General features: G+C 44.0%; 2 protein-coding genes across 6 annotated transcripts in view; both read left to right on the forward strand.

Moving 5' to 3' along the window:
• The first annotated feature begins 2,491 nt into the window (after positions 1–2,491).
• On the forward strand, positions 2,492–42,460 carry wrn (WRN RecQ like helicase). The gene is made up of 36 exons (XM_031578135.2): positions 2,492–3,667; positions 4,130–4,207; positions 4,779–4,894; positions 5,077–5,222; positions 5,722–5,870; positions 6,194–6,343; positions 7,366–7,408; positions 7,490–7,595; positions 7,988–8,369; positions 8,660–8,737; positions 9,147–9,279; positions 10,117–10,192; positions 10,442–10,509; positions 11,368–11,476; positions 11,947–12,015; positions 12,105–12,187; positions 12,357–12,463; positions 12,640–12,827; positions 13,091–13,265; positions 14,678–14,859; positions 15,205–15,306; positions 15,598–15,690; positions 16,527–16,677; positions 17,011–17,181; positions 18,333–18,427; positions 19,117–19,177; positions 19,312–19,376; positions 19,847–19,919; positions 21,929–22,041; positions 28,071–28,185; positions 28,880–29,014; positions 29,863–30,025; positions 30,908–31,068; positions 33,809–33,997; positions 36,544–36,732; positions 41,434–42,460. Exons 2-36 carry the CDS (start codon positions 4,139–4,141, stop codon positions 41,548–41,550), a joined length of 4,422 nt encoding a protein of 1,473 aa, XP_031433995.1. The 5' UTR covers positions 2,492–3,667; positions 4,130–4,138; the 3' UTR covers positions 41,551–42,460.
• A 5,776-nt stretch (positions 42,461–48,236) lies between these two features.
• Positions 48,237–52,500, forward strand: part of nrg1 (neuregulin 1) — a 105,250-nt gene continuing 100,986 nt past the window's right edge. For 4 of the 5 annotated variants that reach the window (XM_031578153.2, XM_031578152.2, XM_031578154.2 and 1 more), the window contains exon 1: positions 48,237–49,022. In XM_031578153.2, the coding sequence (XP_031434013.1) occupies positions 48,452–49,022 (571 nt within the window). In that variant the 5' untranslated portion in view covers positions 48,237–48,451. The remainder of the gene's footprint in view (positions 49,023–52,500) is intronic. The other variant, XM_031578145.2, reaches the window with a different exon arrangement.

Here is a 52,500-nt window from a genome sequence, read left to right on the forward strand (position 1 = left end):
CAAAAACCCAGCACTTCACTCGCTAATATCTTGTGATGTAAAGGTTCAAACTTCATGAAACTAAATAACACCCCGCATCAGCTGACACATTTCTAAACGTGTCAAGAACTGCTTAAGCTAACATTTGGAAATTGTGAAAACTGTGATGTACAGGTTCGAACTTATTGAAAATCTGCTTGGAGCCTGGTGATCGATGACCTTTGAACCCTGATGATTATGAGAGTGTATACCCCCGTCCTGTTATAAATGTTGATACTTTACATTGTATTGTTTTCAAAACTATATTATTCAACTAATAATCCTACATTTTATACATACATGCATATTTCTCAAAATTGTAAAGAAAATGGCAAGTACATTTATACAAAGCTCATATTGTTCCTTCAGAAAATGCTCAGATTTAACACAAGAATATATCAGTTATACAGTCACACTCATGTCTCATGTTCAGTAGTCACTCAGAAAAAGACAAACGACAAACTTTTTTTTGCCAGAAATGGACCGGACTTTTCTTGGACCGGAAAATATCTTTTCATTTCACTTAGTTCTTAAAGCCCCGCTGCTCCTGGGTGGACCCTTGAGACCCTTAAAGGCCCCGAGCCAGACGAAAGGGACACGTGGGTCCCCAGACAAAAGGGACACATGGGTCCCCAGACGAAAGGGACACATGGGTCCCCAGCCTAAATACAGTCTGATCCAGAGGCATTGTTAGGTCCAAACACTCTGGGCTACAGAATATTTACCCAGAACTGACATGTTTATAGCCAAAACAACAGACAGACAGTGTAACAGAGTGGAACTTGACTTGCGGTGTCCAAAGGAAGGGGAAGTAATTAAGCGCTGCACACAGCACACAAAGTTGGAAGCAGCGTGCACCCCAGATGAAAAGAGCATGCATATGCATATGTACATTGCAACTGAACTAAAAACAAAGTCATATTTTTTGGACACAGGCATATTTATTTCCATTTTGTAAATAGTAAATCAAATTAATGTGATTTAAATGACACTATGCTACGTTAAGCAAACCTGCCTTGTTTGATTGGTTGTGAAAAGTGAACAGACCCTGCTACTGCCTGTGATATTAGTCTCATAAATACTGTATGATGGGCTATGCAGGTGCTTTCTTATTTGGTCCATGAATGTGCTATTTGTTGGCAATTCACATACATGCATAGAGCTTATTGCATTATGTGTTGATATGGTGTGACTCCTGTAGGTATTAAATATGTTACATAAGCTCAGGGTGGCTGGACTGTGAGTTGCTTTGTTGAGTTAGTTGTGTTAATTTCATAATCTGTGGTGTGGTGGTCATATTATGCACCGCTGTGCTGTACATCTAGTTCATAGCCTAGTTTGTGTTGCGGAGTTGACATGGAATAGTTTAGGCAACCTCACCAAAATGCGTGTGTCACATCCGCCAAGAAGAATGTTATGTTTTCACATCTGTTTGTTTGTTTGTTTGTCGATTGATTGGTTTGTTTGTTTGCAAAAACTACTGGCCTGATTTCCATGAAACGTGGTGAATATGTGTAGCATGAGCCAAGGAGGAACCCATTACATCCTGGAGTGGACCCCACTCACGGGGCGCCTGCACACGTTTAGTTTCACCTTCACTAACGTTGCAACATTCTGCATTGAAGGGGACTGCTGGGTCTTGGCGGAGGTATCCACTCCAATGAGGTGTAGTCATACTGCCTCAGCTATGGAGGCATAGATGCTCTGTAGTTTTTTTGTGTATTCAGCCTGGATTTGATCCTTCTCAGGCTGGAAATAATTTTTCTGACTAAATAAATCGTTTACTAGTTTATCATACATACACACCTTTTTTTAATATCGTAGTGTACTCAGATGTATAGGATTATTGGTGTTAAGTTTTTGACATTCTAATTAGTATTACCGCATTTAGTTTTGCCATTGATGAATATGCTGCTATTCTTCATGCTGAGATGGGGGTGGGGGGGGGGGGGGGGGGGGGGGGGCTTTATTAGAGGTAGTCCTAGGGTCCTTGGTGTTCTTGATATGGCCCTGGGCATATCCTATAAATGCAAAGGGCTGAAAAGTGAGTTTTAGCTGCTTTTCACATTTCACTGTGACGTATTTTAATGCTACGCATTCAGAAGCCACACCAACCATCAAAGCTAGAGAAACCTTTGATTTAGGGTTGCACTGAGATGATCGTCTTTTGGACTGATCTGATCCTGGATGCTGCTCTCTTGAGGTACAGCCCAGTACTCTGAACTGATTACATGGGGTATTGTTGTAAAGCAAGAACAAACATGTAATTAACAATATTGCTTTTGACCTGTTTTGAACAACCTACGCTACACACAATCTGCTATCCGAAAATGCACAGATTTATTTTTGTAATAGGATTAAAAAATGGGACTCCATGCTGAGACATAATTCTTGTACCAGGTCTCCTATTTATTTTGTCATCTTGTTACATATTAGGGTACCATAACAGTATGCGTTGGTAGAAGGATTGGCCTTATGTTTGGTTAATGAATAATGTTCTGGATTTGAATAAACTTTTGATAAACATCTGTGTGTTCTCCTGTGCTAGTTTTAGCATCCTACCACCTGCCTCACTTACTGTGCTTGAAAAGTCACTGCATACGCTATACTGCATAGGTTATACAACCTATACTGCATAGACTACTATACGACGTATAGCCTAATATAAATCCACTGCACACAGGGTATATGCATGTGGCTCATCTGTGGCTGAGGTGCTTGCTGATAACATCCCTGAGACAGACCGGCACAAAATGACAGCCTACTAGTGGTGCAGTGATGTCAGGATGCACTCAATGAACTGGATACACGTGGCCAGCTCTAGCAGCGAGGGGATTGATTTTAAATGGGGGTCACCCGTTTCTCTGTGTCATGTCACCTTGCGGGCGTGCGTTTGTCAGTGATGTCCTTTTAATCCTGGAAAGCTTTTGGAACAACTGCTTGACAACATCTACTCCTAATAAAAAACGAGACTGATACACACATAGACTGCCTTGTCAAGCAAGGACTATCAAGAGGAAAAAATCGAAGGTGGTCTGAAAGAAATGCATCATTGTGCGTTGAATATGAACCAAAATCGTTAAATAGCACGATTAAATAGAACACAGGAAGTTCCGTCTCTATATTGTTCATTTACGTGATGGCGCAGTGTTACAGCTCTGCTTCAGCAGTACATTTAGTCTCCAAGTCAGAGCACAGTCCATTCAACCCAAAGGTGTTTGGGGCTATCTCGCTGCTATGTTGGCTACTCACCCGTGCGTTATACTGACTCCATGCACATAATCGAGAAATTGTTACTAATGAGACTTTTCGACATTTAAACGCACATAAAATGAGCCCGAACAATTAATGTAACCTAGAATATAGACACGAGCACACATAAACGTCAACTCATTGTATGATTCTTATTCCAATCCAGAAGATGGCGATATTGCGCCATTCCGTAGAGTAACAACCAACAGTGGAGAAAGCGAACACAAAGTTTACACATTGAAGATGGCGGGAGTGTCACTGTAAACATATCTAACTTCAACGTATGCATTTGACTGTTCAACTCAATACAGCGATGTTTCGATAGTTTGCATAATTCAGCAGTAACGTTTGTCAAATGCATTAAGCATTGACGGTGGCAACTAGAAATGCCATTCAGGTAAGTCGTAGCAGTCGAACGTATGGGACTGATTCTCATTGATTTTCAGAACTGGCTAACTATCGTTACCTTGACATTGAATTATCCGCTGTCGATAGCTGGCAACAATAAAACGACTTGCAGGCTGTTTGTTTTACTTTTGAAACTCGGGTCATGAGATACAACAAGCTGTTTGCTTAGACTGTTGACACGTGATATGTTGGTTGGCTTCGATAAGGAATGGGAATCAAGCCATTAGTGTTATTTACCAGAACACTAAAATGTAGTAGTTATTTATACAGGGGTAAGTTATACGCCTAATAATAATTTAGGGAAATATAGTATCGTCAAATGTGTCGCCTGGCGTAATAATCACTGACACTGTATCCCTTGCGCATTAAGTTAGGACGTTGTTTGGTTATTCCAGAACAAAACATTCCCTGAGCTTCAACTAGGAATTCATGCTTTTACTTTTGTGCACAGAATCTGACAATGACTGACAGAACATTACCAGAATGGATGTCAAACGTGCAAAACCCGGGAAAAAAGACAACAGAACAGGTAACGTTAGGCTCTGGCGAAGGTAAACTTACATGTGTCGTCATGTATTCACAGCAGATTCCTCTTTTTTTCGTCGTGTTTAGTGTGTCCTTTTTGTCGAATTTAGTATGCTTCTCTCGTCCATTCCAAAATGTGTCTTTTCTTCAATTATATCCTTTTTCTTAAGTCACACTTTGTCTTGAACCGGACAGGTGAGATGTGTCCATGGAGTAGGTTGAAACGTCATTTGCATGATTACGTACGTGTGCTGCACACAAGTCACATTCAAATGAAGCCATAACAGAGTTGTTAGGCCACCAACTGTCGAGGTGGTTGTTGACAGTGACCTATAGAAATAAGGCACGTCCAATTTTCTGCCGTTTTGCCACAAGCTCGACATTCTCCACAATTATGTGTTAAGTGTACTTTTTCAGGTACCCAAGACTCATTTTGCCATTTTGCCGTTTGAACTCTGTGTGTTTGCATAGCTATTACACCCAATAACTAATATGTCATGTGTCTATAAGATAGTCAATTAAAAAGAGGACATTTAGGTGAACATGACTGGGGTTTTTGTTTTTTATTTCACCAGACTGGTCCCTTCAAGAAAAATGTCCTTGAACCTGATTTACCTTTCCTGGAGTTTACAGGAACCGTCATATACAGTCAGGAGAAAAATGACTGTTCATTTCTGTCAGAGGATTTAAGGTATGTCGACAAATGTTATGTTGATTACTGTCATCAGATTAATTTTGTTCTGAGCTATTCTGACATTTCATTTTTGAATATGACGAGTCACGGGTTGTGAATGAAGACTAACAGTGTACACCTCATATTTTACATTTACGTTTTATGTTACGTTTATTTTATTTTACGTCATATTTATTCAGGTCAGGCCTTCCTCCTGGCTCTGCTATAGGCTTCGATCTGGAATGGCCCCCGTCCTTCTCCAAGGGGAAGACCAAGAAGGTGGCCATGGTCCAGATGTGTGCCTCGGAGCAGAAGTGTTATTTGTTTCACTTGTCTTCCATGACAGGTTCGAGCAGAAGTGTTATTTGTGTTTACTTGTCTTCCATGACCGGTTACAAGTGCCCACTATGTCTATAGCCACTGTGTATTATATATCACGAGTCTGTGATTGGCTTTGAATATTGTGGTAGTTTCAAAATGCTTGCCTCTTCTCATTTGAAAAAGCTTATAGTGAACTAAAGATACCTGCTATGTATATACACACCTGCTATGTATATATACAACTGCTATGTGTATATACACACCTGCTATGTATATACACATCTGCTATGTATACATATACCTGCTATGTATATACACACCTGCTATTCAGACATAAACATGATAATACCTGTTCTTTCTGGATATCGTCAAATCTCTGGATGTATGAATTTACCTGTATCAGATGTGGGAAATAAATTTCCATTGTAATATTTGTGCTATTTAGATTATTATGTTGACACTGACTTGTCTTTGCATAGTTAAAACAGAGTGTTTTTTTTTTAATCCAATATGTTTGCTCCTAGGATTTCCCCCTGGCTTGAAAATGCTTTTGGAGGATGAGACGATCAAAAAGGTCGGTGTGGGAATAGAAGGAGACATGTGGAAGTTGCTGTCTGATTTTGATGTCAAACTGCGCAACTTTGTGGAGCTCTCTGATCTGGCTAATGAGAAGGTTAGATCTTACAGATACTTTGCCTCATCTACATGTATCTGCATAGTCAATCCTCTGATCTCTACTGTGGGTTTAGTTTGACCTGATTTTTTATACAAGGTGTTATACACGTACACACACACACACACACACACACACTGGCAAGCATGTGAAAATCTGTAAAGACAGTGATAGCCAAGTGTAGCTGTCCTGATTTGTGTGGCAGCATGGCTCACACTCCCAAGAAGTAAGATGCGTCAAAATAAGTTATGAGTTCAGTTCAATCAGTTAAAAAAAATCCTTAGGTTTGCTTTCTGATTTATGAAGTGTTTTGGTCTTTACAGCTGAGGTGTATGGAGAGGTGGAGTCTGGATGGACTGGTCAAGCACCTTTTCAGGAAGCAGCTGTTGAAAGACAAGGATGTCCGCTGTAGCCAGTGGGACGACTTTGAGCTGACGGAGGACCAGAGGAGATACGCTGCCACAGATGCTTATGTGAGATTGATCTACTATGGAAGTACCCTCTGACCGTGATTGCTAGAGGTCCAAACCCTGTTGTCTCATGTACAGTCCTATCCAAGGAAAAACCTTAGGTGGAGAGTATGACATGAACGGGTATTGATTTGATGGTATGATGCAATAGTAACTGTCAATATTTACATTTACGTTTAGCAGACGCTTTTATCCAAAGCGACGTACAAGGGAGAGAACAATCGAGCTACGAGCAATAGAGACCTAGTGTAACAATAAATACTATTTTACATAAGAAATAGAAAAAAAGGAATGTAACTGCTGTAAGTGCAAGTTAAGTACTAGTAGAAGTGCAAGTTAGGAAGGGAGGTGCTCTCTGAAGAGTTGGGTCTTCAAGAGCTTCTTAAAGGTAGAGAGGGACATCCCCTGTTTAGAAACGAATGCATGTAAAACTAGTTAAATGTTGACCCAGTATATTCCTTTTACATGGAGACATTACAATCATGTAATATTTCATCCGGTAGAAATAGAATAGAAAAGCCTTTACTGTCATTGTATTTGCATACAACGGAATTTTGCAGCTCAGCTAAGGTTTTAACTATGTTGGGACTTCTGAAGAGCCATATAATACAGGCTCATAGATAGAACAGCATATTGTATTGAAAGATCAAGTCCTCATTATACCCTGTTATGGATGTCTTGTACATTTTCTTGCAGTTGCCTAGCATATATTTTTTTGACATTCAAACTCTTTGTAAATCTGAGCCTGTGACTGTGATACACGTGTCGGTCAGCGTGGTGACCTTTGAACTCGTGTGGCCTACCATTTGAGTAATAAATGGTTACAGCGTTTCAGTATTCAGTATAAGGCTTTCCTGGTGGCATAGTCATTGCAAAATAGTTTGTCATCGTTGACAGGCTAGCTGTTGCTTCAGTGTGGTGGGATTGGCCGAGCTATGCATAGTCACTCTTTCATTATTATGTCCTCCTATGCTCTGTGTTGTGATGAATTACACAGATCAACTCATGAAAGTATTTCTTTTTAGGCCGGTCTGATCATTCATCAAAAGCTCGAGAGCATTGTTCACGGTAAGCTCTTCTCTCATGTTCTCCTTCGTTCTTGTTTAATACCTGCAAATACCAACATGTTCATGTTTGCTGTCTTTTAAGGTGGGTGGAAGGTTCACAGGGATCTTAAAAACAAGCTCTCTCAGCTGGCCAAGAATATCAGTGATCTCACTGATTGCATTCCTGAAGAAGTGCCTTGCACAAGCAGGTTTGTACCACATGATGCCCCAGAGCAACTGTGTTTTGGAGAGAACAGTATCGACGTCAGGGAAACTGAGAGTGCAGTAGGGCAGGCGATGTGGACCAAAAATCATATCTCAATATTTTTAGTTTGAAAGGCGATACACAATTTATTTTCAACGGTATTTTCTACAAAGTGGGCTAAATGTTCAGTTGTGAGTCGAAGCCATATGTGAGATGACACAAGCACTTTTACTCAAACACACTGTGGTAGATTGGTAGACAAACAAAGGGGCTGTGAGGAAGTAGAGATGATGAGATTTAAAACAAATTCATTTTGTTTGTGCATTGATCAAAAATCCATTAAAACACACATATATAATTCAAACTTGGTTGTAATAAATGATTCAATTGCTTCAGGACTGACGAACTGATAGATGAAATGTCCCAGAGACTTGAGTCCTTAAAAGAGGAGATACTGGTGAACAACACATCAGCTGAAGATGTCCAGGCCAAGCCTGAGCCAAATCCCACCGCAATCCTGCCTCCTGATTCCCCCAACACGCACAGAACCACTTCCCCCACCTTGGGACGGTCCCCACCTGAAGAACGTCACGGTGGGACTGACAGAGTCAGTATGAGAGACCCAATACATATTGGGGACCATAGCAAGGCGAACGACTCAAAAAGTGCCTCTAAAGATGACATCATGTCCTTGGATATCTCAGAGTATGAACTGCAGATGATGGAGATGCAGGCCAGACGAGAGGAGTTGGAAGAGCAGTCTACTCTGGATTTCAAGGTGGTTTGTTTGTTTTACCCAATGTAAATATGTACAGCTGTAACATCTCGGATGCAATGTTGACGCTCACCAGTAGCATCCCTGCTGAGATAGATTAACTGTGGTTAGCTTAACTTTGAGGTTTAGCATTTCTTCTTTGACATGGATATATTTTTGTAGTATATAATATAATTAGAACAGATCAGTCAAAGGCACACATAAAATTATGATTTAATTTGAACCTTGGATGTATTGCCATTGCCAGTTGTAAAAAATAAAGTTTTTTTTTCTTTCATTATGCTACTTTGAAGAGAACAGCACTGAACAGGTCCTCTGACTTGTCCTGCGAGGTCGAGAGTGATGAAGAGTTTGAAAATGAAATGCTTCAGGTAAATATTCGGTGTTGTTGTCATGTTTTAGAGGTACTTTGAAAGCAGCATGACATTACCTCAGGAGCACTCCCTTTGTTTTGCTCTGAATTTCTGAGAGGAAGTTCATTTAAATAATGTTTTGTGATCCACAGTTCAGCATACACTAAGAGGCTATGGTGTTGGGAAATGGCAGAAAGAGTACATGACACTTGAAAAAGAGTCTAACTTCTAGAGTCAAAAGTCACCATTATGAGCTTTTTGGTGTGGATTATTATAGCTAATTATATATATATATATATATATATATATATAAAAAATACATGAAAGGGAAAAAAGTGTGTTGCTCATGGTTTTTGTGTTCTTTTCCACCTCTCTCATGTTACGTCTCTTTTTGATTTGGATGCCTTTTCTACTTCTTGTTTCACAGTGTGTGGAGGAAGTAGAGAAGCTAGATAATGGAAGCACTGTGGTTTGCCATGGTCAGAAACAATCACAGGCAGACTCCGTAACCATAGAGGAAGAGGAAGATATTGAAGAGGAAGAAGAGGAGGAGGGATTTGGTGATTAGAGTGCTTTCACTTCTCTCAGTCGGGACGCGTGCACAGCATTACACACAAGTCCACATGGGTTTAGTGTGTGCACAGCATTGCACACAAGTTCACATGGGTTTAGTGTGTGCACAGCATTACAAACACGTTCAGCACCTTGAAGCATCCACATGTGTTTAGTGTGTGCACAGCATTACAAACAAAGTTCAGCGCCATGTTAAAGCAACAGTGTGCAGGTTTGAACCATTTCGAGGTTTGGTGTTGGTGTGGCGGGTGGCTTGTGTCATCCTTCAATTCATTGGTGTATGTGTGTATGTATGTGACGGACAGATAAAACAACTAGCTGCCCAGGCTAGTCACAGTCAGAGAGGCCCAGTGGAGATGTAAGAACTGCTTTTACAACATCAACAAATGTATGCTTAAAATACATCAGTTAGCATTGGAGAATTGTACACAATGCACAAAGTACTGAACTGCTGTTTGACTAACATAATGACAGACTATGTAAATATTGTAATGCTAATCCTTGGGATGACCTTTGACCTTTGTGATGAGATATTGTCTTGCACCACTTGCTGACTCATGCGCCTCATAAAGCACCCAAATGACTGAAGCGCTGTTGTTTTAGCTGCCGTAATGACCTCAGCCATGCAAAACTGAGGCCATAGCAAAGGGATGAAAAATGATCTTCTCTCAAAGACAAACATAGAATTGTTATTACAGATCTGGATCTCCGACTCTGTAGTTTCAGGGACTTCCGTGAGATGAGCACATAACTCAAATCAGATATTTGATCACGCAACTAATGGTGCGGTTTGTCATTTTGTGTTTTGTCTTTCCACATATAAGATCCAGAGTTTCCACAGCCCACCCCTGAGCAAATTAAATGTCTGAAGATGTATTTTGGACATCACAGTTTCAAACCGTAAGAGCAGAATTTAATATAATGGTCTTCAGATGAGAACATTTTTTCAAATTGTATGTATTTGATGCTGAATTAAATGAATAATTGGCAAGGTGGTACTGACGAGAAAAAACTTTTCCTATATAATGTACAATATATTCCCATATGGGTAAACAATATAATGTAACTACACATTTAATTGTAGCTGATGACCTGAAAACATTCTTTCTGAAGTTGAATGTGGCCTCATTTTTTTTCTTTTCTTCCTAGGGTTCAATGGAAAGTGATCCATTCTGTTCTCAGCGAGAGAAGAGATAATCTCGTTGTCATGGCAACTGGTAAGAGGTTTTATTTATGATTTATGTCCCAATGGTTTGCGGGTGCACATGAAGATGTTCACTGGACACCGGACAGAATCACACTATTTCTCTGCGTGTCTGTGTGACATGAGACTATGACTGTTCATAGCTATAGTCATACATATGACACTATGACTGTTCATAGCTATAGTCATACATATGACACTATGACTGTTCATAGCTATAGTCACACATATGAGACTATGACTGTTCATAGCTATAGTCACACATATGAGACTATGACTGTTCATAGCTATAGTCACACATATGAGACTATGACTGTTCATAGCTATAGTCACACATATGACAAAGGAGCAGTTTTACTGCTCTTGCATTATATAAATACATTTTCAAATTCCTGATTAATACATAGCTAGTACACATTTATTTGCATGGCAAGTAAGACGAAGGCATCAATAAATAATATGCTTTTGAAAGGTTAAGTGAATGTGACTGACATAATATAATCTTGAAGTGGTCTGCACAGACTTGTGCTGTATTGTGTAGTCTTCTTGTAAGTTTGCTTTGCTTTGCTTATTAGCATACAAACTGATCATGCTCTTCTGTGAAGGTTGTTAGCATAAAAACTGATCATGCTCTTCTGTGAAGGTTATTAGCATACAAACTGATCATGCTGTTCTGTGAAGGTTGTTAGCATACAAACTGATCATGCTCTTCTGTGAAGGTTATTAGCATACAAACTGATCATGTTGTTTTGTGAAGGTTGTTAGCATAGAAACTGATCATGCTCTTCTGTGAAGGTTATTAGCATACAAACTGATCATGTTGTTTTGTGAAGGTTGTTAGCATAGAAACTGATCATGCTCTTCTGTGAAGGTTATGGGAAGAGTCTGTGCTTCCAGTTCCCCCCGGTGCTGTGTGGGAACATCAGTGTGGTCATCTCCCCCCTCATCTCTCTCATGGAGGACCAGGTGCTACAGCTCGAGTGGGTGCCCCTCTCACGGTCTCGCTCTCTCTCTGACAGGAAATGTGTGCTACGGTGGCCTCAAAGAGCCAAACAGATCGGAAAGTCCATGAGAAGCAACACCTGTTTTCTCAATTGGCCCCTTGATTGTTTTATTTGCTGTTTTGTTTGCTTTCTGAGGCCACCGTGTGTCTTCTAACAATGTTTTGCAACACATGAACTTTATTACTTAATTATAAGCAGAGATGATGAATGGAGGATGGCAAAGTTGCTGCAAATCATTCTTAGAAATTTGAATTGAAAGTACTAGTCCATTCATGTACTCTTTGTCCAGCATTTGTTTGGGTAGAGTTTCAGGTGAATTCCATTGAAAAGGAATGATTTGAATCCTGCTGCCGCATAAACATGTAAAGCCAAGAGCCAGTACACAAGAAACACAGTGTTCACGGTGATTGAATCAAGCCGACGAAAAACGAATGTCTTTCTTCTAGAATGTCCAACATTCCAGCTTGTTTTCTTGGATCAGCCCAGACCAAAAACGTTACTGCTGACTTGAAAAAGTGAGGAAACATGCATCATTTTATTTCAAATGAATATTTAATAAATGATCACATTCCATGCTCACCAGTGCTCTGAACACATTCCGCAGGGGCCTCTTCCGAGTGGTGTACATGACTCCGGAGTTCTGTTCAGTCAACATTCCACTCCTAGAACACCTCAACAACACAGTTGGCAAGTGCTCAATCCTGCATGCATTTGGGTCCCTTACCTTTGGCAGGAATCTGACTTGACTATGTACTCTGGATGGGCAGTGTATCAATGAGAAATGAGAAACAAAAGAGATGGATGGGATTCATTTCACCAGTATTTCAAGGATGGCTGTTCATTTCTTAATTTTTAGGCCTTTCGCTGATAGCCATCGATGAAGCCCATTGCATTTCTCAGTGGGGACATGACTTCAGAAATGCTTACAGGGACCTGGGGAAGCTCAAGAACACTCTGCACCATGTATGTCTGTTTTCTCACATCATCTGTTGTGCTGTTTGAGCTCAATAAAGAATGGCTGTGATTTTGAAGTGTGCTACACACACACACACACACACACACACACACACAGTCAGTCAGTCAGTCAGTTTGGGAAAATTAGTTGTGGGTTAATCAAAGAAGTTCCCTTTTCCGTTCAGGTTCCCATAGTGGCTCTCACTGCCACAGCCAGCCCTTCTATACGTGAGGACATCGTCAAGAGTCTCCACCTGAAGGACCCCTTGATCACCTGTACCTCTTTCGACCGGCCCAACCTTTACCTGGACGTGAACCGCAAGTCCAGCAACATCTACCAGGACTTCAAGCACTTACTCAATAAGAAGAAAAGGTTGGTAGATAATAGCAGCACTCTTATAACCATGCATTTACTAGTTATCATTGCCCTGGATCTCCAGATTGTTTGACAAGAGTGTGTGTCTGTGTGTGTGTGTGTGTGTGTGTGTGTGTGTGTGTGTGTGTCTGTGTGTGTCTGTGTGTGTGTGTGTGTGTGTGTGTGTGTCTGTGTGTGTCTGTGTGTGTCTGTGTGTGTCTGTGTGTGTGTGTGTGTGTGTGTGTGTGTGTGTGTGTGTGTGTGTGTGTGTGTGTGTTAAGTGGTGGCTATGAGTTTGAAGGCCCTGTCATCGTGTACTGCCCCGCCAAGAAGGAGACCGAGCGGGTGGCGGAAGCCCTCTCGAAGCTGGAGATCCGCTGTGGCGTCTACCACGCCGGGCTCCAGATCAAACAGAGGAGGGAAACGCATCACCGCTTCGTGAGGGATGAGATCCAGGTGGGACTCTCAGGTGTACCCACAGGATGCATTAACGTTAAAACAGGATACGTTGGAACAAAGAAAATACCGTTCACCGGCGAATTTCATTTTGTTTTACTGCTGTCCCCTCCCTTGTGATTTATGTAGCTTTATTGATAGATTATTGATCAGTTAAGCTTGATGATATTATTATAACCTTTAAAGGTGCAAGTATGTAGGATTTCGTGGCATCTTGCGTTGAGATTGCAACCAACTGAATAACCCTCCCTTTACGAGTAGGAGAATGTACAGTGTCCTTCAGGTGCCAGAAGCTACCTCCAAAATGATGTCATTGTCTATGACCGCATCAAGTAGCCGTAATATATCAAGCGATGAGGTGATTTATGATAGATATTTAGGATTATTTATTGATTTAGTCTGTAAAACTATAGAGCATAGTGAAGAGGTTACTTTAGATAGATATTTAGGATTATTTATTTATTTAGCATGTAAAACTAGAGCATAGTGAAGAGGTTACTTTAGATAGATATTTCGAAATTGTATTTAGTCATTTAGTGCGTGAAACTATTGGTCTTTGGTGATGTTGATGATGAAATTGAATTTGTTTAAAGTTACACTTTTATTGGCAATAATGTTCAGCAGCTGAGGGCTGATCTTTTTCTCATCACTGGGTCTTTTGGGTACAAATAACAAAGATAGATTCTAGTTTTTGCGAGAAATGTAAAAATTACAATTCTGGTAGCAATTAGATATTTTTCAACTTTGGCATGGGGGAAAAAGGTTTCTCGTGTTGGTAACTATGCCCATGGCCTTGTTCTGGCTAAAGCTATTAAACAACAAAAGACATTTAGATTGGTAGGCTAAATTACATGTCCAGCAAATAACGGGCAACTTCGACGTCACTCTGAAAACACTTGTCCCTCATCTGTGTTTTCCATCTGCGGGAGGCCACAGCTTATTTGACAACAAGGATTCACGCTTGCTTGTTTTTTCTTGTGCTAAATAATAAGTATCATCCTCCATTTGTCAAAACTTGGGTTCTTAAACGTCTCACAACACAAAATGGTCAGCCAGTGCCGGCAACCACTGACTCCTCTGCTTTCTTCTTCTTCCTCTTCCTCGTCCTCTTCCAATGGGCAACCCCAAATTCAAGATGCCACTCCATGTAAAAAACGCAAAAATCTAGAGAACACGTTTTCAGCGTTAACACATATGTTACATTAATATTACAGCGTTACATTAATGTTACAGATCCCTTTAGCCTTGTATGATGTCAGCATTGTTAATGGATTGGGATCCATGATCTCTTTTGCATCGTGATTTGCATCTCGCATCATCGGTTTGCATGTTTTCCACCACAGGCTAGGCATGAAGACTATACCGTTGCACGTAATACTCACCTGCTTCACGTGTTTTTGTTTTTCCTCCAGTGTGTTGTCGCCACCGTGGCTTTTGGCATGGGCATTAACAAGCCCGACATCCGCAAAGTCATCCACTACGGGGCGCCTAAAGAGATGGAGTCCTACTACCAAGAGATCGGGAGGGCAGGAAGGGACGGCCTGCCGGCCGCTTGTCACGTGCTGTGGGCGCCTCAGGACATGGCCTTGAACAGGTGATTTCACGCTCAAGGTCAAAGGTTACTGATTCATTCATTAAATTAAAAATGTTTTTCTTCCTGTCAAACATTATAAGGTTTAATTTGTATTATATAGTAATAAGCTGCTGTGCAGTTGTGCGGACTCAGAATGCGGGTCCATATTGCTGGGTAAAGCTGATTTGCGTGCTGGCAAAGGGGATCCATTGCAGTGTAGATTGAATGAAAAATGTCCTCTGTCCTCGTATGCAAATCCAATCCTGAAAATGGATGTGTTTTGAATACCTATCAGAGGTCAACAAAAGGCAACCCACATAGGACTGTATGATGTTATCAAGATATGTTTTCTTGTCCCTCCAACAGATTTCTGCTAAACCAGACCAACAGTGATAAAATGAGGACTTATAAAATGCAGATGATGGGCAAGATGGAGAAGTATCTGAACTCTACCAGATGTAGAAGAAAGTAGGTTAATTGCCTAGTAAATTATCTTACTTTTTCTTTAAAATCTTAATTGCTTTGAATAGAGCTTTTTAGCAGTTTTTTTTCCAGAGGCCTCTATATATACAAAGCCTTTCACTTTTCTTGTAAACCAGTAACCGGCATGTTCTGCACCAATTGTACCTTGGCCTCTCTCTTTCCATAATCTCATACATCTAAATTGTCTGATGATGTAAATCAATGGATTCCTTTCGTTTCAAAAAAAAAAAATCCACTCAATGGTGTTGACTCCTGATGCCGTTTCTCTCCTTGAAGGCTGATTCTGTCCCACTTTGAGGACAAGCAGCTGCGGAAGGTTACCTCAGGGATCTTGGGGACCAGCAAGTGCTGTGACAACTGCAAGTTTGGGTGCGTAAATGAGTGTAACATCTGTGAATGATTAAATACAGGGTGAAGTGTCAGACGGACTGCAGGTATGGCCGTGGGCAGGTATGACGGAATGCAGGTATGGCCGTGGGCAGGTATGACAGACAGCAGGTATGGCCGTGGGCAGGTATGACGGACAGCAGGTATGGCCGTGGGCAGGTATGACGGACAGCAGGTATGGCCGTGGGCAGGTATGACAGACAGCAGGTATGACCTTGGGCAGGTATGACGTACAGCAGGTATGGCCGTGGACAGGTATGACGGACTGCAGGTATGGCCGTGGGCAGGTATGACAGACAGCAGGTATGGCCGTGGGCAGGTATGACAGACAGCAGGTATGGCCGTGGACAGGTATGACGGACTGCAGGTATGGCCGTGGACAGGTATGACGGACTGCAGGTATGGCCGTGGGCAGTAGAAGAAGTAACCTGTCTGCTTGTGAGTGAGCAGTGGGAAGGACAAAGAAGGGATTGTTGTCCTGAAGATCCATTGCAAATGTACTGAGCGAAATACACTCTCCAGCTACATACGTGTTGAGGTCTTTGTTTCACTGTTGGGTTCAGTTGATTCTGTCTCGAATATAGCCTTTTTATACTACTTACTTCAAAAGAAAGACAAATACCTTTCTGTTGGGAGAATAGAATACCGTTAGAATTCCCGACCAACATTGACCCATAGTCACCGTCATGCATGATATACGTATGTAGCCCAGAGCCTTTTTGCTGGTATTTTAAATGGTCCCAAAACGTGTCTTGTGTGGGATTTATATCCCTTGCTGTGGCTGTTGTGTTAAATTGCTCCTCTGGTTGTTTCTGTAGCTCTACCAGGTCCCTTCTCAGCCCCAGCAAAGCCCACTCAGACTCAGGCATGCAGGACTTTGGTGAAGGCGCCTTCCAGTTACTGGGTGCCATAGATTCCCTTGGAGAGCGTTTCGGCGTGACCGTACCCATCCTCTTTCTCCGAGGCTCTGTGAGTACCAACCAGCACTTATTACTCTAATATACATTACACTACATTATATATATATTATGTTGTACATACATTATATGTATCTATGTATCTATCTATATATCTATATAATCTATGATTAGCTGTTGCTACCACATTGCTGAAAGTGAATTTCCAGGCCGATATATTGATTTAAACACTCTGCACACAGTTGATGTAGACTTTGTAAACAGTTGATAAACTGAGTGCGTATCAGACTTCGACGTACCAAATGAGAATGTTGTCTTTGGAGAATTGCTAATATGTTTTGCAAATTCTCTGCGAGATTAAAATGTCATCTGCTGCTGCATTCAGACCGCACAGAAAGTTCCGGAAAAGTACCGGCATCTACCTCTGTTTGGCACGGGACGGAGTGTGCCTGAAACCTGGTGGAAAGCGCTGGGTCGTGCGCTAGTCCTGGAGGGCTACCTGGCAGAGTGCACCGGCCAAAGCAAGTTCACCACTCTCTGCAAACTCAGCCCCAAGGTGACCCTATTAAAGGCAGTGCAGGAAATACCCTGACATCGTAATGCTTTACAGCAGGGGTTTTCAACCCGGGGTCCGTGGCCCCCTGGTGGTCCGCGACGGCATTGCAGGGGGTCCGCGACATGAGCCTATGTTGATCAGTTCACCATTGACTTTTTTTTATTTTTATAAATATACCTGGGCCCGTCGACATATTTATGTCTGAATAGCCAAGTCGCATTGCCCAAAATACTGATGTAGACCCATATTCAGCGAAGAAATTACACTGACAAGTATTATATGCAGAATATGTGTGCGGGGGGGAGGGGGCGTGGCGGCGGTTACAAACATGAAAAAGAAGGGTACGGGACTGTAAAATGTTTTGGGAATCACTGGCACATCAGTGGGCCGCGGATTACTTTCTGGTCAGAATGGTGGTCCCTGGGACAAAACCAGTTGAAAACCATGCTTTACAGTATGCACTCAGTGGCCTCGAGGCTGTATGTTGAGGCTGTATACCCTGAAGGCTGTCCTCAGTAGAAAAATGCATACCATGTACGTTGACTTTGCTGGGGCTGAGAAGTGACCTGTTAGAGCTACAGAAACAACCAGAGGAGTCATTTAACACAACAGCCACAGTACCATCCTGTATGTACTTTTGACACATGGACATGAACATATATATATATAGCACAAGACCACTATCTTGCACTACCCATCCTCACAAGCACAAGAACATTATATATTTTTTTGCACTCTCCACACCAGCAGCACATGATCACTTTTCACTTTTCACTTTCCTCCTGGACACCGACACTGTCAAAATCATTGCACTCTGTACAATAGGGTCAGACCCTTTCATGTACCTGGAAACACACTATGTTCTCCCTATGTGTATGTATATGTGATTTATGTATGTATGTCGGTGAGGTGTATAAGTGTATAAGTGTATTTGTGTATGTGTATAAGCTACTGGATGACCTAAATATTTCCCTCGGGATTAATAAAGTATCCATCTATCTATCTATCTATCTATCTATCTATCTATCTATATATATATATATATATATTTGTCTTTTCTGGAGCTAGAATCCACAGTGCATGTTGGCAGATAAAGGATGATTAATGTGATTGACACATGATTGACACCCACATGTTGCTCTCACTCTCAGGGCAGGTCATGGTTCGGCAGCTCGAAGGTCGCCAGCCAGAGGACCCTCCTCCTTCAGCCCAACCAGGACCTGTATGTCAGGGCCTCCGCCTCCAGGTAATGACCCCTCCTGCGCACCAGACTAGGTGGAAGCACTGAAAGCAGTCTAAAAGCACAGATTATGTTTGTTCTTCCTCCACTGAGATTACAGTGGCTGTCCCGCGTTCCTTCCCCCCTGTGTTGTCACACACACATCTGATGCATGGCTGTGACCAGTGCCCCCAGCTGTTGTGACATAATAATAGAGAGCGCCACACATCCTAAGAACTAAGCTCACATGCCAAAGTGTATGACGTTCGCATGCATGCAATGTCTCCCTCCATCTTCTCTTATTGTTGTCCATTTGAAAGTGATGGAAATCTCCAAATGTTTTGGAAAACAAAGGTGGAAAGAGCACCTTTGCTTTGAACAGGTAGATAAGCCCCCGCCCTCAAGGTTACTATCAAGTCATGGAAAGTTCCCCCGCGTCTAGAGCTCTTAACGTGCCGTATTTACAAACATGTAGTTTGTAATGTCGGTTTACTTTTTCATGTACAAAATATAAATTGCCACTTGCGAATCTGAACTCAATTTCGTCTCGGGGGTTTGTCCACATTCTGGACTTACTGGCAAAGATCAACACTGGGTGCCTGTGCATTGGAGTCCCAAACTCCAGTGAGCCTGTCTGATTTCGGATTATGTCTTCTGTGCATTGGAGTCCCAAACTCCAGTGAGCCTGTCTAATTTCGGATTCTGTCTTCTTGTAGACAAAATATTGAGACGACAAACATTAGAAGCCAGGTCACCCTTGCATCAGAATCTCCTCAGGTATGTGTATGACTTATATTGTGTGTGTGTGTGTGTGTGTGTGTGTGTGTGTATGTTATACATCACAGTAGGAATATTTGCATTATTTAGTACATAGTAGTCTGTGCTCACAGGAAATCCACTCTTTGTTTCAGAGAGGTGGCACAATCACCAAGACCGTATCCAGTCTGTCTGTTAGAAAGGTGGACATGTCCTCCAGGTAAGAGCAGTTCACAGTCAGGGCAGGGTGCTCTGACTGATGAGTTACCAATACGTGTTTGAACACTTTGGAATATATCGCTTTTGCATCTACAACCCCTCCTCTGCAAAAATGCAACCAAATCCATGTACTTTCTAGTGAGATTCTGCCTGATCTAAAGTGATGACAAACGGGTTTGAACTTAATGAAAAGAAAAAAAAAACGTATAGAATCAGTGTGATGTTAGTTAGTCTTCAGTCTCTTTCAAAGAGGTGATTGTTCTTGTTCTTTGTGTTTGACTTAGCTTACTGTGCATCTGTTTGGCCAGTCAAAAATCTGTGGCGTGGCTGTTTTTCACTCTCATGCATTATCTACCTGTTGCCTTTAACCTTCAGCTAATCCGTTTTATGGTGTTTCACTGACTGGATTTTCCAGTCTGTTGGTTAGCTGGCTGTCCTCCTCATTGGCCTTATCGTTTTGTCTCCACCCAGGATGGCGTCTCCACCCGTGGCCCTGCCAGCACCCCAGCCTCCATCGGTCTCTCCCAGAGAGCTGGAGCTTCAGGTAGCATCCCATCCCAGCAGAGTCTGTTTTCGGGAGCAATGCGAAGAATGCATCTTTTACACGAGATTCATATCCACCCTGTGAAGTTTCTTGTTGACTCCTGCTTGCGTGCCTTGTTGAAACCTAAGTAGCGGACACAGTCAAGCAGGGGGCTGGGGTGACAGAGGAGGGAGGAAGGGGGTGGGGTTGGGGTGGGGGGTGGAACTGAGAGTTGTTCTGGGATGTTTTGAGAGCACAAGTTGCCTGGCAACCAGGTTGTTCGTCACTGGAACTTCCCTAGCCTTAATCACTCTCTGCATGTGATTGTATACGACTGTGCTCATGACCAGTGCTCAGGCTTGTGTGTGCTTATGAAGGGGTTGCTTCTGAATCTCCACACTATTCTATTCATTTCCACCGCTTGCAGATGTGTTTCTACAGTGCCGCTGTAAAGTATGTGTAAGTGGTAGCGGAAGCAAGGGAACGAGGTTAGAAAAGCGCACAGAAGACCAGTGGAGGTAGGCTTTAGAGGCTTTGTGGCTAAATCAACCGCAACACTTGAGTGGTTGTGGCTGAGACACTCACAGACTGCTTGGGGTTGTGAAGTGACCTGAACTAATACTGAGATATGTGAAATCTTGTCGACGCGTATCTTGGTGTATCTGTTGTCGTCTCTGGTAGTGGCATGTGTCCTAACCCGTTTTGAGTATGGAGGGGGGTGGGTCACCCCTGTTGAGCCTCCTGCAGGTGTCGTGGGCCTAATTCAGCGAAACACTGATACAGGAAGGTGCAAACCCCTAGTGAAACGCTCACAAAGGCAGCTTTTGTTGTGGTTGGATCCTGCTGCTGAAATTCAAGCACTCGCCCCAACTGGCTCAACAACATTTCATTCTCGCCCAACATAGCGTTTCCCATTGTTGTCATAGCGTTTCCCATTGTTGTCATGTGCTCATTTCTTTTGTCATGCACCCAACTTCAGAACAGATAACATCAGTAAAATTGGTGAGATACTGTAGAACTCTTAGTCAACATTAACAAGAACTTTTGATCATAAGAAGAGCTTGATGATATCTTTGTTTTCCTACGACGAGACTACTGCTTATAAAGCCTCAAGTTAGTATCAGCCACATGTGAGAGTGCAATAGCATACATATCACCTGCTAAATCAGTGGTTCTCAAACTTTTTGTCCGGGGACCCCATAAAATCCATTTGCCAAGTCTCGCGACCCCCCACACATTTTGACAGGATATTATAGGTCTAAATTCAGTTTCATCTTGAATGATGAGACTGCTTGCTGAGACAAGATTAGTTTTCATTATCCACCCTGATGTAGAAAACACCATTTCTGATAGACTATACAGCATGTCAAAGCCTAATATGTTGATGTTGATGTTAAAACGTTTGGCGACCCCACTTGGGGTCCCGACCCCTAGTTTGAGAACCACTGTGCTAAATGATTAGTGATTAGGAGTAGTGATGCCATGGACTGTGCCGGAGGGAACGTTCTTGGAGGGATTATACTGGTTGCCCTTGCCCTTGAAGACCTGGAAATTTGGAAACCTGTTTGTTCACTTTGCGAACTGTACAAAAGTCTGCATACTTCCCACGCATACTGCATACTGTTCTAGAGGGCATGTGGAAATATTCAGTATTTGCCTCATCTCGAAAATGACCATGTAGCACACCTGTTATGCGTCTTGCTAAACAAATGTGTATTTACTGCTTCAGGTTGCATCACAGTGTTGCGTTTTTGTTAATAAAAAGAAGCACATGAGCACAATTCCAGTTACGTTAGGGTTTAGCTACTTTAGCTAGGAGAACACAAACGGCACAGTTACGTTAGGGTTTAGCTACTTTAGCTAGGAGAACACAAACGGCACAGTTACGTTAGGGTTTAGCTACTTTAGCTAGGAGAACACAAACGGCATTGTAAACTTAATGCGATACAAAACAAAGTCTCATGAAACTGGTAAATGATTGCAATGCCACTTGGTTCACCTTGCTAACGCTAACCTTTTTTGCCCTAAAGACCAAGCTTTACGCTAAACTGGTTTCCGGGCGGCAGGAGCTGGCTAGTCTGAGGGATATCCCGCCTGCCATACTTGCTACCAACAAGATCCTCTTAGACATAGCTAAGACCAGGTACAGTATGCACCACAGAGACCTGCTGTATACCCGTGTGGCATGTACATCCGACTGACATCATTCTCTGTTTTTAAAGCCATCTTTACGGGGCAAACCAAATCTTTCTCATTTCATAGCAGTCAAATCACTGCAGCAACATATTCCTTTTCACTGAAACCTGTGTTCGGCCCTGTGTCTTTGGATATTCTGTTTCCATGGAGTCGGTACCCAAACCATTCCGTTTCCATGGAGTCGGTACCAAAACCATTCTGTTTCCATGGAGTCGGTACCAAAACCATTCTGTTTCCATGGAGTCAGTACCAAAACCATTCTGTTTCCATGGAGTCAGTACCAAAACCATTCCGTTTCCATGGAGTCAGTACCAAAACCATTCTGTTTCCATGGAGTCAGTACCAAAACCATTCTGTTTCCATGGAGTCAGTACCAAAACCTGTTAAGGTCACTGTTTGAGTCGGTATATTTGAATTAGTCTATAATGATCAATGAGGGCAGCAACATCCTACACATCTTTATAACCAGACAGTGGCCATCGCACCAGATGCTGGTAAAATGAGGCCGTTGCTATTTGACCAAAAGCGTGTTTTACTGTCTGACTATGATTTTGTAAAATAATACCTGCTATTTGGCCTTGGAATGAAACAATGCTGCCAAGTCGCTGTTACTGGATACATTGCAGAACACTTACCCATCTTCTAAAGGCAAAGTTCATCCCCATAGTACATTTAACCTGCTAAAGTTAGGTTACACATTACCAAGATAGGCAAAGATCATAAGTATGTGAGACTGTAAGTCACCAGGCCTATAGTTTGCGTTCTTGGACGTTCTGCTGATTGGCGTTTCACACCTATTCCATGTATCACCTATGCCCAAATACAACAGTTCAAGGCACTGCGTAGTTTAGTTCATTACTCCTTTCCAAGTAAACCTCAAGGTATGCACCAGAGAGACCTGTTGCATGTTTATCAGATTGACATAAGGCCAAACCAGTTGGTGCCATTTAACGAAATGCCGTTATTTCCGCCTGGTGAAACAGAAAGACTGTTAGGTACTACAGGCAGTTGTCACGATGTTTGATGTCTTTATATGCTAGAAGGTGCCATGACCCATGACCTCCTGGACACAAGTAGTTCAGTCTGCTGAGAAGCCAAAAGCAAAGTGTTATCAAACTTCATTCCTGGCTGCATAGACATCACCACAGCTCTTGTCTTCCTCATTACACACACACACACACACACACACACACACACAGCTCCTATCTTCCTCATTACACACACATACACACACACACACACACACAGCTCCTGTCTTCCTCATTACACACACACACACACACACACACACACACACACACACACACACACACACTGTGCTGTCAGATTGTAACCGGGAAGAGACTTTTGTTTTGAAAATACAACTTTTATTGTGAAGCAGGAAGTGGTCCTCATGACAGGAAATACAGGAAGTCAAGTCACTTAAGCACAGGTAGTGTGAGTGTTTGGAAAGCATATGGTGACTGCTAATGGGGGACATAACTTGCTGGCCACTACCAGGGATGCTACTGGTAAGACAATGTTTGATGTTATCTGGTAATCTATTGCAAAAGTGTGCTTTAGTGTTTGAGTTTTGTGGTAGTTTACATGCACTGTTGTTGTTTGTGTATTTGATAGAGGGCAGTTTATGAGTGCTGTATTTTATGGTTTGTTTCTTGTAAAGGTTTTCAACCTGGAAAGACGTGTTTGCTGAAAAGAAGTATTTTAACTCAAATAAAACAAAGAAGAATGAAGAAACCGTCTGAGTCGTTACCATTTTAACCCTGTTGATGGCCAAGGCCTTTTTCAAGTTTGGGCAGAAGTTAAAAAATCCCCTGATAACTTGACAGTTGAAAACCAACCTCTGGAGCAGATATGGATCAGAGATGCTAGAGGCTGCTTTTGAAGAAGCAGAAAAAGCCTGTAGGCATACATATGGACTACCCGTGGAAAGCAGTAACTGTGAAGGATTTGAAATCCAACATAATGTAGTGGGAAAGTTGATTAAAGAAACATCTGACGCATTCGCAGCCTGGGAGTCATGGATTCCTGCAGCAGAGGAAAGAGACTTTCGAAAGCGAAGCAGGGAGCTGAGAGTAGCTTACAATGAGCTAGACATGAGAAAAGGTGAATTTGCCAGAGCCCGGAGAATATCTGTGGAGAAGCAAGGCACTGGCGTGAAACAAGAACACACTGGACCGACAATACCAGTAGTGAGAATTAAACCAACCAAACTGCCCACGTTTAGCGGCTGCAAAAGAGACTTCCACCGCTGGAGGACAGACTGGGAAAGCCTTCAGAAGCAGGGAGAGCCTACCGGTTCGCCAGAGGTAAAAAAGATTCAGCTTCTTGATAGTGTGGAAGAAAAGATTGTGAAAGATCTCCGCTTGTCGACTTACAGCACAGCTGATGATGTCTTCAGAGTGCTGGCAAATAGGTATGGTAACAAATGTGCCATTGCTCTAGAAATTGTTGATGAGCTCGAGAAGATTCAGCCAGTCAGAGGAAATCAGCCGAGAAAAGTAGTAGACCTTATTCAGACCATTGGAAAAGCTCTCGCTGACCTCACAGACCTAGGAAGTACCGGCGCCATCAAAAACCCACTGGTGGTGAGGTCTTTAGAGAGCAAGCTTCCTGAGGGTTTGAAGAAGGACTGGCTGATGTTCATGGTGGATCCCAGCAATGATGTCACTGAAGATAAGCACTTTGACATGCTATTAGCTTTTCTGAAGAAGCAAGAGGAGATCTTCGAGAGGCTAGAGCACCTACAAATCACAGACAAGCCAGAGAGTTCAGACAAAGCAGAAAGGACATTTAACAAGAAATATGCCTCAACTCAAGCCACAAAGGGTGAAGATGCTGAGGATGGGTGCATTATCTGTGGGGATGAGAAACATAAGGACAGGATTTTCTTCTGCAAAAAGTTCAGGGCTCTGAAGTTATCAGAAAAGGAAGCTGCTGTGGAAAGGATTGGTGCATGCAGGGAGTGCTTAGGGTGTCATGAGTATGATGACGGCTGTAGAGACACTTACCTGTGCAGGAATGTAGACTGCAAAAAGAGAGGCTCCTCATATCACCACTTCTTTCTCTGTCCAAGAGGGAACAGCAAGAGGCGTGAACTTGAGAAACCTCAAACAGATGACCGAGACAAAAAGAACTTAACTGAGGAACAGAAGAGATTCTTGGGTGAACTTACCCCTGAGTTAGCTGAGAGGTGCAGGAAGGCCTTCACCAATAATTCATCAAAGGTCAGCTGTCCAGCTAAGAACCAGGTGAGCCTCCTCAAAGAAAGTGGATTGAGAGAACTTCCCGTCATTATGATGTTAATGGAAGTGACCGCTAATGCAGGTCAAAAAATCGGAGCCCTGGTGGATCTGGCTTCAGACACCAACTACATTACTCATAAAGCAGCCAAAAGATTGAATCTTAGGAGTGAGAAGATCACACTAATTGTGCATGGAGTGGGTGGAATGGCTACCAAAGTAGCCACAAGAAGATACCTCCTCAGAGTTCGAATCAAAACCTCCAAGGGAACTGAGAGGGCCCATGAACTAATCTGTTATGGGCTGAAGGAGATCGCCAAAGTTCACCGAGCTGTCAAGCCTGAAGAGCTGACGAGATTCTTCCCAGAAGTTGAACCTGAGGAGCTGAGGAGACCTGAGCAGATTGAGTTGCTCATAAGTCACAGAGAAGGGAGACTTGCCCCACAAAGGGTGAAAGTTGTTGGAGATCTCGTCTTGTGGGAGAGCCCTCTTGGAAAGACAGTGGGCGGAGCGCACCCTGATCTGTTTGAGCAAGTAAACATGACGGCACATGAGTCAAAGACACACTTTGCTCGTTCTATGAGAACAGCTGCCATCAAATATGAGGAGATCCCTGCTGAGGTCCCCTTAATGACCAAGACAGTTCACATGCAAGACACCATCGGTGAAGCTAGGCATACAGCTGCAACTCACCGTGACGTCCTTGAGTGCAAGGAGGCGCGAAGGGTACTGGAGGAAGACAGCTACATGGATGATGTCCTAACATCCCACAATAATTCAAACAGACTGAGCGAAGTGACCAAGGAGATTGAGGAAATTCTACAAGCAGGTGGATTTTCTCTGAAGCCATGGGTCCAGTCTACGCAAAGTGGGAGGCAGGAAAGGGGAGTAGCAGACACCACAACGAGGACGCCCTCTGAGACGCACAAAACATTTGTCCTGCCAAGTCAGTCCGCTGAGGAAGTGGTAACTGACGCCAGGGACAGCATCAGTAAGCTGCAGAGGAAGGCCTTTTCAGCAGTAATGACAAGAGGTCAAGTGAAGAGATGCCGAGGGGTCACCACCCAGGACCACACCAAAGCTGAAGACTCTGTTGAAAAAAATGATACTGACCCAACCCACCTGATTGTCTGCCCTGATGCATCGGAAACTGATCCAGAAATGAGACAGGGTGAAGTTGTGCTGAGAGTAGCACTTTCAAACTCAGCCTTCAAAAATCTTTTGGAGGTCAAGAGATTTAGCTGCTTGTCCAGGCTGGTGAATGTCGTTGCTTGGGTAAGACAGGCTGCTGATAGCTGGCTAGGCCTTAAAGACCAGACCCCAAAGAAATCAAAGTGGGAGGCATCACCCTCAAAAGAAGAGGGGTTATATGAAGTGAAAGATGAGGTGAAGAAGAGAGTGAGGCTGAAGGTGTGGGGTATCGTGTTCAGTTGCATGGCATCCAGAGCCATTCATGCTGACATTGTCAGTGACATGTCCGCAGAAGGATTTCTGCTTGCTTATCAACGATTTACATCACTGAGGGGACACCCCAGCAAGGTATGGTCTGACCCAGGCACCAACTTTGTCGGGGCCAAACCTGCCCTTGAAGACCTCTATCGGTTCCTGGAGAATCTGGAAAGGTCAGGAGTGGAGGAAAAGGTGGCCAAGAATGGCACAAAATGGTCCTGGAAGATCCATCCTGCAGACTCACCTCATAGAAATGGAGCAGCTAAAGCAGCAGTGCGGACTGTAAAGAGAGCCCTCCAGAACGTAGGTGGTAATGGAGTCTTCACATGGGGAGGATTCCAGACCTTTGTGTATATGGCGGCCAATATGGCCAATGAGAGGCCTGTAGATGCGAGAGCACAAAGTCAAGAGGATTGCATGGAGTATATCACTCCAAACTCTCTCCTGCTGGGGCGAGCTTGAGAGGAGACCCAGGAGACTTCCAGTTTGAGGGTTACCCCTACAAAAGGCTGAGAGTGATCCAGTCGGAGGTGAATAAGTTCTGGAAGAAGTGGTGTCAATTGGCAGGCCCGAATCTCTTTGTAAGGAGATCGGCACGCTCCAGAGAAGAGTGACGTGACCTCCTTGGGTTCTGGCACCAGGAGCTCAAGTGGGAGGTGTGCTGTCAGATTGTAACCGGGAAGAGACTTTTGTTTTGAAAATACAACTTTTATTGTGAAGCAGGAAGTGGTCCTCATGACAGGAAATACAGGAAGTCAAGTCACTTAAGCACAGGTAGTGTGAGTGTTTGGAAAGCATATGGTGACTGCTAATGGGGGACATAACTTGCTGGCCACTACCAGGGATGCTACTGGTAAGACAATGTTTGATGTTATCTGGTAATCTATTGCAAAAGTGTGCTTTAGTGTTTGAGTTTTGTGGTAGTTTACATGCACTGTTGTTGTTTGTGTATTTGATAGAGGGCAGTTTATGAGTGCTGTATTTTATGGTTTGTTTCTTGTAAAGGTTTTCAACCTGGAAAGACGTGTTTGCTGAAAAGAAGTATTTTAACTCAAATAAAACAAAGAAGAATGAAGAAACCGTCTGAGTCGTTACCATTTTAACCCTGTTGATGGCCAAGGCCTTTTTCAAGTTTGGGCAGAAGTTAAAAAATCCCCTGATAACTTGACACACACACACACACACACACACACACACACACACAGCTCCTGTCTCCCTCATTGCATGGCCATCCCTGCAGCAACATATTCCTTCTCATTGAAGCCTGGTTGTGTCTCCCCTGTAGGCCTTGTACCTTGACCAGCCTGAAGCAGGTGGATGGGGTGAGTGAAGCCAAGTCCATCATGCTGGAGCCCCTGCTGCAGACCATCGTGCAGTTCTGCAAGACTCACGGTCTCCAGGTATGCCAGCTCTCCTCTCCTCTCCTCTCCTCTCCTCTCCTCTCCTCTCCTCTACACCATTGTGCAGTTCTGCAAGACTCACGCTCTCCAGGTATGCCAGCTCTTCACGCTCATATTTGCCGGGGAGTGCTCAGTATGACAGTCATCGGTTACATCCTTTTTTGGTCATGGGCGATGATCAGATTGCAAATCCTTCGTCACGTCTTGTCGGGTCACGTTAGTCTCTGCGCATTGTTCCGTGTTATCTGAACATAGTGAACATAGTGAACTGATTACGTGTCCCCTTTGCTTCATCCCAGATGCCCAAACACGTGCCTGTTTCACCACTTAAGTCGCTTCAGGCTCACCAAAGGTGCTTTAGCTGTCCCACAACTCTACGCTGTTGCCTAACATATACACTTGCTACATATATATATATATATAAGCACATATTTTTATCTTATTTAATTTAATATTCCCCACCCTGGAAACTGCCCTTCTTGTATTTCAAACTGTTGTTACTTGTTATATGTTATATGTTATAGTGTTATATGTTATTTCTGGTATATGGTATTTTGGTATATGTTATTTTTGTTACCTGTTGTATGCCGTCTACTGCGTAGATGTTGGCTGCCAAGAATTTCGCTGCGCTGAAGACATTTGGTGTATGCGATAATAAACACTTTGACCTAACACTCAGTTATCTGCCCCTCAGATGAGCCTGTCGTCCACGGCAACATCCTCCTGTCCTGCCCAGACTTGCCCGTCTGTGGGCAGCACTACGCCCATGTCGATGCTCCTCAGTGCGCTCGTCACCTACAGACTCTTTCAGCTGGAGGGCAAGACACTGGTAAGGAGGAGTGGAGAGACGTCTTTGATGTTTGTTTTGGAGGCTTTTGAAGTGTTGTTGATCTGCTAGCGGACTGATGATGGTGAGGATGGGGATGAAGAAGCACTCCGGTGAGGTGAAGCACCAGCCAATATCAAGGGTCTTTGCCAAAGCAGATCTAAACTACACGCCAATGCCAAGGGTCTTTGCCAAAGCAGATCTAAACTACACGACAATGCCAAGGGTCTTTGCCAAAGCAGATCTAAACTACACGCCAATGCCAAGGGTCTTTGCCAAAGCAGCTCTAAACTACACGCCAATGTCAAGAGTCTTTGCCAAAGTAGATCTAAACCACACGCCAATGCCAAGGGTCTATGCCAAAGTAGATCTAAACTACACGCCAATGCCAAGGGTCTTTGCCAAAGCAGATCAACCTCATTAAGTTCTCCTGTAATCTCACATCCATAACACGGATATATTGTTTTGTCAATGTCATGTTCATTTGTATTTGTAAACTATATCATATGTAAATATATGAATGAACCCAGTCCCTAGACAACCATGTGCTGTGGTCTAGCTAGCTTTCATCAACCAAGAGACGTGTGTCTCTGTGCAGCACACACCTCAGTCAAGTCACACTGGTGTGTGTGTGTGTGTCGTGTGTGTGTGTGTGTGTGTGTGTGTGTGTGTGTGTCTCTGTGCAGCACACACCTCAGTCAAGTCACACTGGTGTTGCACAAAACTGTTGCCACTGGTAATTATCTTTTAATATCATGTGTGTGTGTGTGTGTTTGTGTGTTTCATGTGTGTGTGTTTCATGTGTGTGTGTGTGTGTGTTTCATGTGTGTGATGCCCTTTGATGTCCTCAGAGGCAGGTGTGTGATGCGCGCAGCCTGCCTCTGTCCGTGGTGGAGACCCACCTCCTGCAGGCCCTGATGGCCAACCATCAGCTGGACGTGGAGAGAGCCGGCCTGACGGCCATCATCCGCAGCACCATCACCCGCATCATAACCTCCCCTCCGCTCAACTCAGGTATGCAGTCTCTGACTCAGGTGTGCAGTATGCAGTCTCTATCTCAGGTGTGCAGTATGCAGTCTCTATCTCAGGTGTGCAGTATGCAGTATGCAGTCTCTATCTCAGGTGTGCAGTATGCAGTCTCTATCTCAGGTGTGCAGTATGCAGTATGCAGTCTCTATCTCAGGTGTGCAGTATGCAGTCTCTATCTCAGGTGTGCAGTATGCAGTATGCAGTCTCTATCTCAGGTGTGCAGTATGCAGTCTCTATCTCAGGTGTGCAGTATGCAGTATGCAGTCTCTATCTCAGGTGTGCAGTATGCAGTCTCTATCTCAGGTGTGCAGTAAGCAGTCTCTGACTCAGGTGTGCAGTATGCAGTCTCTATCTCAGGTGTGCAGTATGCAGTATGCAGTCTCTATCTCAGGTGTGCAGTATGCAGTCTCTCTCTCAGGTGTGCAGTATGCAGTCTCTATCTCAGGTATGCAGTATGCAGTCTCTGACTCAGGTGTGCAGTATGCAGTCTCTGACCCACCTTTCATATCACTGTCAACATGCATGCCAGTGGAATACGTGCTTTGGTGAAAGTTCTCAGTGAATTTGAATTCCAAACTTGGTAACGTTTGCATACACAATAGATTGATGATATCTACCAACAATCCAGGATTTAGACTTTTATTTATTTATTTATTTATTTATTTATTTATTTTATTTATTATTATATTTTTATATATATATATATGATTTATTACTTGCATGCCGTTACTTTTCCCATTCCATGTGACGGCTCTCTGAAAACCTCTGCCATCTAAGACACAGACACGTGTGTGTGTGTGTGTGTGTGTGTGTGTGTGTGTGTGTGTGTGTGTGTGTGTGTGTGTGCTCACACTTGGCTCTTTTCAGACCTCAGCGACGTGAAGGCCATCCGAGCCCGAGTGCCAGAGCACATCAGCACCTTCCTGCTGCGCCTCACCGTCACCCTGCTGCAGAGGGAGGGAGTCCAACAGGGCACAGCCAGTGGCAGCCAGGCCTCGAGGAGTGAGCCTGCGTGGATAGAGAAGCAGGTGAGTCATGGGTCTCTGAATTATTCAGTAATGATCATGACCAGTAGAGGGCAGCAACACCCAACACGTCTTTACAACCAGACAGTGGCCATCGGATCCAGATGCTGGTGAAATGAGGTCGTTGCTATTTGAGCAAATTCGTGTTTTGCTGTTTGACTACGAGTTGGTATACTAACACCTGCTATTTGAGACAATGCTGCCAAGTCACTGCTACTGGCTACATTTGGGTACACTTACCCATCTTCTTAAGACCACGTTCCTTCCTGTCCATTAAGACCGTTCTTTAGTTTTAGTCTGTCTCTCCTGTATGAAGAGAGAATGAGACATTATGCCTGCAGGGAATGCCCTCAAGTTATTTCCGGAAATATTTGGCATAGTGAGTACTTGGGCGCTCTGTCCATTCGTGTTTCACGCCTATTCACACCTATTCACACCCATTCACACCCATACACACCTATTCGCATGTCACACCCACATTCACACCCATGTATTATGCCCAAATACAGCAGTTCAATGCACCCAGTATTTTTCCTCACTACTCCTGTCCAAGTAAACCTCAAGGAAAAGAATTAGTAGAAATGGAATTGTCATGGATAATAATGACCTTTCACGGCCAGCAGAGGGAGCCAGCATCCTGTGTTAGCTGTAATAGTTAATAGTTCCTTCTCATTTGTGACCTTGGCTTTTCTTCAGCATCGTCGTGTTCTTTGAGTCTGTCTCTGTATTGCTGTTTTTTGTGCTGAACTTGCCAGAAGCACAGCAGTCTTTAGACAGTCACATGGTCATATATATGAAATCTTATCATAGCTGTGATGCAAACACGCTCTCTGCGCGTTGTCTGACCCGATCAAAGATGGGTGTCTACCCACAATTTTGTCCTGACAAAGAGATCAATATGGTGAAGAGAACACTCCCGTCATCTTACTAGGATTCATTAAGATCATCGGAAGAGAGAGACATGCGTCACAATGCAACACTTTTAATAATTCCTCCGTGGCACAGGGGAAGAGACATTAGAGTCTTCAGAGGGACATGCTCGTGTCTTCGCTGTCCCCGGATGTCATCGTGCGTCCACGTCTCCGGTCCTCATCTTGGGGGATTAGGGAACATTAGGGACATCCCTTCTTCCCTCTCCTGTCCAGCCTGCGTGATGCCAGCCACTCCGTCAACACCATCCTTAGTGCCCAATGACTGGGCCGCTCGTCACCTCATAAAACCTGCATTAAGAGAGGGGAGGTTTTAAAGGCCAGTCCGACATCTGGCGCCTCCTTTCAGACTGATTACTGCAGACCTATTTTCTTAGCACCCTCTGCCACAGATGTGTTGTCAAGGCATCACGCCCCTCCCCTTTCCTCTGGGATTGTCTGCGGACGTCCCTGTGCCTGCGGGGGAGTATTCAGGACCCTTTCTCTCGTTTTGGAGAGGCAGGATGGGTTGGAAAACATTAGCAGTAGGTGCGGAGTGGTATTGATCTGGTCTGCAAGGCGATTGATTTGGTCTGCCGACAGCGTTTGAGTACAGTTTAGCATTTTGTAGTTTTCTTTCAGGATGTGGTGTGTCACTCCAAGAATGTTGAAGTGTAATAGCCCATACACCTCATTTTGAACTTAAATGTTTGCCTCTGAGGACACGAGTAGAAGGGAAAGGTGGTTGGTTTTTGTGTCTATGTGGTGGTGGGTCTCACCTTGCCTCATGCTAAATGAGTTAAACTAACTTCCGTCCCTCTCTGGGTGACTCACCTCAGAGGCCGCCTCATGTTGGACGCTGCGGTGATCCCTACTACTTGATTCGTCACCACATTCCGAAGCCATTCCAGCCCCGAGACTCAACAGCTCTTGCTGGGATCCCCCTGAAATTCCCGAGATGAGCTTTGGATTATGCGGTGAAATGCAGACTCACTATGTAGGGGCCCTCGTCCCTCTCCCAAGCCCCTCCACCCGTGCCCATCCACATGCCAGCTAAACAAATCCATAGTTTCCTCTCCGGAACCACATTCCATCTGTCTGCATTCCATTGGGATCGTAAAGCGTCGTAAATCTCACTCTTATACAGAGAGAGAGAAAGACGTGGTTGTATCAGCACAGAGGGAGAGAGAGAGAGAGAGAGAGAGAGAGAGAGAGAGAGAGAGCGAGGGATAGAGAGAGGGAGAGAGAGAGGGAGAGAGCAAGAGAGAGAGAGAGAGAGAGAGAGAGGTGGTTGTATCAAGAGAGAAGGAGAGAGAGAGAGAGTGATGTGGTTGTGTCAACAGAGAGGTAGAGAGAGAGAGATGGAGAGAGAGACGGAGAGAGAGAGAAAGAGAGAGGGATAGAGAGAGGGAGAGAGAGACAGAGGGATAGAGAGAGAGAGAGAGAGAGAGGGGGAAAGAGAGAGATGTGGTTGTGTCAACAGAGAGGTAGAGAGAGAGAGATGGAGAGAGAGACGGAGAGAGAGAGAAAGAGAGAGGGATAGAGAGAGGGAGAGAGAGACAGAGGGATAGAGAGAGAGAGAGAGAGGTGGTTGTATCAAGAGAGAAGGAGAGGGAGAGAGTGATGTGGTTGTGTCAACAGAGAGGTAGAGAGATGGAGAGAGAGAAAGAGAGAGGGATAGAGGGAGAGAGAGAGAAAGAGAGATGGAAAGAAAGAGCGAGAGAGAGGGGGAAAGAGAGAGATGTGGTTGTATCTTCTTCCTCTTTCTCTGAAGCTTATTTATTGTAATGATTCTGTTCAGTTCCAGTGATGATTTATGATGTTGTCTCCTGCAGGACAAACCCATCCAAGCCTCCAAGCCCCCACCTCCTCTGAGAGCAGCGTCCCCCCTGGCCCCCAGACCTGCGCCCCTCCTGGCCCCCAGACCTGAGCCCCAGCCTCCCCAGGCGTCCACTGTCCAGCCAGCCCTGGACGAGCTGGACGGCAGTGAAGATGACCTCTTCAGCGAGATGCCCATGCCAGAGGTGAGCCCTTCCACACTCTTAGCGAAGGCACTGAGAATCCCTCACTCACTCACTCACTCTCTCACACACTCACTGTCATGTGCTCACTCACTCACTCACTCACTCACTCACTCACTCACTCACTCACTCACTCACACACTCTCTCACTCACTCACTCACTCACTCACTCACTCACTCACACACTCTCTCACTCACTCACTCACTCACTCACTCACTCACTCACTCACTCACACACTCACACACTCACTCACTCACTCACTCACTCACTCACTCTCTCACACAATCACTCACTCACTCACTCACTCACTCACTCACTCACTCCTCAATAGAGCCCACAGCCTCCTCACACACTCACTCACTCACTCACTCACTCACTCACTCACTCACTCACTCCTCAATATAGCCCACAGCCTCCTCACTCACTCACTCACTCACTCACTCAATAGAGCCCACAGCCTTCTCACACTCTCAGCGAAGGCATTGAGACTCACTCACTCACTGATTCATTCATTCATTCATTCATTCATTCATTCACTCACTCACTCACTCACTCACTCCTCAATAGAGCCCACAGCCTCCTCACACACTCACTCACTCACTCACTCACTCACTCCACACACTCACTCACTCACTCCTCAATATAGCCCACAGCCTTCTCACACTCTCAGCAAAGGCATTGAGGATCACTCACTCACTCACTCACTCACTCACTCACTCACTCCTCAATATAGCCCACAGCCTCCTCACCCACTCACCCACTCACTCACTCACTCACTCACTCTCTCACACACTCTCTCACTCACTCACTCACTCACTCACTCACTCCTCAATAGAGCCCACAGCCTTTTCACACTCTCAGCGAAGGCATTGAGGATCCCTCACTCACTCACTCACTCACTCACTCACTCACTCTCTCACACACTCTCTCACACACTCACTCACTCACTCACTCACTCACTCACTCCTCAATAGAGCCCACAGCCTCCTCACACACTCACTCACTCACTCACTCACTCACTCACTCACTCACTCACTCCTCAATATAGCCCACAGCCTCCTCACTCACTCACTCACTCACTCACTCACTCACTCCTCAATATAGCCCACAGCCTCCTCACTCACTCACTCACTCACTCACTCAATAGAGCCCACAGCCTTCTCACACTCTCAGCGAAGGCATTGAGACTCACTCACTCACTGATTCATTCATTCATTCATTCATTCATTCATTCATTCATTCACTCACTCACTCACTCACTCACTCACTCCTCAATAGAGCCCACAGCCTCCTCACACACTCACTCACACACTCACTCACTCACTCACTCACTCACTCACTCCACACACTCACTCACTCACTCACTCCTCAATATAGCCCACAGCCTTCTCACACTCTCAGCAAAGGCATTGAGGATCACTCACTCACTCACTCACTCACTCACTCACTCCTCAATATAGCCCACAGCCTCCTCACCCACTCACCCACTCACTCACTCACTCACTCACTCTCTCACACACTCTCTCACACACTCACTCACTCACTCACTCCTCAATAGAGCCCACAGCCTCCTCACACACTCACACACTCACTCACTCACTCACTCACTCACTCACTCACTCACTCACTCCACACACTCACTCACTCACTCACTCCTCAATATAGCCCACAGCCTTCTCACACTCTCAGCAAAGGCATTGAGGATCACTCACTCACTCACTCACTCACTCACTCACTCACTCCTCAATATAGCCCACAGCCTCCTCACCCACTCTCTCACTCACTCACTCACTCACTCACTCACTCACTCCTCAATAGAGCCCACAGCCTCCTCACTCACCCACTCACTCACTCACTCACTCACTCACTCACTCACTCACTCACTCACTCACTCACTCCTCAATATAGCCCACAGCCTCCTCACTCACTCACTCACTCACTCAATAGAGCCCACAGCCTTCTCACACTCTCAGCGAAGGCATTGAGACTCACTCACTCACTCACTCACTCATTCATTCATTCATTCATTCATTCACTCACTCACTCACTCACTCACTCACTCACTCCTCACACTGCAGCACCGGTAACATCCCCACTGTGTCCATGCATGTCCAAAGGGCTAACTGACACAGCGTTGTTTTCCCCCTGAAAGCGCAGTGTTTGAAGCATATTCTGTACATTCTGATTGATTGTTGTAGGTGCTTCTGGTCATTGGTTTGCCAGGTCAGTGAGAAACGCTCGTAAAGAATATATATTAACATAATTAAGAAATGACGCATTTGTTGTACCCATACCTTTAATTCATTTTCAGAGATTTTGAAGCATTTTTGTATTTGTATTTAGCATTTTGTTTTCAGCACTCTGTTGCTGGAAGACTTTGGGTAATTGAGTAAGTTAATTTAGCATTAACTGCTTTCTAAATAAGCAGTGTGTTTGGAAGCACTTTCTGTACTGATTGGAATTTCCATTTCAATACATTTTCTTGTGAGTGGAACTTTCTAGACTTTGTAACTAATCCTTTAACTTTTTCACAATCTGTTTTCCTCAGGATGAGGTTGGGGTGAGCGACACCAGCGCTGCTCGTGGCAAGTCCTGTGCCGGAAATGCCCCTGTAGTTGCCTCTCTAGTTGCCCCTCTAGCTGCCCCTCACACCTCCGCCATGGAGTTAGCCTCCTGGAACCAGGAAGAGCTGGACACCGACACCCAGGAGCTGTTCGCCGACTCCCCACCGCAGCAGGTAGATCCTCCTCATGTCGTCCGCGTTGCGAGATTAGCCTCCAAATCTGCCGTGGGTGGCGATTAGCGCCCGTGATGACGGCTCATTACAACACAGGGGTAATATCCTTAACTTAGCTTAACCTGGGGAGCACGGCGCTGGTGAGGCAGAGGTCAGAGGTCACGGGTTCAACACCCCATGGAGTAAAGGCGAAGATAAAGAGGAAAAAGCCTTGACCTTTGACCCACTCCTCTGCCTCCTCTAATTGGCTGTGGGGTTTGCTTGTCAGGGGGTCCCTGGGACAAAATGTGGAGGCTGTCGTTACGCCACCAGAACATTCTAGAAATCAGTCCTCATTTAGCATTTTATAACCCGTCAATGCTGCGCCCCAGAAAAGCCATTGAGCAGATATGGATTTTGAATCAAACATCTGCAAGGAAGTGACTGACCAGTTGCGCTGGAGGTTCGTGTGTGTGTGTGTGCGGTGGCCAGTTGCGCTGGAGGTATGTATGTGTGTGTGTGTGTGTGTGTGTGTGTGCGGTGGCCAGTTGCGCTGGAGGTATGTATGTGTGTGTGTGTGTGCGGTGGCCAGTTGCGCTGGAGGTATGTATGTGTGTGTGTGTGTGTGTGTGTGTGCGGTGGCCAGTTGCGCTGGAGGTATGTATGTGTGTGTGTGTGTGCGGTGGCCAGTTGTGCTGGAGGTATGTGTGTGTGTGTGTGTGTGTGTGCGGGGGCCAGTTGCACTGGAGGTATGTGTGTGTGTGGCCCAGGCCCTGTAGGAGTCGTAACCTCTTATTGCCCGTGGCCTCATAAATCCTCTTCAAAGCAGAAGACCTCCATTCTTCCCGGTGGGCCTCCTTTTGCACTCTGCAAATTGCCAGACTCACCTGTGGTCCTGTTAGGGTTTAATATCTTAATAAAATGATTAAGTTATTAGATGCTGGGTTATGCTTCTGCTCAAGGAGTTTTATTGTTTTACATAACGTATATTTTATGTTGCGCTTTCCCATAGCATAGAGCAAGGTTCTTTTACTAGTTGGCCGTAAGTTAACAAGCTAAGATAAAAGCTTTGGCCCAGTGGTTTCACCTCACTGTCAAATGCCTTCGTGTAAGTAAGTCCATCTGCTAAAAGACTTGGGTGTAAATGTAAATTCAGGCCTGTAAATGTGTCAGTGTGTTCAAATGTGGTGGAACAGCCACCCAGTGGCTGATGAGCTGGCATGTTTGTGACGCTCCTCGTGTGCGCTGACCTTTTGACCCTGCCAGCGATCTCACGTGTGAAGCGAGGTCAATCAGATCAGCTTTGTTTGGGCGGTCTGAGCTAACGACGCAAGGACTCGACCTTCTCCTCCGGAGCGCAGCTTCTGTTTGACTTGTGCGACTCGGTGGAAGACAGACACACATAAACACAGTCACGTACATGCACACGTTAGTTAGCACTCCGTCCTCTAAGCACCCACTTATACAGTCCATAGTCCATGTTCACACAGACACTTGCACGCATGCAACCAGACAGACAGACGCACACGCACGCACGCACGCACGCACGCACGCACGCACGCACGCACGCACGCACGCACGCACGCACGCACGCACACACACACACACACACATCTGGATTCTCTTCTGTTTGGCCTGTCCTGGTGCAAAGGTTTCCACCTGCTTGTTGCCCTCTGCCAGGTCAAAGCCCAGAACTTTTGACAGGTCAAGAAGAAGGAATGTATACAAAGTCATTGCAGACGCATATATGTGACTGAGGTCAACATAAATATAACCAGATACTAATAATGTGCGCTGTGTTGGAAGTTGAGGGGGGGGAAATGCCACAGAGGTGATGATGGGATACAACATTATTGTGATTCTTGAAGTTTCTGCTTAAGAGACTTCTGTCAGAGTATGTCCCAAATAAAAGTAAAATCATAATATTAAATAAATAAATATAGTTATACTCGGCACTGCTTTATCAATATAATATGGTGAATTGTGCTACTACAATATAGCAATACTACTGTATTGATTCTGTTCTCCCACCTCCTATATTTGTAAATGCAGATAAAACATGTTCATGTAAAACAAATTTGGACACTTGTAGCCTCATAAACCTCAATGAAGTATCTTACAGGATTTATTGACATCGGATGGGCATCTGATTCCCTGTACAACCCTTTATTTAACCCTTCACACTGTCAGGAGCATGTATGTATTTAACCCTTCACACTGTCAGGAGCATGTATGTATTTAACCCTTCACACCGTCAGGAGCGTGTATGTATTTAAACCTTCACACCGCCAGGAGCATGTATGTATTTTACCCGTCATACCGTCAGGAGCATGTATGTATTTTGCAGGTGCAGCCTCACCAATTTGACATTGGACAAAGAATAATGTTTAAAAAGAGGCTGTCACGACCGTTTTAAATAGATGATGCATGATCCTGTAAATAGAAAAGTATAATTAGGGCAAATCATTTCTGTCAATGTCTGTGAAGCATGTGCTAGGTCATACATTATTTGATCTCGGTCCACATACACCGTTAATGGACCTTTACTTTTTGCACTTCAGATAGAATTCATTTACTGAGTTAACCTTAATAGATCGTCATTCGTGCATTCTTTTTTAGGACTCTTTTGAAATGAAGCGCTGGATCAATACGTGCGCATTAGGGTCTCCTTCTAAAGAGATCAAGGCACAGATCCGTTTCCCCGCTCCCCTGGGTCTCTGCAGTGAGGTCACCAAAAGATTTAGCGCTGACTGGATTGAATGAGACAAAAAAAAAAAAAAAACCCTGCTCTTCTTAAGAAAATGAAATTTGGAGGGACAGAGGAATGGCTTACTAGGAATTGTGATGGATGGTAATCCGATGTTAGCCGGCCCAGGGCTTCCTGTATTGACGTGGCTGGACTTGCGTGCATGTCTGTCTGTGTGTGCGTGTGTGTGTGTGTGTGTGTGTGTGTGTGTGTGTGTGTGTGTGTGTGTGTGTGTGTGTGTTGTGGGGCCTGAACATATTTACCCAGAGGGTGCATACTCTGTTCTATGGACCCTGCTGTTGTGTTTGTGGTGTACAGTGATGCTCTGCCCTTTTGCTATCTGCTTTCCCACGGTTACATGATCACAACCTGCTAGGGTGCCATCTTTAGCCAATGACATTAGTTGATTTTTTTTATTTATTTTTTTCAAAACATTTTTCCAGGACATGTATCCCTCGAGGAGGTTTAAGCTTAATCTGCGAATAAAGTATTTGTCCATTTTGGCACAAAGTGAAGTTATAGGACACATTTATTTTAGTTGCATAGCTTTGGTATGACCGCCAAACACCAGGAGGACATTTTCAGTTCCAGTTTACTCCAGAAATGCATCCCGGCTACTATTTCCAAAATGTATATTCCCTATTTATGTGGAAATGTATTAATCTATTGGTGCCCCTTTGCAAATCACATGACCCAAACCTTGGGTACAGAATCATGAAAATTCTCATCCAGCATGGCTCTAAGCTCAGTCTGATCATCAGTGTGGGTTTCCATGCTCAGACCAGTATAGAGATGATGGCAGTACCCACTGTCTATGCATACGTCAGTATGATATATACGAATACAATAATGTCAACCCTCATTAAATGTTAAATGTAAGATGTATGTAAACATCGTCCCTCTGTGATTCACTTTGCATGTATGCTATTGACGGCGTGTATTATCTGCAGTATGTTTTACCATTAGCTGTGTGTGAGAGGTAGTCATGTGATGTAGCAGTAGAGACCCATTGTGGGTTAGTGGCGCTACGTCTTAGCATCTGTCTTGACCACATTTGCTCTTTAGCTAGATGAGGGTTCTCTGGGATCATGGTTCTGTGTAGAAGAAAGCAGGTTTGGGTGCAAAGGTTAGGTTCTCCACTAAGCCGTGTGGTCCTGATGTTACCACGACTGTCCAGTGTTTACACTGCCCCGTGCTGTGGGAAGGTCACGAGGTCAGACAGCTTATCTAATGGTGGCTGACTGATGTCCTCTCCTCTAATCTGCCTGGACATGTAGACACACGGCACTGCAGCACAAGTGTGTTAGATCCGATCATTTGATAATGACGTCCCCCGACAGAGTTAAGAGGCGGCAGTGGTACAGTAGGTAGAGAAGTCGTTTAGTAATCAGAAGGTTGCTAGTTCGATTCCCTGTCGAAGCGTCCTTGAGCAAGACACTGAACCCCTAATTGCTCCTGATGTGCAGTGTGCCATCAGTGTAAATGTAAAATGTGTATACATTGTAAGTCGCACATATGTAAGTCGCTTTGGATAAAAGCGTCTGCTAAATGACTAAATGTAAATGTAAATGTTAAGTGATTGAAGTTTCTGTCAAATGCCATTAGTTTGTTTGTTTGTTTGTTTGTTACCTAGGACACGGTTTTCTCCCCACAGATATTTGAACTTGTTCTCTAAGACATTCTGCAGCCAGGCAGACTCTGTAGTTCTGTTTAATTTTGAACATTGATATGCAGAACTGACTTTGTGGAGGATTGCGGTTCAAACTGGTTAGAGAGACTCATGGAGGAGGGTTAATGATGTTGATATTGATATGATTGATATATATATATATATATATATATATATTAATTTATATACAATGTGTATATAAATAATATTAATATGTTTGATGATGGATTGATATAAATATATATTAATATATGTAATATTAATATGATTTATGATTGATAATGATATGATATTGTTGTCGCTGCAGAATGTGAGCCAGACAGCCAAGAGGAAGCTTCCTGAGTGGGCTGTTCCTCCACGGGCCTCCATCTCTGGGGCCGCTTCGGCAAAGAAAAACAAACGGAAAAAAGGACTGTTCATGTAAAGTCTTCCTGCTCACCAAAACCCGCCTCTTTAACAACACAACTCCTCTCCATTCTTTCTTTGTTTTGCTGCTAAAATACCTGAAGTAATTGTGTAAATAATTCACTTTTGATGCCATTGTAATACATACATATGTACGTATATATGTATATGTATATTGTCATTGTAAATGTTGACAATGTTGTTGTTCATTTACCCAGTGATTCATAATGCCACAGACAATCTGTAAAATCTGAGTTAATGTCACGCGCTGCATTAAAGAGGACGAAATGGCATCTTGCCCCATGTGTTCATGTAATCCCACGGAAGATCAGTCCCTTGGCAGACACTAATTTCATTGGAGATTAACTGAAAGCACTGGGATTATTTGTCACAGATAGTGTGCTATACTGGTGAGAAGGTCCCTGGAAGAGAAGATGAAGACCTGGCATACATGCCAACTTGTGAATGTGTTTATGTCTCTTTGACAGCCTTTAACCAGTCTTAAGTGGGATGTGTTTATGTCTCTTTGACAGCCTTTAACTAGTCTTAAGTGGGATGCGTTTATGTCTCGTTGACAGCCTTTAACTAGTCTTAAGTGGGATGCGGAGCTCATTTTGTTTTGACGCATAATTTGCTGAGGATGCCTCGGCCTGATAATGTATTCTTGCACTGCAGCATCCACACAAGCCTCTGCCTGTCTTGGCCTTTAATCCTGGCTGGTGTCTGTGTGTGCACTGCATACTTGTGATGAGAGAGGATATGGAATATGTTCTCTAGTGAACTACACGAGGGCCGCCAATCTCAAAGCTCTGACCCGGAGACTTCCAAAATGGGCTTTGAATGTTAGGATGATATTTTTGTGACTCTTGACTGTTGTTATTGGTCTACATTGAAATCAAATACATCTTTGTTATTTATAAAGCACCTTTGAAAAACAACTCACGTTGACCAGAGTGCTGTCAGTGGTGTGTGTGATGGCAGTAATGTTGTGATGCCGTGTGATTGCATGTGTCCCCATAGCCATTTGCACACATGCTCGTGGAAGGCAAAACACACAGTCAGAATGGATGAGAGTCACTAGGCCAACCAACATATACTAAACCCAACTTGGCTGATATGAGCTGCAAAGGCGATGAAAAGATACGTTTTAGGATTTAATAATCCAATACCACCACGCACGCACACACATGCACGCACACACACACACACACACACAAACACACATTTTAATTCTGTCCCCCCAGCTGTTGGCTGATATTGTGTGATTTATGTGATTGTGTTGTGCACTGTTTAAGCACTGTAGTACCGGTCAAACTAAAGTCCCCGTGGAGTCTTATCTTTGATGGCGATGATGACAACCAGAGTTTTCATGGTATATAACTGTTGATGCATCCATTAGGGTGAGGAATGCATGTTAAATTGTACTGAACAGAGAGGCTTGTTATTATAAAACTTAAACCCATCAGGATGCAGTGATACTGCACGGTGTAATTACTACACAGCAACGCACGGCTTTGCCTGTCTTAGTCAGTGGTTGAGGCAGTCCTCCACTTTCCTTGTGTCCAGTCAGCACAACTCTAAACCTATAGTGGAACTACTTAACAGCAAGCGGGCAGATTCATAACATATTTGTGACGTCACAGTCTTCCAGGAAGTCTTTCCCATGCATGTCATGAAAGGAGAAGACTTACAGCACTGCACAAAGCAGATGAATAACTATAATGGTTGTGTTGTGTCGAATGAAGACTTTTTGTCTTTTTTGTTAAAGCTGGATCTTCTTTTTTTTTAAAGAATCTGTTGCTTATATCTGCTGATGCCCATGGAAGTAAGGACACTGGATCAATGTCGTATAAATACCGCGTACCACAAAGAGGGCCGCTTCGTGCCTGTCAAGATCTCCAAGATGAAGCCGTCTGCCTGCTTCGTTTAGCCACTGCAAGGGTGACGGGAGTCTTTGGAGTGTGTCTCCAGCGGCGTCCTGTGTGTCCGTAAAAGGCACCACGCTCTCATCAATAAACCCCTCTTAAACCAGCCACAATCTGTGACTTTACAGCCATTTTGATACTTCAGGGAAAGACTAACTTGCACAAATGCACTGACTCTCGGACTGTTCAATCTCTGCTTTATAGCCCCTTACCAAGTTGCAATTACACAGAATACAGCTAAACTTGTAGAGAATTCATTTTTTTTGCATTCTCTCTTTATGGTGCTTCCCATTCCCCAGTTTCCCAGAGAACTGAGCTTTTTTTTTAAGGTGGAATTGTTCTGCTGGCTGAATTGGCAGTTTGACAGATGTAGCCACCTGCTCCGCTGCGCTAACTGCTTGTGAAACATAGCAGCAGGTGATGTATGAAATGAATGTTCTTCCATTACCATTTCCGACAGCTTTAAAAGGAAATCACACTTCATAATGTAATCGCTACACTTCTGTGAGGCAGAGTTTCCTAAATCCACATTTCCGCTATGCATATTTGTGTTTTCACACTTCATTTGTGAATGAAGTCGTGTTCGGTATCAGTATGTCATCTGCTGCATACCTCTAATTCTTTGGGGGGGTCAGGGTGGGGGGTTTCCAGCTTCTTAGCTGGAATTTCACTTTGATTTCTTGTGACCAACATTGTGCCACTTGAGTCTCAGCCAGTGTGGTCTTTTCTTGTCTGACACCAATACTTAAGTATTTCTAAACAGAAACTTGGGTTGTAACTTTACTCCGAACACCACCACCCCCTCTCCTGTTGATTATTCATTTCCTATTGAAGAGAGAGAGAGAAAAAACTAGCTCGGGCAAATTGACGTGGTCTTGTGTTGTTACGCCAATGGCCTTTTACGTGACCTGAGCAGCCAGATGTCTGTGCTGTGGACTCCCAGGGGATTGTGGGTAAGTGCTGGTGGGTCTGTCTCGCTCCTCTGCTGGTTTGTGGGCAGAGCTGCTAAGTGCTCAGCTGGGTCAAAGCCAGCGCCACGACGAGTCCCTCTGTGCTCTGTGTAGATTAATAGGTAAGTACGTCCTGCCAGAGCCTAACTAGGCTTTGCCTCAGAGATGGTCAAGGACAACTAGAGCTTTTTAGGGAGATCGGGTGTTTTGAAAGGGTTGACTATTGATTTGAGGGCTATTTTTTCTTCCAGTGGTTAAGTTGACATGGGAGCAGGGTTGAGGCAATATTAAATATTAGTCTTTGAAACTGAGTGCCCATATACACAGTGAATATGTTGCTACCAATCACACTAATACTGCAGTTGCATTTGAGAACAGATGGTGGCGTGGGATGATTTGGCCACATTTGTCCCAAACACACACATAGGATGCATTAGGCTGTGCTTTCAAATAGGTTCATTTGTTTTGTAAGGGTGCAATACAACTTTTAACCATCGATCAAACATAAACCATCTACCCTCAGTAAATTAGACTGTTTAGCTCTCATAGCCTCTTCACATCATTATGAAGTAATGAGATTAGCAAAGAATAGCTCTGGAAGTGTTGCACAGATGTCTGTCTCAGTCCGGCTCTTGCCATTCATTTGAGGTCCATTGTCTTTAGACAAAGCTCCAGTAAACCACTGAAGGTCGCGATGCAAATGCCCCCCGGTTTATTGATGCCCTACAGCTGGGGTTATTTTGAGAACAAACTCGTGTCTCTCACCGCGTCTCACATCTGGAACATAAGAAGCTGGTAAAAAGTGTTCAGTGTGGCAACACTGTGCCTTCTACGTTACGTGAGGATGTCATTGATTTGGCAAAGCCATTTTGTGACCACAATCGTGGCACTGAAACCACTTTCATTCTGTTAAGATGACCGGAAGACAATGAAAGGATGCTTTTTGGCAGGGCTTCTACAGTGCTTTCAGCCTTTTAAAATCCTGTTTCGGAGTGATTCAAAAGCTGTCTCATATACAGGTTCTCTTCAAGTTATAGTTGTGGTTCAAGGAAATGATTACATATACACTGTCACAGTTTTAAATGATATATGACATGTTATACAGTATAGTGAAGTCAGTTGTGCCATTCTAAAGAGTTTTGTTTTGTAACATCGACTGTATTTCATTCAGTTTATGAAACAGTGGTTAGAGACTAAGCTGGCTGTTTAGCTGCCTTGGGTGACTAATGAAATAATGAATGCGCCGGTCATGTCACGCCATGCTAATGACATAATTAATGCCCCAGTCATGTTACATCATGTTAATCTTAAACAATAAACACACAGTTTAGAATGGTTTTGGGAAATTATTCGATATACACATTCGCAGTTTTAAATGATATATGACATTTTATACGGTATAAGTCAGTTAAAAAGTCATATATTTTAAATGACTTCAGGTGTATTTTATCTTTACCTTTTCAACTATGGAATACATCCACTTCTTGTGGACATTTTTAATGTTTAATTTGCACGGTGCACAAACGATAAGGATGCAGAGAGCTGACTTGCGGCATGGAGACCTTTTTGTCTGCATTAGTACGTAATGCACCGTATGAGGAATAGATTCTGTTGCACAGTCATCAGAAGGGACCTGCTGATCGGAATTTCAATGAGAAGGACTACAGCAGTGTCCATGTTCCTGACTTGTCTAACCACTAAGGCCGCTCTAGACGGAGGATGCTGATGTGATGAACAGCATTCATGCTCTAAGTACAGATCTCCTTTTATGGTAATAGAAACAACATCAGAGGGATTTTCATTTTTTTGTTTAGGCATCACTTTTTTTTCCAGAAAGGATTTTCAGTTTCGCAGTCACGTTGGTGGTCTAATAAACCCTAATCAGATCTGACAAGTATCTTTCCTTAGAAATGTGTGAGGTTTGAGGCTAGAAAGTAATCCCTGTAAACTGAATCCTAACAATGTGAACTCCATAATAAGGTTCACTCTTAGTGCACTTACCCTTGGGGTTCTGTAGGGCAGAATCAATCACTTAACTGTTTACATATGGTGCTGTGTGGCACTCATGTCAAACTGCCCTGTTGGCCCAAATGATTTTTGAGGAGGTGTGCATACACAAAACATGCAACCCTAAGGCGTGTGTGTGTGTGTGTGTGTGTGTGTGTGTGTTTAAGTGCACACGCATGTGTGTTTCTGCCCAAGCAGGGGGGGAATCCCGCACAGCTGTGCTCAAGTGGTCACATGTGTCTCCGGTTGGACGTGTTGGATCAATGGCAGGCCCTGGCCGAGGCTGTGTGTGTGTGTGTGTGTGTGTGTGTTGGATCAATGGCAGGCCCTGGCCGAGGCTGGGTAAGATGGAGGGCGGCTGGAGGGGGGGAGCAGGTGGAGAGCAGGCTCCTGGCAGGCTGTGTGTGTGTGTGTGTGTGTGTGTGTGTGTGTGTGTGTGTGTGTGCTCCTGGCAGGCTAGGCGCCCCGGCCACAGGCGCCTCTCTCATGTGCAGCTGCCTCTGGGCAGGGGCTGTTGTGGTCGGACCCAGGGGCATTTCAAAACGTTGTTCTTTGGGGGCGTAAGGGGGAGGTGGGTCTTTGCCAAGGAATGAGACAGGAGGAACGGGAGAAGACGGTAAACGGAGAGGGCTCCTGATTGGACGCGTCTGCCCAGCGTGAAAGTGTGTGGTCAGGGCCGGGGGAAAGGGCCCATTGTGCTGCTCCTGAGGGCCACGTCCTGAATGTGACAGAGAAGAACATGATATTCCTCACACCGATGCCTCACGGCTAAACGATGACCATATGGTGACTTAATGACATGCCGAGGAACCCACTCAGAAACTGACAGCATGTCCTGAAGCTTGGAGCAAGCAAGCAAGCAAGCATACGCAGGGTAGGACAGGAATGAAAGGTTACCAGTCTGGGGAGAGAGGCTTTTGAAATTGAAACGGAATAATTAAAGGCATCGACAAATGAAACCTGACAAATATGTAACACACAGCAAGTCAAAGAGAAAATAAAGCCATTTAACCGTGGGTGGTCTGCATCTTCAACTAGGATGGGGTTTGGCACAGTAATTGGCTGTCAGTTGAAAGCGGAGTGATTGTGGTGGACTTGCAGAGGGGGCATTCACCATAGTGTTTCTCAACTGGGTGTCACTTTTAGCACAGGAGGTTTCACTCTCCATTTCATGTGGGGATCAACATGGATGGATGTGTGTTCAAATTAAAATCTCAAAAAATTTAAACTCTGTTCAGTCATATGTCTGCACTCTGTGTTGTGCGTAGTTTGTGTTAATGTTGAGAAAATATGGGGTTAATGAGTTTTAATCGCATTGGCAAATGTCCCCTCAAACTTCTCAGTTTGTGTAAGCTACCACCCAGTACTGGGCCAACCTGGGTTCACGGCAGAGTAATCCTGGATCAGACTCGTTTGGTCTGTCTCCAAATAGATTTTCCATGCAGTCATATTGTGCTGTTTTCTGAGTCACATTCTATTGAGGTTTTACAACCATTTTTGATTACCTTCTGATGTCCAGACACCCTTTTCCTGCAGATCAAGACCACCAATTGTCAGTATACAAACCTTTTGTGTTATGTTTATTTTTCAGCAATTCATTTCACTGATGCCACTGATTCGTTCATTAAATGTAAAACAATGTAAAAAAATACCTGTAGGCTACGCTATACCAAAAGATGAGGGTGTTGAGCTCTTCGAGATATACTCTGCATGGATTATTCATTCATCGTAAATTTTGTTCTCATTAAAATATTTTTAAAGGATTACCATGAAGTCCGAGAGATTCATAAATGAATGCAGTGTTAAATGCGTAAATCCTGAAAGCGCGTGCCAATGGAGGGAATCCTCAGTCACACACGGAGACTTTCCCAGTTGCAGCTCCGCCCACCTCTCTCGCGGCTGCAACTGCGGCGCCAGGGAGAACTCAGTAGTGTTGACCTCGCAGTCTCGCAAAACGGCATTTCCATCTGAATTAACACTCCTTTGCATACTTGCCAACGCTTTGCCCTAGGTTTTGCAGAGACGAAGACAAGACACAATGCAGGCACATGTCTCAATGGCACGGAATTATTTTACACGTTCTGTCTTTTATGTTTGTTTTGCTTATTTGTCTCTTCACCCGCAAGGAGCTCTTTGCAGCAGTCTCACTTGTAACCCATCCTCTCCACGGCTGGAATCGGTGCAGGAGTTGGTGCACCGGTCCGGAGTGGTAGTGGAGGGCAAGCTCCAGGACGATGGACAAGAGAGTGACATCAACGCGCAGCGGAACGCGGCCAAAGTGAACAAGAGTACCACGGAGATGATGAACGACCTGATCGATGAGGTGCAGGAACCGGTGCCAAACCGGACATCAGATTTGAAGCCACATCACGTCAGGGTGAGGGTCCACCAAGTGTGGGAGATCAAGGCGGGAGGTCTGGCGAAGGATTCTATTGTTTCTCTGCTGTGGTACAGCGGAGATAACTGTTTCACACTCAGCGCTGACACGCGCTATATATTCTTTATGGAGTCTACGAATGACACGTCGGTGTTCACCGCAGCTTTCCCACCTGTCGAGATCAAGCGAGCCGTCAGAAAGGATGTCAGCAAAGTCTTATGCCAAAGCTGTGGTAGGTGCAAATACTTTCCACTTTGATTTACAATATGACATGGCTCCAATCGTAAGTTACGCAGGAAACTTATTTTGGGCTACTATTTGTCGATGAAAAGTTATATCTTCCGCCTAAATGCCGCAATAGGTTTAATGGTTCGCTTGATCAAAGCCTTTAATATCACATGTAGCACACCCAAATGTCTATCACAATCAGGAGACTGGACAGAGTGCGTGCAGCCACGTGTGGACAGGAGCGTAACTTAAGTTATGACCGATGATGGACGCGGGAGCTCTCTAAGCCGGTGGTGCTGAATTTGATTCACCGGGAATGTGTGCAATCGTTGTAGCATATGGATGCGATGATGGTTATGCAAAAACATTTAGCCTGGATACATTTTACGACAATGTCGTTTTTGTTTGTGGATGTACTTTCATTGAAGGCACTATGTTTGCACACTCAATATCATACGTGTTTTGTTAAGTAACCTACCGGTTTTTTGTGTGTGTTCTGGTCGATTTCAACACAGCACAGCATCTGCGGCTTCTTAGCATGTTGTGTTTCCAGGAACACAGTGGTTTTTTTTCAGATGTGCATGCTCTGCACCCTCGATTTGAGACGTATCTTCCATGTATATGGATTATGTACCCACATATTGTTCCCATCTCACTCCTTCAACCATCCTCAGATAACACATGTTTTGCCCAAGTTTACAACAGCCTGAGATCTTTTTGCCAGCAAATGCAGTTCGGGTGAATACGGTATTTGTATTACATACATATGGATTATACTGATCCCTTGGGGACAATAATGCATTGAATGGCAATGCATGAAACCAGTGACAGTAGTTGGTGTTAAATCACACACATAATACCACTGGTATGATAAAGACTCCCTAGAGAGGGCAACCGTGTGCTTGATTGTCCCACACTTATAGAATGATCTTGAGCATGCAATTACTTTCCAGTTCTGCTGGAATGTTTTTATGAAGTTGGTGTCCAACATTTAAACTGATTACATGGTGTTGTCGTGGGCGAGGCATGTGGGGTAGATAGTAGCTTGGTTTGATTTATTTGACTTTGTTTGAACATAAAGATAGTTGACATTTTGACCTGACCAGAAAACTATTCCTCTGATAATTCAATGTTTACTTGTTAAACTCACATGCTGTTTGACGCAAAGAATTGAAATGACAGTCGACACTACAATAATCTCACCCGCTTCTAACTGCCCACTATATCCCCTCTGCACAATAGGGGTGCTGCTGTTACTTTATAAAATCCTTTGCCTTTGTTTTCAAACTGATCTTAGTTGACAGCAAAGATTTGTTGAAAGTCAACGTGCCTGGCATAGTGCTTGTTATGGCAAGACTGCTTCCTGTGCCAAGGCGTTGTTTGAGTAGCCTGTTATCCTTTCTGCTTCTGATGGGCTTTGTTTTGGGTATTGGCAATAATGCACCTCAAATCCTTTAGTTTTCCAAGGATTGCGACATTGAGTATGGGGCATGAGCAAACAAACAGTGGTGTAAGGAGCTTTGGGGTGTTCATGAGTTGAATGTTTCTTTGTGTCGGTGTTCACCTGGAAGCAGAACAATAGTCCTGAGAAATGTGTGCCGTGCCGTGCCACTGTCTCAAACATTCCTCCTGAGGCAGGAACTCTCTGGGTGATTCATTGAGCAGTTTGTCCGGGCATTTCAGTTCAGGATTACACAAATGACCTCTCCTCGTTCTGCTGTTTAGATGGATGAGATATGCGATTGCAGATTCTAGATGGATGATATATTTTGCGAATGCATATTCTAGATGGATGATATATGCGAATGCAGACGCTCATCTGACTTCTAAGAAAACAGGGGAAAATAAAGACATATTTTTCTCTCTTTTCAACAATTGGTTCAAAAAAACTCGTACGCTAGCAGAGAAGCAGCATGAATGACTTCAGATCTCCCTCCCCCAATGAAATACATTTACTTGAGAAAAGCTCTTTCTGTCGTGACACTTCGTAGTATAGAACAATATGAAAACAAAAAGTATTCAAAAGAAGTTACAGGAGTGAGGTTCTTGAGGTTCTATGCCACGGAACGTGCTGTTGATGTGGTTGCATCGTCATCGCCTCCAGACCTTTCTATTAAAACTATATTATCTAGTTCAGAGAACAGCTGATATATGAGTGGACCACAAGGCCCATGGGGCAGGGTTAAATGAACTCTGTAAAGAAGGAATCGGATACCTTTATGGCCACGCCTGCACACAATTCACCTGGGAATACATTCATTAGATAGAAATAGATAGATTCGTGAAGAAAAATGTACTACACTGAAAATCCAAGACTGCAATCATTTACATTACATTTAGTCATTTAGCAGACGCTTTTATCCAAAGCGACTTAGATATGTGCGACTTACAATGTATACACATTTTACATTTTAACTGATGGCACACTGCACATCAGGAGCAATTAGGGGTTCAGTGTCTTGCTCAAGGACACTTCGACAGGGAATCGAACTAGCAACCTTCTGATTACTAGACGACTTCTCTACCACTGTACCACTGTCGCCCCCTGCAATCAATAACAATAACATAAAACATTGCACGTAGAAGCTCCTGTGAAGGGAGGCCAAACATTTGTGTTTGTCTGGTGGGATCTTTTGCACGCCTTGTCTCCCAGAGGAAAGAGAAAGGCCCACTTTCAGCTCGCGGTGTGAGTTGGGGACAGCATCATTTAACGGGAATGATGACAGGTAATCTTGTTTGGATAAATCTCCTTCCTGTTTTGACGTTTGGTTATGAGGGACCTGCATTCTTCTGAAGGTGCCACTCAAAGGGACTCATTTACTGTTTGTCCTTGGGCTGTTTTGCAACCTTTTATGTGACTTTCTGGCCAAAAAAACCAAACTAATTCTGGAAAACTGTGGAGCCTGTGGAATTCTCTCATCTAATCATTAATCATACTCTGTTTATGTATATTTATTGAACTCATTTCTCTGTCTTGCCTTTCCCCTAGCAGTTCATCTGAAGTGAAACGAACAGTTGTGCGCTTTAGGCCGAACTGGAATGCCCTAAATGAAGTGTAATCTGTATTATGGAAAAATACTCCCAGCCGTAGAGAGCTGTGTGGCACACAGTCAACAGTGTGTGTGTGTGTGTGTGTGTGTGTGTGTGTGTGTGTGTGTGTGTGTGTGAGGGATGTGTGTGTGTGTGTGTGTGTGTGTGTGTGTGTGTGTATCAGCGTAGAGAGCTGTCCTACAAATGTGGAAAATTTCTAGTTAAGTCTGAACCCATTTTTTTTATTTTTTCATTTAGAGGCCAGTAGAGACACGTCATATCGTGATCATTATAAAAGTCTGTGCGATAACCTCTGGGTCAATCCGATTAATCCACATGTGTCATCGCTGCTGCCATTGCTGCTCCTGTCCCGGGACCTTGCGCTGTCCCCATGTGTCCCCATGTGTCTCCTCTGTCCCAATGTGTCTCCTCTGTCCCTTATGCTGTCCCCA

The sequence above is a fragment of the Clupea harengus genome, chromosome 12 (assembly GCF_900700415.2).
Source record: "Clupea harengus chromosome 12, Ch_v2.0.2, whole genome shotgun sequence".
NCBI lineage: Eukaryota > Metazoa > Chordata > Actinopteri > Clupeiformes > Clupeidae > Clupea > Clupea harengus.

Coding starts and splice junctions, on each gene's coding strand:
- wrn (XM_031578135.2), top strand. CDS start 4,139: ATGACTGACAGAACATTACCAGAATGGATGTCAAACGTGCAAAACCCG. Junction 12,016..12,104: donor GTTACTGCTGACTTGAAAAA/GTGAGGAAACAT, acceptor CACATTCCGCAG/GGGCCTCTTCCGAGTGGTGT. Junction 31,069..33,808: donor CTGCGTGGATAGAGAAGCAG/GTGAGTCATGGG, acceptor TGTCTCCTGCAG/GACAAACCCATCCAAGCCTC.